Here is a 72089-nt window from a genome sequence, read left to right on the forward strand (position 1 = left end):
TCTAGTGGAGGGCCTAGAGGCCTCTCTGTCGCGGCCACGGGGTGGTCGGTCAGCCGTATTGTGCGCTGGTGATGCAGGTTTATATGCCTCCTCCTCTAATTGGGGGAGCAGATTGCATTTGGGGTAGCTTTTGGAGGGGCGTTCGAGCTCATGCTCTTCGGCCGCAAGGACTTCAGTCCATCTGTCGGCTAGCAGAACTTGATCAGCTCTAAGTTGTTGCTGCTTTTTCTTGAGGCTGTTTGCCGTGGCCATAAGCCTGCGTTTAAAACACTCTTGTTCGACGGTATCCTTAGGCACGACAAATTCGTCGTCGTCGAGGCTTGCCTTGTCTCCGGAGGGAGGCATGAAATTATCATCCTCTACCTCTTCGTCTGCCGCTCTCTCATGAGGGCTGGCTTCTCCGTCCTCCTGTGCTGAATCTTGCTGGAGGGGGTTGTCTTCGGCACTGTCTGGGGTATTATTATCTCCGGTGCCGGAATCTCCATTCTTGCTGTGGCGGGATTTAGAGCGGCGCCGCTGACGCTGGCGCTTGGGCTGTTTCTTGGAGGGGTCATCCTCCGCTGTTCCTTCGCCAGTCCCATCCTTTGGGATATCCACCATGTATATGTCATATGATGAGGTGGCTTTCCAGTGCCCAGTAGGCGCTGGTTCTTCGTCGTCTCCGGCATCGTCGTCCATACCGTCGATGTCTTCGGAGTCAAAGTCTAGCATGTCGGTTAGATCGTCGACAGTGGCTACTAAGTGGGTGGTGGGTGGGCTTTGAATTTCTTCGTTGTTCGCATCCCAATTGTCCTGACCGCGGTCCGGCCAGGGCTCTCCTGATAACGAGAGATACTTTAGCGAACTCAAGATGTCGCCGAAGGTGCGTGTTGAAAGATGTCCGCAGCGGTGAACTCCATGATCGGCACCCAATCGGATGCGATTGGAGAGGTCGTGGGAGGTTCAGAGTCCGGCAAGGAGTCCGGCACCTCGAAGTCACGAGCTTCAAAAGGGACAAGGCCAATATTCGGCTCCATCGACGTAGAGGTTGCATCCCCCGAGGCGGTGTCTAGCCACCCGTCCTCGATCTGCGCAGCCGGCTCCGAGTCGAGGGTTGGAGCGGGCTCGTGTGCGGCCTCCAGGGCACTGTCCGGCTGCAGAGCTAAATCATGCCCGTCCTGACAGTGCGGCGCGCTCGGCTGTGGCTCGAATCCATCGAATATCAAGTCTCCGCGGATGTCAGCCGTGAAATTCAAACTTCCAAATCTGACCTGACGGCCAGGGGCGTAGCTTTCGATCTGCTCCAGATGGCCAAGCGAATTGGCCCGCAGTGCAAAGCCGCCGAATACGAAGATCTGTCCAGGGAGAAAAGTCTCACCCTGGACTACGTCGTTGTTGATGATCGAAGAAGCCATCGAGCCTATCGGTGACGACATAGAGGAACTCTCAATGAAAGCACCAATGTCGGTGCCAAAACCGGCGGATCTCGGGTAGGGGGTCCCGAACTGTGCGTCTAGGCGGATGGTAACAGGAGACAAGGGACACGATGTTTTACCCAGATTCGGGCCCTCTTGATGGAGGTAAAACCCTACATCCTGCTTGATTGATATTGATGATGTGGGTATTACAAGAGTAGATCTACCACGAGATCAAGGAGGCTAAACCCTAGAAGCTAGCCTATGGTATGATTGTTGTTCGTCCTATGAACTAAAACCATCCAGTTTATATAGACACCAGAGAGGGCTAGGGTTACACAGAGTCGGTTACAATGGTAGGAGATCTACATATCCGTATCGCCAAGCTTGCCTTCCACGCCAAGGAAAGTCCCATCCGGACACGGGACGAAGTCTTCAATCTTATATCTTCATAGTCTTGGAGTCCGGCCGATGATGATTGTTCGGCAATCCGGACACCCCCTAGTCCAGGACTCCCTCACTTGCCATTCTTCTTGAAGTTCCCTTTCTTCCCCTTGCCCTTTTACTTGAAATTAGTGGTCTTGTTAACCATCAACACTTGATGCTCTTTCTTGATTTCTACCTTTACTAATTTCAGCATCGCGAAAAGCTCAGAAATCGTTTTCGTCATGCCTTGCATATTATACTTCATCAGGAAGTTCTAGTGGCTTGGTGATAGTGACTAGAGAACTCTGTCAATCACTATCTTATCTAGAAGAATAACTCCCACTTGATTCAAGCGATTGTAGTACCCAGACATTCTGAGCACATGCTTACTAGCTGAGCTTTTCTCTTCCATCTTGTAGGCAAAGTACTTGTCAGAGGTCTCATACCTCTCCACACAGGCATGAGTCTGAAATACCAATTTCATCTCTTGGAACATCTCATATGCTCCGTGGCGTTCAAAATGTTTTTGAAGTCCCGGTTCTAAGCCGTAAATCATGGTGCACTAAACTATCAAGTAGTCATCATATCGAGCTTGCCAAATGTTCATAACGTCTGCATCTGCTCCTGCAATAGGTCTGTCACCTAGCGGTGCATTAAGGACATAATTCGTCTGTGCAATAATGAGGATAATCCTCAGATCACGGACCCAATCCACATCATTGCTACTATCATCTTTCAACTTAGTTTTCTCTAGGGACATATCAAAAAACATAGGGAGCTGCAACGCGAGCTATTGATCTACAACATAATTTGCAAATACTATCAGGACTAAGTTCATGATAAATTAAAAGTCAATTAATCAAATTAGTTAAGAACTCCCACATAAACTAGCATCCCTCAAGTCATCTAAGTGTAACATGATCCAAATCAACTAACCCATGTCCGATCATCACGTGAGATGGGGTAGTCATCAATGGTGAATATGTCAATGTTAATCATATCTACTATATGATTCACGTTCGACCTTTCAGTCTCCAGTGTTCCGAGGCCATGTCTGTACATGCTAGGCTCGTCAAGTTTAACCTGAGTATTCCACATGTGCAAAACTGTCTTGCACTTGTTGTATGTGAACTTAGAGCTTATCACACCCGATCATCACGTGGTGTCTCAGCACGAAGAACTGTCGCAACGGTGCATACTCTGGGAGAACACTTATACCTTGAAATTTTAGTTCAACGGATCATCTTATAATGATACCGCCGTACTAAGGAAAATAAGATGCATAAAAGATAAACATCACATGCAATCAAAATATGTGACATGATATGGCCATTATCATCTTGTGCTTTTGATCTTCATCTCCAAAGCATCGTCATGATCTCCATTGTCACCGGCTCGACACCTTTATCTCCATCATAGCGTCGTGGTCGTCTCGCCAACTATTGCTTCTACAACTATCGCTACCGCTTAGTGATAAAGTAAAGCAATTACATGGCATTTGCATTTCATACAATAAAGCGACAACCATAAGGCTCCTACCAGTTGCCGATAACTTTTACAAAACATGATCATCTCATACAACAACGTATATCACATCATGTCTTCACAAAAATCACATCACAAGCATGCCTTGCAAAAACAAGTTAGACGCCCTCTACTTTGTTGTTGCAACTTTTACGTGGCTGCTACGAGCTTCTAGCAAGAACCGTTCTTACCTACGGCACAAAAACCACAACGGTGATTTATCACGTTTGCTGTTTTAACCTTCAACAAGGACCGACCGCAGTAAAATTTGATTCAACTAAAGTAGGAGAAATAGACACCCGCCAGCCACCTTTATGCAAAACTACTTGCATGTCTGTCAGTGGAACCAGTCTCATGAACGTGGTCATGTAAGGTTGGTCTAGGCCGCTTCATCCAACAATACCGCCAAATTAGAATAAGACATTGGTGGTAAGTAGTATGACGATCACCGCCCACAACTCTTTGTGTTCTACTCATGCATATCATCTACGCATAGACATGGCTCGGATGCCACTGTTGGGGAACGTAGCATGCAATTTCAAAAATTTCCTACGCTCAAGCAAGATCTATCTAGGATATGCATAGCAACGTGAGGGGGAGAGTGTGTCTATGTACCCTCATAGACTAAAAGCGGAAGCGTTTGACAACGCGGTTGATGTAGTCGAACTTCTTTTAGCTCCGACCGATCAAGTACCGAACGTACGACACCTTCGAGTTCTATACACGTTCAGCGCGATGACGTCCCTCGCTGTCTTGATCCAGCAAGGTGTTGAGGAAGTAGATGAGTTCCGTCAGCACGACCTCGTGGTGACGGTGATGGTGAAGTAATCCGCGCAGGGCTTCGCCTAAGCACTACGAAGATATGGCCGGGCGTGTAAACTGTGGAGGGGGGCACCACACACGACTAACAGTTGTTGTTGTTCTATGTTGTAGGATCCCCCTCCCCACATATATATATAGGTTGGAGGGGAGAGAGGCAGCCAAGGGGGTGCCCCAAGTAAGAGGAATCCTACTTGGGGTCGTCTCCCAATTCGGCCAACCTCCTCTCCTATTCCTATTCGGAGTAGGAAGGTAAGAGGGGAAAGGGGAAATCCTATTCCCTTTTTCCTATCCTCCTTCCCCTTTCCTTCTCCAATTTGGACAACCCATATGAGGGGACGCACCAGCCCCTTTGTGTCTAGTACATTTCCCCTCTTGGCCCATAAGGCCCATATCTTTTGCCGGGGGTGCCCGGAACCCCTTTCGGTGTCCCGATAAGTACCCCGCGCTTCCCCAAACACTTCCGGTGTCCGAATACCATCGTCATATATATCAATATTTACCTCTTGACCATTTCGAGAGTCCTCATCATGTTCATGGTCTCATCTAGGAATCCGAACATCATTCGGTCACCAAATCACATAACTCATATAATATAATATCGTCATCGAACATTAAGCGTGCGGACCCTACAGGTTTGGGAACTATGTAGACATGACCGAGACACCTCTCCGGTCAATAACTAATAGCGGAACCTGGATGCTCATATTGGCTCCCACATATTCTATGAAGATCTTTATCGGTCGAACCGTTATGACAACATACGTTATTCCCTTTGTCCATCGGTATGTTACTTGCCTGAGATTAGACCGTTGGTATCTTCATACCTAGTTCAATCTTGTTACCGGCAAGTCTATTTACTCGTTCCGTAATGCATCATCCTGCAACTAACTCATTAGTCACTTTGCTTGCAAGGCTTCTTATGATGTGCATTACCGAGAGGGCCCAGAGATACCTCTCCGATACTCGGAGTGAAAAAACCTAATCTCGATCTATGCCAACCCAACGAACACCTTCGGAGATACCTATGGCACTCTTTATAATCATGCATTTATGTTGTGACGTTTGATAGCGCACACGTCATTCCTCCAGTATCCGGGAGTTGCATAATCTCATAGTCGAAGGAATATGTATTTGACATGAAGTAAGCAATAGCAATAAAACTGAACAATCATAATGCTAAGCTAATGAATGGGTCTTATCCATCACATCATTCTCCTAATGATGTGATTCCGTTTATTAAATGACAACACATGTCTATGGTTAGGAAACTTAACCATCTTCGATCAACGAGCTAATCTAACAGGCTTACTAGGGACACAATATTTTTTCTATGTATTCACACATGTATCAAGTTTCTGGTTAATACAATTCTAGCATGAATAATAAATATTTATCATGAAATAAGGAAATATAAAATAACAACTTTATTATTGCCTCTAGGGCATATTTCCTCACTTAACCCTATGACACAACAATTCTAGGTCTATTCTAAGTCTGATCCACCATGAAGCAAAGGTATGTGGAATCCTCTAGAAGATGATCCCATTGCGTTCTTTCCATTTGCTCCAAGCGGATAACATGAAGATCTCCATGAACATGGGGGAGTGCCATCTTAGTTTTCCACTCCGAATGAGTTGTAGTCTATTCCCATTGGCTGGACAGGAAATACCAAGCGCGTTCCAGCATTTTTGACTAAAGGGGTAGTTGAAGAAGAGGTGTTCCATCGTTTCCTCCTCATTGTGGTTGCAAAGTGCACAATGTACGTTTCTTCCCATGTTGTAGTGCCTTCTCTTCAACATATTTCGTGTGTTGACTCGGTCAGCAAGGAGCAGCCATGTGAACACTTTGATCTTCATCGTGCATTTGGATTCCCATATCCATGAGAAGGCCTGGTCCGCCGTCACATTCCTGAAGTAGAAGTTGTAGTATTTGGCTGAGGTATATTTGGTCCCCCAGGAGCAGGTCCACAGGTCAGGTGAGGCATTGTTTAGGAACGTGTTGACAATTTGCGCTTGGAGTTGTTGCAATTCTTGTCGTGCCAGTGACGTCAGAGGGAGGTGGAAGCAGGTGTGTATATTGGTCATTGCCAGAAAATCTTCAACCAAAGCATCTTCAAGTTTGGTGAATGAAAATGCTCTGGGGAATGCTTCTTCCATCAATTGCTCATTCCAGAGATCTTTCCAAAATAACGCATTGTCGCCCTTTCCAATCTATATCGTAGTGATCCCTCGGTATATATCACTGATGACCCACAAGTGTAGGAGATCTATCGTAGTCCTTTCGATAAGTAAGAGTGTCGAACCCAACAAGGAGCAGAAGGAAATGACAAGCGGTTTTCAGTAAGGTTTTCTCTGCAAGCACTGAAATTATCGATAGCAGATAGTTTTGTGATAAGGTAATTCATAATGGGTAACAAGTAATAAAAGTAAATAAGGTGCAGCAAGGTGGCCCAATCCTTTTTGTAGTAAATGACAAGCCTGGACGAGTTCTTATATGAAGGAAAACGCTCCCGAGGACACATGGGAATTATCATCAAGCTAGTTTTCATCACACTCATATGATTCACGTTCGTTACTTTGATAATTTGGTATGTGGGTGTACCAATGCTTGGGTACCGCCCTTTCTTGGACAAGCATCCCACTTATGATTAACCCCTATTGCAAGCATCCGCAACTACAAAAAAGTATTAAGGTAAACCTAACCATAGCATGAAACATATGGATCCAAATCAGCCCCTTACGAAGCAACTCATAAACTAGGGTTTAATCTTCTGTCACTCTAGCAACCCATCATCTACTTATTACTTCCCAATGCCTTCCTCTAGGCCCAAACAATGGTGAAGTGTCATGTAGTTGACGTTCACATAACACCACTAGAGGAAAGACAACATACATCTCATCAAAATATCGAACGAATACCAAATTCACATGACTACTTATAGCAAGACTTCTCCCATGTCCTCAAGAAAAAACGTAACTACTCACAAATCATATTCATGTTCATAATCAGAGGGGTATTAATATGCATTAAGTATCTGAACATATAATCTTCCACCAAATAAACCAACTAGCATCACCTACAAGGAGTAATCAACACTACTAGCAACCCACAGGTACCAATCTAAGGTTTTGGGACAAAGATTGGGTACAAGAGATGAACTAGGGTTTCAGAGGAGATGGTGCTGGTGAAGATGTTGATGGAGATTGACCCCCTCCCGCTGAGAGGATCGATGATGATGATGATGATGGTGATTTCCCCCTCCCAGAGGGATGTTTCCCCGGCATAACAGCTCCGCCGGAGCCCTAGATTGGTTTCGCTAAGGTTCCACCTCGTGGTGGTGATGTTTCGTCCCGAAAGCTTTCTTATGATTTTTTTCAGGGTGAAAGACTTCATATAGCCAAATATGGGCACCGGAGGCCTACCAGGTGGCCCACGAGGCAGGGTAGGGCGCGCCCAAGGCCCTCGTGGATGGTGGGTGGCCCCCCTTTGGTATTTTCTTCGCTCAATATTTTTTATTAATTCCACAAATAACTTCCATGGAGTTTCAGGACTTTTGGAGTTGTGCAGAATAGGTCTCTAATATTTGCTCCTTTTCCAGTCCAGAATTCCAACTGCCGGCATTCTCCCTCTTCGTGTAAACCTTGTAAAATAAGAGAGAATAGGCATAAGTATTGTGACAAAACGTGTAATAACAGCCCATAATGCAATAAATATCAATATCAAAGCATGATGCAAAATGGGCGTATCAATCACTCAATTTCATGACATCTCTCCACCAAAATGAACCACACACATCCGTGGCATGGGGTACCTTGTTGTCGTAGTAAGTATTCCATACCATATTCACCCAGGGAATATCTCATTTGTTATAGAAGCTGTGCAAAAACTTGAGGAGGAGAGTTGTATTCTGGGTTTTGATGTTGAGAATTCCTAAGCCTTCGTGCTTTTTGGGGCAGCATACTACATCCCATGCAGCGAGGGAATTGACTGTTTCCCCCTGGTTAGTCTTATTGCGCCACCAGCATCATCGTCTGATTTTGTCAAGGTGTTCGATCAGCTTGGGAGGGAACTTCAATGTGCACATCAGATAGATTAACATGGACGTGATGAGTGAATTGAGGAGCGTCAATTTACTACCATGATCCAGCATACATAGGGACGAGGATAGTTTGTGTTTAGTGCGTTCAACAAGAGGCATTAGGTCCGTCATACTCGGTTTGGTGGTCCCCATTGGCAGTCCAAGGTATGTGAAGGCATTTTGCCAATCGTGCATCCCCAAAGTTGTGCTAGTTGTTTCCCCATGTCATCATCGATGTTGATTGGTATGAGCAGGGATTTTTGGAAGTTTAGCTTGAGTCCACCAATGGAGTCAGCATAGTCAATCAACAATTGCTTCATATATTTGACTTGCTCTGGGAAGGCAGGCATCAACAGAATGGTGTCGTCGGTGTATTGGACTACTGGATAATTTGCTGATTGTGTGGATGGGATCGCGAGTTGGATTTTGTGCTGCCTATATGAATCATTGATTGTTGCTTGCAGGAGGTCGGTGGCAAGAACAAAGATCAGAGGGGAGAGTGGGTCTCCCTGTCGAACATCGCGTGGACAGTGGAACTGGCGGCCTGGGACCCCATTAAGCAGAACCAAAGAGGTGCCCATCTTGAATATGCAATTGATCCATTTCAACCACTTATCATCAAATCCCATTTGTTTCATGACCGCTAGCATGGCCGGGTGTTCGATGGTATCGAATGCCTTTGCGAAATCTAGCTTGAGCAAAATGATTGGTGCACTAGATTGTTTGCATTGATAGATGTACTCAAAGGCCCAAGAGAGGCAGTCTTGAATGGTTCTTGTGCGAAGGAATCTGTATTGGTTTCGGTGAACAATTTTGAGCACAATTTTCTGGAGTTTGTTGGCCAGGATCTTTGTTATGATTTCCAGGCAACATTTGAGGAGCGTGATTGGTCTGAAGTCATTGGCTGTCTCGGGGGAACTGATCTTGGGTATGAGGGTGATGAAGCCCGAGTTGATGCTGGTGAGGTTCAAGTTGCCGCTGTAAAATTCCTCGCAAAGCTTATAGAAGTATGTTTTGATGATATGCCAGCAAGATTTTAAAAGTTGCCCATTGAAACCGTCGGGTTCAGGAGATTTGTCATTGGGCATGGTTCGCACTACATCATCGATCTCTTTGTGTGTGAACGGGGTTGCTAAAGTATCAAGCCCTTCAATTCTCTTGATGATACTGGGTAAATCAAATTTCATTTTTGGTGGAGATGACTCACCCGGTCTTTGCTTGTAGGCTTTAAATAAAAGCACCTCTTTAGAGGTGTGGTCACTAACTTTCACTCCTTCAGGTGATTTTAGTGTGGCTATGGAGTTTTTGCGGTATTGTTCAGTGGCTAGAGCATGAAAGAATTTAGTGTTCTCGGTGCCAAACTTTATATATCTGATGGTACATCTCTTCTTCCAGTATTTGTTCTAAAATTGCAAGAGTTTCAGGAGATGGGCTTTAATAATGTGTCTGAAATTGGCTTCAAGGTGGGAGAGAGGTCACTGGTCTTCGAGGCCATCAAGCTCATGGAGCGCCTGGTTGCAATTTTGGATTAGAATAGAAATTTTTGATGTTCCTTTGCTCTAGGATTTCAGATCATATCGTAAGTTTTTCCTTTTTTTACAATTGGTTGCAGCAACATTAGTAGCATAACAAGGTTTACTCCATGAAGTGGCCACTACCTCCAGGAAGTTGGAGTGATTGGTCCAATAATTCTCAAATCTAAATATCTTGCTCTTGGGTATGCTTGTTTTAATATGTACCATGCAGGGTGTATGATCAGAAGTTGGTTTCCCCAAGGTCGTAACAATTATATTTGGGAAGGATTGAGTCCAGTGACGAGAGGAGAAGAACTAGTCAAGTTGTTCAAGGAGCGGGTCATCCTGCATATTGCTCCATGTGTAAGAACGGCCTTTGAGAGGCAATTTGACTAGTGCTTGTGCCCAGATTATTTCATTGAACATTAATATGTCATTAACGTCTCCCCCCTATTTTCAGAGGACCGGATAAAGTTATAATCACTCACAAGCAACCAATCCTCAGAGTCTGGTATAACAAGATCATATAACCAGTTTGTGAAGAGTGAACGATCATTGCCTTGGCATGGCCCATATATATTATACAAGGACCAAACATTGCCAGATAATTTAGAAGTAAATGAAACCCCAAGAGCATAGATATCCGAATAACAAACTGATCCATCAAAAGTGGAGCCATTCCAAATAGTAATTAGCCCCCCAGAGGAGCCACGAGAGGGAACATAAGAAAATTTATCGAAACGTTTGGGGCATAAGGTTTAAAAAAAGGCCAAATCAAAATGCATGCGCTTAGTTTCTTGCAAGCAGAGCCAGTCACAACCACAAGTGTCGATGGCATTTCTAATAGCTAGTAACTTGTTATCGGAGTTTATTCCACGCACATTCCAGACAAGCATGTTCCACTGCTGCTTGGGGGCATGATAGTGAAGTTTAGGTGGAGGAAGAAGCTGAGCTCTCCTGATCAGCCATAAGGTTGTCTTCAGAGAGATCTTCCGCTGGTTGCCAATCATCTGGAGCAGAGGGATTGGGGTTGGAGGAGGCACTGAGCTCTGCCCAGCAGAAGTGGTGTTGCTCTGGTTGGGGGCCTCAGGAACCTGGCGTGTTTTAACCTTGCTCTTGGTTGCTCGCCCTTTAGCCATCGATGGGGATTTGAATCCATCATACTTGTTGGTGAGTGTGCTGCGGAGCAGGGTGGATTCATCAATCTATTGGATCTTCTTCTTTCTGTCCTTGCGCTTTGGGCCATTATTCATTGAGGCATTGTGTGAAGAAGTGCTATCTGACAGAGTTTGTTCTAACGAAACAGTGCCGTCAGAGAAGGAAGGTTCAATGCGAGCAGGTTCCAGGATATTCAGCAGAGATGGTGGGTGTGATGGTAGCTGCCACCGTGGTTTTGGTTGGAGAGGGGTGAGCCCTACCACCAAGCATGAGCTGAGACTCCTGGAAAGAGAGATCAACCACATCTACAGGCATAGCAACAACAATTTTGCCAGTCACAGCAGCAGTATTTTCATTAGTGTGATCAACATCAGGAGCAACCACTTCTATATCCATAGCAACAACAATTTCGCCAGTCAGAGCAGTAGTATTTTCATTAGTGTGATCAGCATCAGTATCAGAAGTGAGTTCAGCCTCATTAGCAGAGGAAGAAAGTGCCAAGATGCCATGCATAGTAGTAGCTATGTGAGGAGTGACATTTGCAGCAGTCGGGTTGTCAGGTGATTCAGAAGTTTCCTGAATGACAACATTTGTCAGACTTGTGTAACGAGGTGCGGAGTTGGCGCTGGGAAGCTGCAGAATGTTGAGGCCTTCATTGTTGATGGAGATTTGAACTTCAAACTGCGCATCCACATTCCTGAGGCCATATCCATTGCTCCATGGGCCAAAAGTGGCCAGAATGGGGCGGATGGTAGTAGAGAGAAAGGTGTTAAGCTGTCTGCGGGGGCCAGAGTTGGCAAGAAGAAAATTCATGACCTCATTTCCTTGTGCTGACAAGCTGAACTGGACACCAGTATTGTGCACTTGAACTATCAGGGTGATGGTTTCCTAAGAGGTGTATTCCTGAGTTGTGCCCGGGGCAATGAGAGGGCCATGCACAACAGTGTTATCATATATGATCCGAGCTAGATCTTCCTGGTTTGTGCTGGAGTCATCGGAGAATATAATGGAATCGTTCCAGGCTTGAGCAGCAGTATCAAAAATGTTGTTCTCGGGTACAATGCCATCTTTAACAGAAAAACCCTACACTGCTAGCCATGCCTGGAAGTTCATGAGGTATGGTGACATCTGAGGCTGCGGGACAGGAGGAGCAGGCCAACCTCCCCAAGATGTGTCAATCTGAACTTCATCAGTGTCATCATCTTGGTTCTCTGTCGGAGCTGCAGTAGGTGGTGCCCCATTTTGCACGAGCCAGTTATGAACTTGCTGCTGGTAGAGCTGCTCGACTGTCATCACAGGGCCAAACTGGGGGTGCGGGTCACCATTTGGGGGCGGTGGTTCTTCACCAGCAGGTGGAACTTCTGGTAAGTGGGCATTCCAGTCGTTACTACAGAGTATGGTGACTTGCACAGTCCAACAATCATAGGCCCCTCCTAACTGACGAACATGGGGATCAATCTCATGTGAACCACTTGGACTTGGACCATCACATACATGTGGTCTTGCCTTGGGTTATACCAAGAAATCAATCCACCAAAACCCCCAACGGACTTGTTAATGTAAAACTCCATCTGATAGTCATAAGGAAAGCCAAAGTAAAGCAACCAGAGTTGAGGACCAAAAGTGGTAGTACGCCTGTTCAAAGCAACATTGTGTGGGACGAAAGTGATCAAGAGATCTTCCTCTTCTAGCTCTAATGGAGTCACCATGACAGTAACTCTAGTAAAGGAATCAACAAAGCCAAAGATGCCAATACCAAAGGGATGATCACTGGCCTCCATGGTGAACAGCTGAGATTCGTGCAGCATGCCCTCCACCGTGTCCCTGACGGCCGCTCGGTGATGTAGAGGAACAAAGTGGTTGGCTTCCGCAATGGCGAGGAAGTCATGGTTGAGCGGCGGGATAGGTATCACCACCATGCCACTGTGGACGACCCGGTTTGCTGGCTCGGGCTCCACCGCCCAGCCCCGCGGGAGGAAGGGGACGGGGTTCAGAGGGTAGTTTGCCATGGTTGCGACGGGGAGAGCCAAGGTGGAGGATGGCGGTGGAGTGACAACGATAGGCCGAGGGGGTGGTGATGCCGAGGCGGAAGGCAGTCCGTGAGGGGTAGGAATGGAAACTGTGCGTCGTTTGGGGACCCACTGCCATCTTTGTGCCTTACGGAGCTTTAGGCAAGATGATGACATGTGTCCATAGTGGCCGCAACTCTCGCATCAGACAATGGGGCGATTCTTCCTCTTTTGGAATGATTTGGGTATAGAATTAGTAGGTGCATCTGATCCGGAGGGGCTTGAGGAAAGAGCAGAGGTAATTGATTCAATTGTACTTGCCAATTTTTTGTGGGCAAACAATTGCCTTATGCCCAGGTGCAGAGCAGTTAATGCAAATGAGCCTCCCTGGGAAAGATATCTTCGGGTGTCCCCATTGTAGGCATTTTGCACAGAGCACGCCCCAATTAGAGGCTAGGTTGTTGATCTCTTCCCAATTATATTGGGCTTGGGCCAAATCGGCTTTATGTTTAGTCGTGAGGACCGACGGCCATTTGGAATGTTGAGGAGCATATTTGTAGGCCGATTTCAAATAGCACTGTGGTGGGGAAGGATACGAAGCATTAAGCAAGCATTTAAAGGATCCAAAAATAAGATAATTGGCCTCTTGTGTTTCCTCTAATTTCTCCTGGTGTAAATAATATTGCCATAGGGGGGGCATTAACCTCAGATAATAACTGTTGATTTGCCATCTCGGCCGGTCCAATAAGGGCGCCAGAATTTGAAATTTGAACTTCCTATGGATCCAGTATCATGTTGTTCATTCGAAAGTTCTCTGAATTCACAGAAGAAGTTGTGGCTTCAACAAAATTCTTATTGGAGAACTGCATATGATTGATAGGAGTAATATGAAACTTGCTAAGTTCATGTACTGAGGCAGTACTCAAAGTAGCATTCTTGTGGAGGAAATCCAAATGTGATTTGACCGCCACAGGTCTCCTTGTAGAGAGATCTACCAATTCGTCATTAGCATGCGAGTGTTGCTTAGAAGAAGCCCATGAGAAGCGTCTATTGAAAAGATGGAAGTGGCAAACGAAGTCTGGCCAAATACGATCCTTAAGACCATAGATGAAATGATCCACTTTATTGTTGGCCACAGAGGAACGGAAAGATCGTGAACTGAGTTGGACAACATTGAAACCAGAACTGATGCCATGCCGCCAATGCAACACTGTAGAGCAATGCCAACTGAATCCACTGAAAGAGAAAAGGAGGCCGAAGAGAACGAGACAACCAAAAAGAACTCCTTGATGTCCTGGGAGGGGGAGAAATGAACCGTGGAACCAAACCTATGTCTCAACATATCTGCATGGGCCAAGCCCGGTGCAAAATCCCAATGTAATAGCCCTTCCATCTTGGAAAAAGCTATAGATCGCCATGGACTATGGTGGAGTTGGGGTGGGGAGCCAGGAGAGGTGGGAGGTGGGGAGCCATCCCCTATGTGTGACCCGATCCAAGGATTTTGATTCACTTGCTATATATATGGTAGGGAGAATTATCAATGTTGAATGTTCCAAAAAAACTGCATACAAGTGAACTCAAATTGGTATCTCTCGGTCGTCTACTCTTCACCTACTAGATTCATGAGCAAAGAGAGTTGGGTAGTTCCAAATTCGTCGTCATCCTTCAGGGTCGTCGATGGCGAGGAGAACCTCCACAGGAGCGAGCTGACGCCATTCCTGCTATTTCCTCTTGACTTCTTCTCCAAATCTACCTCCTCTCATGTCTTAAATCTATCTGACTCGAGGGCATCGAATAATGAGAAGATTTATTCAGGAAATACACATACAATAATTGTACCTTTTATTTGTTAATATCATATCATTGCTAATAAGTTCATCAGTCAATGGATTAACTGGTTCCCAAAGTCTTAAATCTTAACCTTGATTGTCCATGCATATCTCGTCCCTTGTAGAGAACTAATGCGCTTAACAATTAGTAGTCTAGGTGCGATATCTGTGGAATATTGTAAAAGAGAATTGCATGGGTTAAGATAACACATAGTACATATTGTTTTATTTCTTAAGAAATAGCATGAGAGATGAAATAGATCAAGTTACCCAAACTCTTAGGCATCTACATTGTTGACTACCCCCTCTGTCCGGAAATACTTGTCATCAAAATGAATAAGAGGAGATGTATCTAGAGTATTTTAGTTTTAGATACATCCCTTTTTATCCATTTTGATGACAAGTATTTTTGGTCGGAGGGAGTACTTGTTTACGATTGGTTGACAACTCATGTGTAGCACGTATGCATCCGTTGATTGCATCTCTGATCAAAACAGAAGAGGAACCGTACTTCAATAGGTTGCACACTGATGTGCAGCACATATGTATCCTCTGATTGCATCAGAGATCAAAGCAGAAAAGGTTGCATCTTGCATGCATGATGGGATCCCGTGCACTACTCATGTATTAATGTATGTATCTTGCATCTCTACTGAATTACTGATTGACTTGATGATGCTGGATGAAGAAATCCTCTACCCCAAAGGCGATAATGATGGGGGCGGTCAAGGCCGTATGAGCCACGCTGAGGGCAAGATCAGGAAACTGCCACGGTCAAATCAGACAGGATTTGCCACGGCAGGTGGATACTTTTATTTTCTGCGACTGCCAGAGATTTTTTTTTTGCAGCGGCCGCCGAAGATTTAGGAGAGAGCGTGCAATAGAGATTTCTTTCTTTCTTTCCAATCCTGGATGGAGAGGATAATGCTTTAGGTCAGATGCATAGGTGGGTAATTTCTTTAACTTTACATGTTACGGAGATCGAACGGCTACAACTCTTTTATATATAATGGTCCATCAGATGAAGGGCCGGTATTTTCTGATTAACATGGAATTTTCAAGCTAATTTCTCTAATTTTGACCCACATTGTGCTTTTAGTAAATAATAATAGATGGATAGATATATATATATAGATAGATAGATAGATAGATAGATACTAGCACATCTGCCCGTGCGTTGCAATGGGAGATAAAATAGTTTGCATTTAAAGTCAGTGGGAATTGTATGTGCAAGCTAAACCCTGTGTGCACACGAAAAAGGAACATTTAGCTTTTCGGTTTCGCCATGTGTGAAGGAATCAATCCGCTATGTTTCCATTCATTGATCTTTTTTTTTGAGAAATCTCGCATGCTTTATTGAATAAGAGAAATGCTCATAGGTACAATAGTCGGGTCATGAGGAGTGCCCAACCACACATGTCTGCCTATACCTAGATTACATGCATGCTTTGCGAGATTGTGAGCCTCAAAATTGAAATTTCTACACTTAAAAATAAACTTGCAAGAAGAGAAACTAGAGCAGTGAGCTGATATTTCATGTGTAATAGCTACATTAGGACCACTTGTCCCTCTGTTGATGTCAGTGACTACGCCCTCGCAATCAGAAGCCAAAACCAAGGCGTGAGCATCCAGATCAGCTGCCAGCGCTAGTCCTTCCCTGCAAGCGAGGGTTTCTAACATCATGGGATCGGTGATACCTCCATAGAACACTGCCGATGACCCCAGGTAGTTGCCAATCTCATCTCTACAGAGTGCTGCTACTGCACCTCCCCGCATGTTCCGTGCCATAGCTCCATCGACGTTTATTTTGATAGCACCCGATTCAGGTGCAAGCCAGCATTGCGGCCGGATCACCGCTGCTGTTGGGCTAGCCACCCTTGGACCCCTTTTGAGCTGTTGCAAATCTGCAAGGAAGTTGTTCACAAAAGCACAAGTTTGTTGCAGCGGTTGAAAAATTGCTTCGTACATTGCTTTTCGGCATGCGTACCAAACAACCCATAATGTGACAACCATCGTCGTGAACTTGGAGTGATCAAGCTTGCTGTGTAACTCAAACAACCACCTCTTTGCACTTGGTTCTTCCAGTTCAGACATCGCATGCACCACATCTGCATCTGAAAGAGCCCACACGCACCGCGACATGGTATAGGAGATCAACGCATGTCGCCATGAATCTTGGCACCCACACAGGGGATATATGTCTTGGGTAGCCATGTTTCTGTGATGCAACACATCTGTGGCAGGTAGCGAATGACGTGCGAGTCTCCATACGAAAACTTTGATCTTCAACGGTACTACTATTTTCCATAGAGCCGACCAGGCCCTCTATTCCTCCTGTCCCGAAGAAGACATAGATCGGCCCTCTAGCCACTCCTCTCGCTGCATCTTGGTGCTAACCAGGAATCTATAAGCTGAGCTGACAGTGAACCTCCCTTTTTTGTCTGGGTACCATGCCCAAAAATCATCTATGTTGCGTGTGCAAACTAGGATTCTCAAAATAGCATCCGCATCAAATCATATAAACACCGACCGGACCAAACCTTCATTCCATGATCCAGTAGCTGGCTATAGCAGCTCCGCTACCTTCGTTGGAGGGTTCTGCACAAGGGAGGTGATCGGTCTTGGTGTATTTTCTTTAGGTATCCAATTATCCGACCAGATATTTGTCGTCTGACCATTCCCAATCCTCCGGATGATGCCTTGTTTCATTACATCTCTCCCCTCAAGTATTGCTCGCCAAATCTGAGAGGGGCGAGCTCCAAGTTGAGCATCTTGCAAAGAGCAGTCCGGAAAGTAACTTGCCTTGAGAATTCTGGCACTCAACGTGGACGGTTCCATGAACAGCCTCCATGCCTGACGAGCCAGCAGAGCTAAGTTAAACAGCTCCAAGTCTCTGAATCCCAAGCCTCCCAAGTGTTTTGGTCTCATCATTACATCCCAGGAGACCCAAGCAGGCTTCCTTTGTCCCTGGTTGCATCCCCACCAAAATTTCCGGATAATAGACTTTATACGATCACATAATCCTCTCGGCAGTTTAAAACATGACATGGAATACTGGGATAGCTTGGGCTACTGATTTGATGAGAACCTCTTTTCCTCCCTCTGATAAACATTTGCTCATCCATCCCTTGACCTTGTCCCACACACGATCACTTAAATATTTGAAAGTGCCATTCTTGGAATGCCCCACATCAGTTGGCATTCCTAAGGCCCCATTCGGAAGCTCGCTGGCTTCCGAAACGAGCCAACTTCTCGTGAAGCTGGCGCTAGCTGGATTCTCGTGGAGCCAGCGAGTGTTCGGTGCAGCAGTGGGGAGCAGCTGCGTATGCATGGGCTGGCAGCCTAGTAAGGTAGGATCAAGCCCATTCAGGTGGACAGGTGTAAAGCCCATTTCAGTAGTGAAAGCCGGCTGGGCTCACATGTGCGATGCAGGCCAGATTAGAAGTAGGTTCTTTTTTTTGTCTGTACAGATTCCTTCGATTTTGGCTGTACAGAGAGATATTTCGATGTATCAAGAGCAGTTTTGGCTGTACAGAGAGCAGTTTTGGTTGTACAGAGAGCAGTTTTAGCTAGCACAAATGCAAAAAAATGTACTGAACATGTAGAGTTTTGAATTCCCTCAAGTTAAGATGAAGAACCACAAGGTTTGACATATGCAGTACCATAAAAGCTGCATCAAATTTGCATATGTTTGCAAATCAAACAGGGAACAAATAGTATGGACCAGAAGCATGACTTCACCAACCAAGAGCAACGGCCATGGCTAGTTCATTCCTAAACCTATCCATGTCAGGAGCACTTGCCTCTGAAGTTGAAGCATCCGATGCACTCGGAGGAATAACATACTTCTTATATCTATCCGGAATTGTTGGCACATAATCCGGATCTCTTTCACATCGAATAAAGTGGAGATCGTCTTTGTCATGGAGGCGAACATAGTTGTGCAATGTCATAGTAGCTGCAACAATCTTCATCTGTGTTTGGAACGAGTAGTTTGGCATCTTGAGGAGAATTTGCCATTTCATTTTCCACACTCCAAAGGTTCTCTCTATGCAATTGCGTTTGGAAGAGTGAATCTTGTTGAACTTCTCCTTAGGAGTGTTTGGAGGTGAACCTCTTTGGAAGTCAGGGACATGATACCGTTCTCCTTTGTATGGTGCTAGATATCCATCTCTATTAGGATACCCGGCATCTACAAGGTAATACTTGCCTAAATTGACAACACACATACATGTTAGTTGGAGGATAGAGAACATCATGTGTAAACTTGTAATGAAAAGAAATGCTCACCTTTTGGAGGATGGGGGAAGGTGGGCCTGTCCTTCTCAATTGCATGGTATAATACATTTGTATCATGCATAGAACCAGGTTGCCCAATTGAAGCATAAGTGAAGTGCATATCGAAGTCACATACCGCCATCACATTCTGAGTTGTCATGCCCGTCCTCCCAATGTACCTAACTTTTGGTGGCCCATCGGGAATAGAAGCTCTTATATGAGTCCCATCAATTGCACCAATGCAATCTTTGAGATGAGGATAAGCCCTCCTATCCTTTTTAATTAGATCATGCACAATGTGGAAGTTTGGGTCTTGTGGCTTAAGGTAGTGAGATGCCATGTTCACTACACATTGTAGAACCTCATGGAATTTACGATGGATAGTATCCGCTGAATGTTTGAAGCGATTTTGAGTTCTTCTATTTGATTCACAACCTCCCAATGTCCACAAGAACATAGCAAGAGACTCATAAGTGCTAACAAAGGTTGTTTCTTTTAGACCATAGTTACGTACCAACAAGTCATGAAGATCAAAGAACACACTTGCCGTCATTCTCAACATTGTGTAGGTCTCTCCCGGTGTGGCAATAGTCTCTTGAAGCCATCCAAATCCACTCAAAATAGATTTCCGAGGTTCAGCCTTCATCACCCAACTTTCACAATACTTGCCAAATATGACTGCTGCACCTGAACAAAGCATGTTCATATTATGTTGTTGATGCATAACCAAATTCCTCATTGTTTCATAACTATTGTCATCCTCACTATCACTATCCGATGACATCTGCCATATCAAACAATAGTTAGCATCAAGCAAAACAATATGTTCACCAACATAAGAATAAATATGTTCACCGACAAGATAATAATAGGTTCACCAACATAAGCATAAATATTGTTCCGAGCACAAGATAATAATAGGTTCGCCAACATAGGCATAAATATTGTACCGATAGCACAAGATAATAATAGGTTCGCCAACATAGGCATAAATATTGTACCGATAGCACAAGATAATAATAGGTTCACCAACATACGCATAAATATTGTTCCCATAGCTAAGATAAGATAGAACAAACTAGTTCCCATACTTTAGGTCAAACCTCCTACGCAACCAACCCTTTCGAGAGTCGGATGTCATGTGCAAGAACATCTCTCTTTGCTCTCTCTTCAGAAAGAGCTCATTAGCAATGAAATGCTCATCAGTGTCGTCTGTTGCACCACAAGCACGAACTAAATCCATGGTAGAGGCAACAGAAATGGTCTCATCTTTCTGTAGAAAAGACTGAAACGATGTGTGTGAAGCTTGGGCAATAGAACTAATCTTTCTAATCTCCTCTTGCATCACTTGTGAAGTCTTCGATTTCTTGTTCTTCTCTGGAATCGTGACCCCAAGCCTCACTTTAGATGAACTAGCTACTGTCGGAGAAGGTTGCTCTTCACTATCATCCTCCAAATCAAGATCGGTGATTTCGTCAACATTCAAGGCTGTTTTCAATGCCGAACTAGAGGGGGGAGGCAGACCAGATGCGGGGTTCCAATGGTCAGTGCCATCAACACTGATATCCTCAAACAAGACGCGCAAGCCTTCTTCGTTACGGAGTCCATGCTTCTTGAACTTGCCACAACCTGGAAGGTCCTATTGTATGAAAGAGAGACATTAGTACATAAAGCATGACAAGTTCAGATTTTATTTTCTGAGAAACATAAGCATGCGAACTTACAACTCTCGCCTTTTTCCACCACTCATTATCTTGTTTAACAGTGTTTTTCTCAAAGTCCCAACCCCCTCCAGTCTCGCGCTACTTGAGCTTCTTGAATGTGTTGTACTCATGTTTTAACTTGGTCCATTTGTTCCTCACTTGCTTTGGTGTGTACTGAAGCCCAGTTCTCATCAAGAACTCCTTTCCCACCTCATCATATGCACTGGGTGTCAAATGAGTGTTTGGCATGTTTCCAGCCTTCACTTGTTTCACAAACAACTCCACGATAATCCGAGTATTCTCATCGGTCCATTCGGCAGACCCAGTTGACGACATTTCTATACAAAAATGATGTTACTTTACGGATACACATTTCCTCGAAAATATATGCCAAACAATCAGTGCCATCTCACAAATAGATACCAAAATCAGTAGCATCATGAACATGTAGCAACAATCAGTGTCCATTAGTATAAATCATGTGTCCAATTTTCTGGGAAACAATCACTAACATCTCACAAACAATCAGTAGCAGCACGAATATGTAGCAAACAATCATCATCCATCAGTATATAATCATGTCCCCAAATATATGGAAAATAAACTGTACCAGCATGAACATGTACTACCAACATAAGGAAATTATTGATTTTATCTGAAATCAATTCATATCACTACAGACTGCACTACACATATATACGCAAAAAGTCCACACATCAGGTTCATATCACAGGAAATTGGGGCTGTCCACACACAGCGCATGAACTAGGCTGAATCAGAGTACTACAAGAGGGGGGAGGTGGCTGCTCACCTTGACCTGGGGGAATGGCTTCTGTACCGTGGATCTTGCGGCCAGGCCCGTCGGGACCTCTACTTCGTGCGGCTGCCGGCGGCGACCAACGGAGGGAGTGGCGGCAGATGGGGAGACAACACCACGGGGACTTTGGGCGGCTGCTGCGAGCGTCGATGGACGGAGACTTGCGGGGCGGGCTGTAGATCCGAGGAGCGGCGGCGGACGGCGGCGCGGCGGCCGACCGGCGACGGGGCGGCGGCTAGGGCTGCGACAGCAGAGGAGGTCGCCCCGTTCGTTTCTGTACGAGCAGAGTACGAGCTGAGGTGCGAGAGCAGAGGAGACGTCGAGGAAAACGATTCGAGTAGTTTACTTCGGGGTGGCATTGCTACCGTAATTTTGAGCAACTCCCACTTCTGATATTTGTGAAGCTGGGCCTGGGCAGCTTCTCGTCTCCGTGATTTTTGCACTGCCGAATCCTCGTCTCCGCGGAGCCAGATTCTCGAAGTGGACTCGTTCGGTGCGGCTTCTCGGAGCGATTTTCGGAAGCCAGCTCGTGGACTGCTTCCGAACGGGCCCTAAGTATCTATCACTCAGTGATTCATTAGGGACATTCAGGAAGCCCTTTACTGCATCTCGAACTATATCCGGAGTCCCTTTGCTGAAAAAGATGGATGATTTGTCTCTATTTATTCTCTGACCCGATGCCATACAATATGACTCCAACAGGTTTGATGCCTCCTCCGCTCCATTAACACTTGCTCTGAAAAACAGCAGTCTATCATCCGCGCATAAAAGGTGGTTCACCGATGGAGCCGATGGTGCCACCTTAATGCCGCCAAGCTAGGATGACTGGTTTTCTGATTTTAGTAGGCACGAAAGGCCCTCCGCTGCCAACATTGATAAAAGGCATTTAATTGTTACGACATCGTACGCCAGAGAAGGCCCATGAGTTATTCAATCTACTCATCCTTTCAGTCGAGGGGATTTTAAGATATGAAGCTTCTGAATATTCTAGGAAACATGAACAATTTTTTAAATCCTGAACAGTTTTTCGAAAATTATGTACACTTCAAAAAAAACGCGAACAAAATATGAAAGGGAACATCTTTTAAAATGCACAAATATTTTCTGAAAACACGGACTTTTTTATAAAAACATGAACATTATATGAATTTGTGAACATTTTTTTAAATGGGAAAATGTGTTGAAAATTCATATGATTTTTAGAAAATGTGCTTCCTTTATACACAAATAATATTTTTAATTTTGAAAATTTCACTAAAAAGGAATATTTTTCGAATTTGGAACATTTTCAAATGCCATTTTCATTTTAGAAATCTTGAACAATTTTGGAAAACAATATATTTTTTTGAAAAAATGGGAAACTTTTTGCAAGTTCCGAATATTTTTCAAAATAGGAAAATAAAATTGGAACCCTGAACATTTTCCAATTTTTTTATTCCTAACGGTTATGAGAATTTTTAATTTATAAACTAAATTCTAAAAGAAAAATAAACTTGGAAGGGAAAAAAGAGATAAGTAAAGGAGAATAAAAATAGAAGTAAAACACAGAAAAAATGGGCCAGCCCATTATTGGTTGTCTTGTGCGAAACTCTGACTATTTGTTGCCCAGTGTGGGAAATAGAATTTTCGCAGCTGCCTGGGCTGAAAAGTAAGTGGGCTGGCTTTGCTCGGCCAAAACGCGCGGCCCACGACCGAAAATTCTTTTTCTAGCAGACAAACACATAAGAATTTAGTACCGCCTCGGGTAGAATTCTTTTTTTCAGCGATGAACGGATGAAAAAATCGGCGAAACGCACCTTGTTTTATTGGTATATATAGGTATAGAAATGTTCTCTCTAATGCCTAATAATCTTTAGAAACACACAAAAGGTTAAAACCGGCCCATGTTTCTATTTACTACTGGGGATATGCCCAACCTCATAGAGCAACGTGAAGAAACCACTCTGCTTTCCCATGCCTATGAGCCATCCTGACATCCAGGATCCAGCTATATGAATTCTGAACATCTAGCTCTTCATAAGCAGTGGAAGTGGCTTCATTGATGCTTCTATGTTATAAAAAGTAAAAGAAAGATACTACTGAACTATGTTTTGCAAATTGTCCTCCTTTCGGCTTTCATTTACTTTAGAAGAGTGTTTCTTGGCCATTATGGTAGATTGATAGTATGCTATAAGCCTGATGTCTCTGAAGATAGAGTATATAATGCAATCTTGCAACTATGTGAATGATACGGTGTTGTTACCCTCTAATGCAGGTATTGAGAGAATCAATCCGGCAGGAGTACCAGGAAGTTGTTGATAGAAGTGTATTTACTGTAACTGGTAATCGCCCTAATCAAGAGGTATAGTTGCAAGTTTTTTTTTTCTATGATAAAATTTGTGCTTTGATTTGCCATGTTTTTTTTTCTATTGTCTATCTTACAGTGTGCCTCCTTTGTTACTTTGGAACCTGAAGACAATTGACGATTTAATCGAGACAGGACGAAGCGAGCAAATTTTCAGAGATGCGGTTCAACAGCATGGGAGAGGCCAGGTATATGAGTTATAACTTGGTCATTATTTGGACACTTGCATAAAAATCTCATCAGGATAATCTTCCATCTTCCAGATATTGGATACTGCCGCTGAGATACAGGAGCGGCATGATGCTGTAGGAGATCTAGAGAGCAAGCTTCTGGAGTTGCAGCAGGTTACCTTTCATTTGCATAAGCTCTTATACAATTTTATAGTTCACACCATGCATATGTGAATGGCAGGGGTGTAATATCTCGTACTGTACCCCATTTCCTCGGTTTTGCCTTGTAGATATTCCTGGATATGGCAGTATTGGTTGAGGCTAAAGGAGACATGATCAACCACAGCGACACATGTAAGACAGACTTCTGGGAACAGCTTGTTCTAAATGGACCTAACCGATTTTTATGAAGCAAGCTAACGAAATGTTGTTAACATTTGCACTGTCATGCCATCATGTTTTTCCAAGGTTTCAAATGCTACCCACCACATACGGCAAGGTCTGGGTGCTCTCCAGAAGGCAAAGAAGCTGCAGAAGAACTCGAGAAAGTGGTTAGCATCGTTGTCGGGATTAAACAGCCATGGAAGAAGCAACCCTTGAGCACGACCGGAAACCCAAGATCCCAGCAGAATATATATAAATATAAATAACTGTTTTTCCGTGTGTGCAATCTGTGTAGTTCTATGACCGATTCACACTCTTCCGTGGCTGCACCCATGTTCAACCAGACAAAGCCCCTGGAGGCTGCTGCTAATTCGTTTGTGCTTCGCGTGCTCCAGCTATTTTATCGGTGAAAGTGGCGAATGCGAAACCAAAATCTGCATCCTTGTTCCTGAATCCTGAATTCACTCATTGCAGTTTGTGCAGCATACTAACATGTACTAAGAATTTTTTGCTGTTTGTTGCTGGATCTGATGCTCATTCATCTTGGGGTTGATCTTCACCGCCTTCGTCCTCGACGACCTCCAGGGGCTTGAAGTGCTTTCCGTCCAGCAGGTACGTGCCGACAGCGAGCCGCACGGCCCAGACGTCCTTCGGCTTCCGCGACATTATCCTGCGCAACGCCGCGGGGATGTCAGGCATAAGAGACATCGCATATACATTCAAAGTGCTTGTATAGGGTATAGGAGCGCTACCTCCCGACGTCGCCGGGCTTGACGCGGCCGGCGTTCTGCCGGAGCGACGGCACCGACGCGGCGGTCTTGAGCATGGGCGGCTCCTCGGTGATGACGATCGGCGAGCCGACCTTCAGCTTCGCCTTCGAGGTATCGGGCGTGTCGCGGTTCACGCACCGGACGGCTATGGCGGCGGAGCGTCGTCCGGCCAGAAGCGCTGGGAATCGCGGCGGTGGGGCGTAGTAGGATGACGGGTAAACGGCGGCTGCCGCTGGCCGTAGCATCCTGCCCTGCTGAAACGGGATAAAGATAAAGATGCCTTGTGGTCGGAGAAATGCCTCTATGCACTCGGGGGCAGGTGAGGCCCACCACAGCAGCGACAATTGTTTTGATACAGTGCGTACAAGAGAAATCAGGAGAAAAATCACATGCGGAACTGGCAGGTGGGCCAAGTTGGCTGACACTTTTATTCCACATGCTGCCTACAACCTCAACCAACCAGAGCCCTCCATTTTATCGGGGTGTAGAGCATCCACAACCACAATTGTCTAACTTATACACCCTACACATCCGTGGTGGTCTCCGCAGAAAGTGACCAATCAACCCCCTCCCCCATTTCTCCACGTCCGCAACCGTGTTTCTCAAATATCTGGCCCGAATTCATACAAATCATGCAACACATAGCATGTCCATACATAGATTGGGGATTAAAGTATTGCACAATTCAACCCAAAATGACAAGTTCACCCACTTAACTAAAACAAGAAGCTAGATTAAGTAAATAAACAAAAAGGACCGTCGGACTTTACCACTTCCTCGTCGACCGCTTCCCCTCCGGAGCGGCGGTTGTAGTCCTCGGTAACCAGAGGAGAGTCGTCACCGTCGTATGTGGTTCCGCCGGCGGCGGAGGAGGAGGAAATGATCCCGATCATACGACGGGCGACTTTCTCCGTAGCGGTTGCCTTCTACCTCGCGAGCCGCCTGGACTCCTTGAGCCCGATGCTGAGGGACGTTACATTTTATGGGGCCGGCGGCAGGTGTCCTTCTTCGCCCAAGTGAAGGAGAGGCATATAGCGTTGATGACGATCTCGTGGCCATCTGCGGCGGGAGAAGCGCCTTCGGCATGGATTTGTAGGACCCGCAACTAGGTCGGATGGAGGCGGCCTGCGCCGCCATCTACCTTGCACGGCGATACACGCGCACCTCAAATTCTGGCAGCTATGGTCTCGGGCTCGGTGGTGTGGGCGCGAGCAGCCAACACCACCCGGGAGGAGCAGGGGATGGTGGTGACGGGTGCCACGGGTCACCCTACCGCCTAACAAGGGAAGGGACGGACCACGACGTGTGGCCATGGGCTGGTGTAGAGCTGCAGGTGCCCTTCTAGGCCATTGGGGATGCCACGAAGGAGGAGCTCCCGCCCATTCCCATCTGCGACCGGCAAAGGGCAACGTGGGACGAGCTCCTCGTCGTCCGGAGTGGATGAGGTGGAGTCATCCTTGACGAGCGTCGCCCAGTCGATGAGTTGGATTCGTTGCGAACCAAGGTGGAGGGAGGAGGAAGGGGAGGAGATGGGCAGTGGAGCAGAGTGGTCGAGAGAAGTGATTAGGGTTTGGTCGTGGTCGGGTATTTGTGGGGACAGGGGTGGGGATGGCGGGGGTCAGCATGGGGTGGTCCAATGTGGCAGCGGCGTCTAGGCGCACCCGGTTTGCCCCATATCTGCCCAGATATGGGAGATATGGGCTGGGTACGGGGGGTGTCGGTCAGCCTGGACGTTTGGGCTAGCTATGAGCAGATTGGTTGGGTGACAATTGTTGTCCGTGCAGTGACTGGGCAGACCGCCCAGACTTTAAGGAACGATATGAGGGCTTCGGTTGTAGATGCTCTTAGGGAATCTCTCAACGCTATACCGCAAATTGCCCCTAAAAATCAGGACTACAGTGTTAAGAAGTTTTTTGCCACCCAATGTTGTGCCGCAAACGCCCATGGACGCACTGAGAGTCTGAAATCCCGCTAACCGGCACCAAATCAAGGGGGGTTTGCGGGCATTCGGACTCGTGTCACATATGTATCCGCTCGCTCGTCCCCATCCAAAACCCTTTCCAGCACGTCCGCTCCGCTGTGGGCACCGCATTCATGCCAGTCCTGTTGGAAATATATGCCTTGGAGGCAATACTATTGTATTATTATATTTCTATATTCATAATTAAGAGTTCATATTCTATGCTATAATGCTATGATCTTGGAATGTGTTATTCAGTGGAAAACTCATATGCACGTGTGAAACAATAAATGGTAAAATAACATTCCTAGTCTCGCCTCTAAGACTAGCTCAGGTGTTGTTGTTATTCATGATCTTAGGATATTATTAAGTGTTATAATGGTTCTAAAACAATATCGAGAGTATGGCGTTAGAAAAACGATCATATTGAATCAAACCAAACTTGTTTGTTATGCTTTGAGATAATATCGTCTGAAGTCAATTGATATAACATGTAGTGTTAACGTTTGATTTAGTTCGTTAGACCATGAGAGTATCATAGTCTCTTCTTACCGTATGATGAACTTTGGGGTTTTCTCAAGCGTCATGTATAACACGGTGATCATAATGACAACTTACAGGTTCATCGGAAAGTTTGACAAGGGACTAGATAGGTTGAGGGTAGAATTTGCTCCTCCAATGATGGTGAGATATTCTTAGGGCCCTCACGGTGCAAAGACATCCATCATCATTTGGCCAGACACAGGTGACTATGTCACGGGGATGCCGGGACATGTCAACAAGAAAGAAGAACAAAACCGGTAACGAGGAGACCGGTATAGTGAGCATGTGTATGACTCAATAGGATACCAATATATCTCACCTCGGGCTTTGTAAAGTGTCGCGAAGCAAAGGGTATAACACAGGATAACCAAAGTTTCACTTGAATGGAATTCATGTACTCATAAGGATTGATATGGATGTCCACGGTTTCGCTATCGGTCATTGAAGAAATGGGTTCTGTTCCTGTCTATGTTTTACCAAACCTACAGGGTCACAAGCTTATGGTAATCACAATCTACTGAGTGTTAGTAGGATGGGAGTAATTAGGAAATATTTATGAAATAGTTTCATTAATATTCAAAATAGTTTTGAATGGAACCGGAAGCGTTTCGGGGTCATCGGAATGGTTTCAGAGTTTATCAGGCAATGTCGGGTATTAGATAAAAGTATATAGGCGGAAAATGTTTTCAGAGATGTTAAATTAATAATAAAAGGCTCTCATAACAGTTAAGAATCTTTCATATTAAATTTAATATCAACGGGCCTTAAAAGGCCAAGTGGTGGAAGGCTACTTGGGCCCAAAAGAGGTGGTGCCCCCTTCGCCTCATGGAAGGGGGGGGGGGGAGGCCGAATTGGAGGGCGACCCCCTCATCTTGGCCGGCGCAGGGGGGAGTTCCTTCCCCCCTTGTGGCACTCCCTCCTCTCCCCTTCAACCTATATATACTAGATGTCTTGGGCACTTTTGAATACACAAGTTTTGGAGCCTCCTTTAGTTATCTAGTTCTAGTTCTAGCTGATCCTAGTTGATCAATTAGAGCTAGACCTAGATCCTCTAATCCTCATAATTAGAAGCCTAGTGTGGTTTTAATCTCATCCCTCTAATTCTCAGGCGATGATTATCGCTAGACGGCGAAGCCTTGCCGGATCGTGAAGACCGTACACTTGCAACCCGTAGAGAGGTCGTGCTTTCGGTCTTCCCTTCTAGGGATTGTTCATGGGCGGTTCGCGGGATCGTTCATGTATGGTTCGAGGGACTCCAAGTATGATCTACACTGACTGGTCTACTTCCGCCGCATTGATCTAATCCAAACAGTTTATTGATGGCTCGTGTCCGCGTTAGTTTTTCCCCGAAGAGGAAGGGATGATGCAGCACAACTATGGTAGGTATTTCCCTCAGTGACGAAACCATGGTTATCGAATCAGTAGGAGAACCAAGCAACACTATGTAAACGGTACCTGCACACAAAGAACAAATACTTGCAACCCGGCGCGTAAGAGGGGTTGTCAATCCCTCCCGGGTAAAAGATTGGTAAAGATATAATTTGGTAGATGCAAATAGAATAACGGAAAATAAAATTCAGCGAGGTAGTTTTGAGTGTTCGATAATATAGATCTAAAAATAAAATATGCAAATAAATAAAAAGGCAAATAGCAATATAGATCTTAAAATATATGAGGAGAAAATAGACCCGGGGGCCGTAGATTTCACTAGTGGCTTCTCTCGAGAAAATAGAATACAGTGGGTAAACAAATTACTGTTGGGCAATTGATAGAACTTAAAATAATTATGACGATATCCAGGCAATGATCATTATATAGGCATCACGTCCAAGATTAGTAGACCGACTCCTGCCTGCATCTACTACTATTACTCCACACATCGACCGCTATCCAGCATACATCTAGTGTATTAAGTTCATGAAGAAACAGTGTAATGCAATAAGAACGATGACATGATGTAGACAAGATCTATTCATGTAGGAATAGACCCCATCTTGTTATACTTAATGGCAACGTTCAATACGTTTCTTGCTACCCCTTCTGTACTGGGAAAGAACACCGCAAGATTGAACCCATCACAAAGCACCTCTTCCCATGGCAAGAAAAATTGATCTAGTCAACCTAACTAAATGAATGATTCGAAGAAGAAATACAAGGCTATAAGTAATCATGCATATAGGAGATCAAAACTCAAATAACTTTCATGGATAAAAATATAGATCTAATCATAAACTCAAACTTCATCGGAGCCCAACAAACACACCGCAAAAAGAGTTACATCAAATAGATCTCCAAGAGACCATTGTATTGAGGATCAAAAAGAGAGAAAAATCCATCTAGCTACTGCCTACGGACCCGTAGGTCTACAATGAACTACTCACGCATCATCGGAGAGGCACCAATGAGGATGATGAACCCCTTCGTGATGGTGTCTAGGTTGGATCTCATGGCTCTGGAACTTGCGCCGGCTGGAATTGTTTTTCGTTGACTCCCCTACGGTTTCTGGAATATTTAGGTATTTATAGGGCAAAAATGCGCTGGGGGAGGCCACCGAGGTGGGCACAACCCACCAGGGCGTGCCTGGACCCCCAGACGCACCCAGGTGGGTTGTACCCCCCTCGGGGCACCCCTCTGCTACTTCTTTGGCCCATCCTGTGTCTTCTGGCCCAAAAAAATCTCCAAAATGTTTTGCTGCATTTGGACTCCGTTTGGTATTGATTTTCTTCAAAGAAAAAAACAACAACTAGCACTAGGCACTATGTCAATAGGTTAGTCCAAAAAAATGATATAAAGTTGCTATAAAATTATTGTAAAACATCCAAGAATGATAATATAACAACATGGAACAATAAAAATTATAGATATGTTGGAGACGTATCAGCATCCCCAAGCTTAATTCCTGCTTGTACTCAAGTAGGTAAATGATAAAAATAGAATTTTTGATGTGGAATGTTGCCTAACATGTTCATCACATATTATTTTCTTTTGTAGCATGGACATATGGACTTTTATATGGTTCAAAGCAAGTCTAGTTTTGACATGAAGATTTCAATACTCAAGCATATCAACAATCAACCTTGTCTTTTAAAATATCATCACTAAAGCAAGTTACCCCTAGACCATCATGCTCAATCATTGACCCATTCATGAAACACACTCGCATATTAGCTACATCCAATGCTCAAGTACGATCATAGTTCCCCTTAGTTGATGCTTTATAAGAGAAGATGGAGACTCAAATAGAACTAAAAATTGCATACCATAAATAGAAAGGCCCTTCGTAGAGGGAAGTGGGGATTTGTAGAGGTGTCAGAGCTCAGAGTGGAAAAATTAAGAGATAAAACATTTTGAGAGGCATAGTTTACCCATCAACGAAAATGGCCGACTAATTCCCAACACTTTCCATGCTAGATATATCATAGGCGATTCCCAAATAGAAAATAAAGTTTATTCCTTTTTATACCATACTTTCACATTCCATGGCTAGCCGTATCCACAGGTGCCGTCATACCAACACTTTCCAAGGAGTTTATTAATTGACAACATAAAGTAAATTTCTTCTTTCATTTAGGGACTGGGCATCCCTAATACCTTTGTCATACTCTCGTGCAATGACAAGAGAATAAACACTCATCTTGAGAATAACACATCTAGCATGGAAAATATTGGCCACCCCCTGCCGCTTCATGAGTGGTACAAGCACACAAAAAGGAAATTTATTTTGAAATTAGAGATGGCGCATACAAATTTGCTTAGAACGACATGGAAATCCTGCATATAGGTGGGTATGGTGGACTCATATGGCAAAACTGGTTTTAAGGATTTGGATGCACAAGTAGTATTCCTACTTAGTACAAGTGGAGGCTAGCAAAAAGATTGAGAAGCATCCAACCAAGAAACGTAAAATCACGTAAGCAAGGATTAAGCATAACTAACACTGAATAATGCACCACAAGTAGGATATAATTTCATTGCATAATTATTGACTTTTGTGCTTGCATAGGGAATCACAAACCTTAACACCATTATTCTTACTAAAGCATAATTACTCATCAACATAACTCACATATCATTATCATCATATCTTAAAACTATTACAAAGAATCAAGTTTATTTTGTCCAATGATCTTCGTGAAAGTTTTTATTATATCCTTCTTGGATTTCTATCACTTTGGAACAAATTTCATATGTTGTTTTTGATAGATCGAACAAACACTACAAAAAAATACACTTCCGTGATGATAATGTTTGTCACAGTAGGTCACGTTTTCTGTCATGCATGTACATCCATGACGATTTTATGACAGAATCAAGATAGTCATACATGTGCTGTCGTAGAAGTGTTCCATGACATTATCAAAATTATCATCACAGAAGTGTCCACTTCCATGATGATAAATCACGTGTCATAGAAGTGCTTTCGTCAAGGGTCACCGACACATGGCATCCACCATAACGGGACGCCGTTAAGCTATCGGGTCCGGTTTTGGATCCGATAACCCGCTAACAGCCACGACCAATGCCGATTTTTCATGTGTAAAATTCTCATTGGCCGACGGAACCACGTGTTGCCTCACCGTTGGGACAGAAGTCATCCACTCATTGGACAGGAGGCGCCTATGATAGGTCGACACGTTTCACGGCCCAACAGTGGCCCATTTCAGTGAAAAAGGCCGACCCAGTAAAAATTAGCAGGCCGACCCATAAAAGGCCTACTTGTGTCAGGTCCATTTAAGCCCACGACCCATACGAGATGTGCCAATTCGGCCCGTTAATGGTCTGTTAAAGATTTGACACCATTGCAGCCCATCGTTAGTTCGAGCCCGTTAACAGCCCGCTATATATTTGGGCTCAATATTGGCCCAATGTGATTTTGGCCTGTTAACGGCCCATTCAAGGGATGGGCCAATTTTCAGGATGTATATCTTTCGGCCTTTTAGCGACCCATTTAAGTGTTGGGCTAATTTCCGTCCCGGTGTGTCTTTCAGCCTGTTGACGGCCCATAAATGAGTTGGGCCATTTGTAGTCGGACCCGAGTTTTGGCCTTTTAGCGACCCATTTAAGTGTTGGGCCAATTCCCGGCCCGGTGTGTCTTTCAGCCTATTGGCGGCCCATAAATGAGTTGGACCATTTGTAGTCGGACCTGAGTTTTGGCCTTTTAACTGCCCGTGCCCTTCATGGTCCAATACCAGCCCGGTTTCTCTTTTGTCCTGCTAAAGGCCCATAACACAGTTGAGCCATTTACAGTATGACCCGACTTTCAGCCTCTTAGCGGCCCATGCTCTTCATGGTCCAGTACCAGACTGCTGTCTCTTTCGGCCTGCTAAAGGCCCATAATATAGTTGGGCTTTATGTATCCCGAACGGCATGTTAACGGCCCGTGAAATCAAATGGGCCCACCTGTTGCTCGCTTCGATGTCGGCCTGTTAACGACCCGGGAGGTAAGAGGTCTGACCATTAACTTTTGGCCTGGTAATGACCCATTAACTTAATGGGCCCACTAAAGTTCATACATGTCTTTAGGCCAAATTAGATAATTTGAGCCTATTACGACGAGCAATTATGCACAGGACCAAAACCGATCAAGCAAAGGTACAACATACAGGGAAAAACGTTGCACATCCAACATATATTACATGAAATTACATCCACTGGGCAATCAAAGATTGATGCCATTTCAAATAAATGAACAAAACCTAACGATCTACAACGTCACAATCTGCAACCTCAGCGTGGATGACGCCCATAAGCATGTGGGCAAGTTCTTGCTACTTTGCTACACTGTCTCTGAAAACATTGACCAGTTGTTGTTGCGCACGAATGTGCACCTCTGATTCCTCCACCATTTCCATCATTGCTTCAGCCATTAATTGGTTCACAAACATACATTTCCTGTTGCATTGGAGACAGAGGAAACTGAACAGATTCAGATGGCGATTTTGGCAGGCTTGTATTATTGATAGTGGAGAGTGTCTCGACCACTGCATCATAACATAAATTAGGAGGGGAACCGAACAGACTAATCATGAGTTATTACCATCTTACCTGGCCTAGATTTATTGGAAAGAAACAATGGGGTTGCCTTGCTGTTTTCAGAGTTTGTATTCTTATCTTCAGCAGCCTGCACCAAATTAACACATTAGCATTGCTATCATTGGCCAAGTCAGATAATAGGAAAGAAACATTGACATAACGAACGTGTGGGAAACTAGCCTACACCAAATTAACACAATATGGCACAACTATCATCAGCTAGGTAAGGTAATACGAAAGCAACATTGACACAATGAATGAACGGGCAACCAGAGCAGCACTACAATTCAGTAATGTGCATGATATGAGATAGTACACTCATGCAGTTTTCCTTACAAAAATCAACATTGGCGCCTTTAACATTTTGCTACAACTAATTTTAGATCAGATAAAGGTTGGATTCACGATGATTAACAAAATACATGCTGATATAAAAATATGGTGATATGCAATAGGTACTTACATCAGCATTGGAGCACAGAGAATTCCCGCAAGATATTTTCCTCGAATACAATCCCAATGGAGGAAGTCTTCTATCGTTTAAGCTTATTTTCAAAAAGAGAGATGGGTAAGAAACATGTAGAAAATATGATCAGAATGCTATAAAATTTCATGATGCGAGGATACGCACACACTTTTTAGAATGGAGTTGACATTGTTTTGCTGGACTGGAGCAGACTAGTTCTTTGGCCACTGGAATCTGCTTATTATCAGTGGGAGTTGGGTTTCTCTGTGCTGGAGTAGTATATATGAAAACCGGAGTTGGTTTATTATCTCCTGGTGTTTGGATCTTTTGCAAAGACCTGGTTTGTAACCCTTCAGATTTTAACATAGCCGTCATCCCCTTGCATGCCTTATATAGAAGAATGGTGCTTCAATTATAAAACATGCTACAACAGAGATGGGATAGGTACTGAGGAATAGAAAGGCATGACCTATTGACATGCATTCCCTCCATCCGGAAATAAATAGATGGGTCTAGGCGTATTTCAGTTTTAGATACATCCAGTTTTATCCATTTCTGCGACATGTAATCCGGACGGAGGGAGTATGATGTAAGAGCTAGGGATATGACAGGAAAACAGTGTAAAAAAGCACTAGAATGTAAAACTGTATGCTAGCGGAATACATACAGAAAAACACTAAGGCAACATATGCGGGTATGATTGGGAAACTAAGATTTCATTGCAAGAGACCACTAGAACAACACTTCAATGTAAAAAAAAGAACATGGTATGGTAGACAGATGAAGTACATACTGATGAATAACAATGCACAAGATATTCAGAAGCATGATGTCCAAACTAAGCAGATGGCATTTCGATAGAGTAGAATGACAGTACTTGAATTTGAAAATATGTTATCCTGAATGGAATAGGTACTGAAAAACAGGAAGGTATGCCATATTTACATGCATGATCAGCAGGCTAAGCACAAGGCATTGCAACAGAGTAGATGCAGTCCAGGACATCATATGCATGTTGTACCCATATCAAGGGCCAAGTAAGAGCAAGGACCTTATGGGGTGAATAGGATTCATCATCTTTCTGCAAGTCTTGTGTAGAACTACCTTTACATGTTCCATCATATTGGGTATCATTGATGTCAAGTTTGTTGGCCATTACATTGCTCCGTGAGGTTCTTGTGCATAAATCAGTGTTAGAAATTATATTTGACATGCATGGAAGACAACTAGTAGTTAGATTTATGTAATGAGTGCCTGTAGGAGACGACATAAATAGTAGGACTGGGGTTAACTAGCAGCAATAGGTCTCAAAAACTAAAGGGAGAACACAGATGAAAGCTGTAGAATATGTATCGTTTGTACTCGAGATTAACTAGATGGCACACAAAAGTATTAAAGAACAACATAGGTAATACTAGAAGTGGTATAATACTATAATCACCAGCCTGTGGGATAGCATTAGCTGATGGATGATAACTATGGAACAACATTACCTAAAGAACAAGTCTCTTAGCTGAAGTATGGAACAATGTTAACTCCTGAATAAGACCCGTAAGAGATCAACATGAATATACAGTGAAATGTGATAATCTATTTTCCATGCTTAGATGAATAACAAATCCATAAATGTTGCACACAAGTAAGATGAGGGTACAACCTATCTGGCCGCCATCCATAGGAGTGAGCATCATGTGCTGACTTGTCGATGGCCCTGCAGTTGTTGTGGCTGTCCATGTTGGGCACGCGCATTCGATGCAGGGAACTGTTGAGTGGGGACTATAGCTCCCTTCTAGTGTATGCTTCCCTTGTGAGCAGCTGCGGTGAGTCGGAAGACGGTGTGGCTGAAGATGCAGAAAACACATAATGTTAAGAACGACACATCTATTTGATCTAAAGAAATACCCCCAGAGATCAACAACAAGGTACAAGAGTGGTCACATGTCTGTTGACTGAAGACTAAATTGGGGTCACATGATTTTGTTTTATTTTGGTACTATCCGGTCTACGGAGGATGGCTTGATGGCCGTCTTGTGCCTCCCGGCTGACATTGTTCGGAATCTTCCCCGAAGAGCCAGAGACCAACAACAGAGTAGCCTGCCTCTGCAGTTCGTGGCCCCGACCAAAACCCCGCTCCCCGCCCCACCACACCGTCGTGGTTGCGCCGCCCCGGGCTAATCCACAAAGACTGACCGTCATCCAGATCCGGTGGCGGTAGTACCTTCAACCCACGCAACTCTAAGATAGCCATCTAAGCGCTGCTTCCATGGTGAAGTTGCGCCCCCGCACCCTTACGTTAGACACAAGCCAACTGGCGGCCTAGGAGCTCCGCCGCCTTGAGGGGTGCTGCTTCCCATTGGGAATCGATTGGCCCAGAATAAAAATTCAGACAACTGACACCTAAATAAAGTGATTTCAGACGAGGGTGGGACCTATCTAGCGGCACGGTGAAGTAGGCAGCTCCAGCTGTCGAGTCGGTGAGGCTGACACGGTTGCGGTGGCGACCGACGGCAGGAAAGCAGAGATGTTGCAACGGTCGACAACTACAGGGAAGCAGCGCCGGGGCTCTGGACGGATCCGAAGTTGGAGCTGCTCCGGCGCCGTGAACAACGGCGGGGGTGAATCGGCTTCGGTACAATTCATGCGGCTGTCATTGAGGCACCTCCAGCAGCACAGAGTAAGAGGCACACGGCCTAGTGCACGACAGCAAATGGACAACGTCTCCGGCATTAGGGAGGAGGACAGCTATGAATTTGGTGCGGTGGAGGCGCCATGGAGGAGAGGCTGAGGTTTCGTGGCTCGGGAGAAGGGATCCTCGGGGAGAAGGTGATTTGGCGCCCACGAGGTATGAATGGGGAGGTAATGGGGACGCATTTGTCTAAAATGTGTGTGTGGTGTGTGTGAGGGGGGGGGGGGTTACAGTTCTACTCCTGCCTTTAGGCTTCTCGGCTTGGGTGTGTGTATTAAGGGTCGGGGATAGTAGAGTAACTTTGCTTCTCCCCAAATAGTGGGCGTGAGCGATTTCGAGTGAGGAGGGCGTGTTTTGAAATATAGTGGGCACGAGCGATTCCGGGCGAGGAGAGCGTGTTTTGAAATAGTGGGCGTGAGCTATTTCGGGCGAGGAGAGGGTGTTTCGCCGATGATGGTTTATGAATTATTCGGCACATGTCACTTCGGCTGAGGAGAAGGCGCGCTTGGATGAAGTTACGAACCTACCCTCGATGTAAAATGGGCCAATTGATGCATGTCCCACATAGGCCAGTAATTTCGCGTCTCCCATTTATTTGCTCGGGTGAATTCCACCGAGTAGAGGGTGTTTATGGTTCATTCAAATTTGGGAGAACGAGCATCCACGTCTACCTTACATCCACGTCCACATAGGCCAGTAATGTGTTTTTACATGCTCGTTGCTAGCGATTTACTATATGACAAATAGTTGACCCACTCAAAAACAGGAATCAAACCCAAAATGAAATATCTCGATTCAATGAAATAGCTCGTTCACCAGGTCAAAATAGTGAACTAAATCCAAAATTGAACACCTCAATCGAGTAGCATGTAGAACAATATTATAGTACTCCATGAACATGTTGAAAGTCAAATTAATGAACTTGTTTGATATACGCATATCTCCGTTCATGTGTGGGTTGCAGACAACATGTTCTCCAATTTAAATATTTGAATGCAAGTTTATATCGAAACATGGTTTATATCAGTCTTTGATGCATAAAACGCGACCTCCCCCTCCCCTGGACTCCTTCTCTCTCTCTCTCTCTCTCTCTCTCTCTCTCTCTCGCTCTCTGACAATCTTCAATTTTGTCGCACGCATCCAACACACAAACCTTGTTGGTCCCTCTCCCTCTCTCTCCATCTCTCTCTCTCTCTCTCTGTGTGTGTGTGTGGGGGGGGGTCTTTGTAGTTCGCATGCATATATACTCCATCTATAGGTCTCTCTCGCACACTATGTATGATTATCTAGCCCAAGCTAGATATCTTGGGTCCACTCATCGTACGCACACAAATTCCTTGGCTCGTTGCCCATAACTCTCTCACACACCACTCTGTCGTCTCGGAGCTCTTCCCTCTCTCTCTCAAACTCTCCATCTACCTGGGTCACACATACACATGCATATCTCACTTGCACTCAATAGACCCATCTAAAACTCTATCTCTCTACCTTGTTCTCTCTCCATCTCACACGCACACACACAATCTCATGCCTAGCTAGCCAAGTATGATGGTCTCTCACTCAATTGTAGGCACACGCAGTCCCCCCTATATGTATATGACTAGCTAATCTTAGTCTCCATCACAAACGTGTGCATTGTCTATTTCGATTTCTCTTGGGGCATCTTTATATCGCGCACTCACCTCCCTCGATCTCCCACCGATATAGTCCCCTCACGATCTCGAGGGGATCTCTCTATCACAAACACACCATCTCTCCCTACCCATGCATCCATGTTCTCCATGTCTCCCTCTCGACCTTTGTTCCTTGCTAGCCAGACCTCTATTGGACATGTGCTATAGAGGTGTCTCTCTCCGTTGCAAACAATCATGCACTAGCTATCTTCGTGTATCTCCTCACCTTGCTTTTCTATCTCGAAGATGCATGCGTGATATGTTTGCATAAGAAACGAAAACACACACACTCTCTCTAATTTATTGTTTGTTGTCACTTTATCTTTCACACACATACTATTTTTGCACACTCACTCATTCTCCTTCACACACACTTGATCTCTCTCGACTTAGGCACTCTCTTCGGTCCATAGCATATAGATTTATTGAAAAGTCAAACATCACAAAGTTTGACCATGTACGTGGAGAAAAACATTTACATCTAGAACGGCAAACATATACCATTAGATTCACCATGAGATGTAGTTTCGTATGATGTATCTTTGGTATTGTAGATATAAATAACATTTGCGTAAACCTGATCAAAGCTCCCAAAGTATGACTTCTAAAAATTTACATGCATTGCATTATCGAGCATATGAAATATCTCTTGCCCCCTCTCAACTATCTAACGCACCACTCATCCTTATCGGGGTTCCTCTATCTCTCTCAAACTTTATATCTCCCTGGTTCACACATACACATGTCTCGCTCGCGCTACATATAGACCTATCCAACACTCTCCGCCCTTGTTCTCTCTCTATGTGACACGCACCCCCCTAAGTACCATATCCCTCACTCCATCATAGGTGCAAGCACTCCCCCCCTAAGTATGATTATCTCTCACTAGCCATCAGGAACACATGTATTGTCTCCTTCCATCCATACGTCTATCTCGATATCTCTCGGGGTATCTTCTATCGCGCACACACCTTGTCACTCGATCTCCCACCCATGTAGTCCCATCACGATCTCCAGGGGATCTCTCTATGACAAATATACACTGTCTCCTCACCATGTCTGCATTTTCTCTGTACGTCTCTCTCGACCTCTCTCCCTTGCTTGTCAGAGCCCTCTTGGCCACATGCTAGGGGTCTTTCTCTCTCGGTTGCAAACAACCACACACTATCTCCTAACATTACTTCCGTTGTCGAAGATGCATATGTGATATGTTTGCATAAGACACACACTCTTTTTCTCTACTTTTATCATGTGTTGTCCATATCTCTTTCACACACGCACACACACTTTTTCACTCACTCTTTCTATTTCACTCTCTCTCTCTCTAGTTGGGGACTCTCTCACATGCATAAGCATATGGATGTTTTGAAAAGTCAAACCTTAGAAAAATTTGACCAGGTGTATGTGGAGAAAAACATTTACATCTGGAACAATCATTAGATTCATCACATGTACTTACTTCATACTATCATTTATCTTTGGTATTGTAGATGTAAGTAATTTCTTTATAAACTTGGTCAAAGTTTCAAAAGTTTGACTTTTAAAAAATGTTGGCACTACATTATCGAATAAAGGGAGTAGCTCTTTCTCCCTCTCTCTGCTATCTCTCACGGGCCTCCCCTCTCACTCGAACTCTTTATACCGACGGATTATACGCTCACTGTTTCAGCGTATAGCTCCGTATATTGTTTAGTTGACCGGTCAACCAGTCCACATGCTGCCTTGTCAACTCGTGTTCTCTATCTTCGTGTGCTAGCCCATGTGGCAGTGGGTGAAAATAAGTAAACTAGAGGCCCATCTGGCACGCGGTGAAGTAAAAATAGTTGAAACCACTCGGGGTAGCACCCCGCACGCTAGTAAATTGAGGGCGCGTTGACGACACACTTCTTTCGCGTGAAGGACGCACTCGCGCACAATTCACCACTGCGCGACAGCATGCACAGAAGGACACACTCGTGCACACCCAGCAGGCCCTCCACTATGTAGGCCAAAACACGTGCCAAATTCACTTGTGATGCATTTGGCATCAATGCCCCTCCATTGCTCACCTGGTGCCCCAATCTGGATCACCTACTTTGCTCCGGTGCCAAATTAACTCACGCAATGAAAAAACACTTGCATGGGAGAGAGAGGACCGAGGCAATAAAAAACACTTGTTTGGGAGAGTGAGAGGTTGGTGTAGTTGGTTTGATTGATTTGTTTATACATGTGGGTCTGTGTGCACAGCGGTGCCAACTCTCTCACATCGCGAGAGCGGTGCCAAAATCTTTTGATTTGACATCGATGCGTATTATGTGGCATACTTTTGAGAAATATGGCATCGGCCACATAGTGGAAGGCAACAAATGCCCAAGCTCTTCACGTGCTCCTAGGTAAATGAGAGGAGAGAGAGATAGAGATAGAGAGAGAGTGAAAAAATATCACCAGCCAGCCAACCCTATCGTATGAGTGAATGATATTGGTACCTCTTGATGACACATCAATCTTATACAGCCAGCTGCTCTAATATGTTCTCTTCTTTTGCAGATAAAAAAAAGACCCGAACGTGAAAAATGTGCTTCACAATAACAATATCATCGAATGCCTTGATCTCCATCTTACAAAAATTGATTTGATCGACTACCGAGGCAGCACATCTGAGATTAAATTGGCCAGGTTCTCTATTCTGGAGGCAAGTGTGCTCAAGCTAATGAGGTTTGGCGTTCTCTGGCGCAACAATGAATGGCGTGCTGATCACCGCAAGCGTCTATGCCTAAATGACAAAGTCTCCGCAGAAGCTGAATTTGTTTTTGAAACATTAAGTGGCGAGAGACTCAAAAATTTCTTTGCCCATTAGTGACTTGTCAGGGCGGTGGATTTTAGTTTGTACAATAATGTTGCATCCACCTAAAGTAATGAAAGTTCTTACGTAAACTTCCTACTAATTCCCTCTTCGTAGGTGCATCATTACTCCTAACATTTGCAATATCAGTTTGAAACTTGTAATACTGCCATGTCCTATTCCCGTGTTTTCAAAATCCTGAGAATCAAAGAGGTCCTTAGTTGGTGATGATGGTGTGCCTGCCATCTTTCAGCAATAGCCATCGGATCTAGATCTGACACATACAAACCAAACTTCTCCAGTTTTGCAAAAAGATGCCCACACTTGTTCCCTATTTACAAACAACTCCTTGTCTCTCACAATCAACCTTATCCCCTCCCCACCACATCTAGAAGGCCATGAAACAATCTAGCGTGATGGCCGCTGCCAGTGCCCCCACCCCCAGTCATTGGTGTTCCATGCAATGCATGGGCATCTATGCATGGGAAATTTTGTCGAACACGACTAGTTGTAAGCAGGCTAGCTCTACAGCCAGGATGATAGTGACTGCAGATGGCGAGGCTGACTATGGTATGCCGAACACGGCGCCTATACTCAGGTGTCATCTCCGGCGCAGGGTCTTGTCACTTCACTGTGAGGAGAAGCACTTAGTAATTTGACCAACGGGTAGTACAGTGCTACTACATTGGTAATACTACTACTAGCACTAGCACCACCGTCTGGATTTAGTTGTACTACCACATCCATCTGGATTTAGTATTGGACTAGCAATATCTAGTAATGCATGTCACAAAATATGTACTACTCCCTCTGTAAATAAATACATGGTGTATTGTTTTATTCCTATTGGCAAGAGAACTTAATGTCTTTTTGCTAATTAATAGGATTACATGCAATGAACTAACCACTTCATGTCATGTTTGGTAGTCTCAAGTCATTGAAAGCATGCGCGGCCCACGCCTCTCATTGGTTGATATGTCACGAAATAAGAAACGAGGAGGGAGTTAATGTACCGTGCCTAAGTGTTTTGGGATTATTTGGTTTTTGTAAGGTGACTTACACAACATTTTTGGTTACATCATTAACATTTTATTAGTTAAATCAAAGGTTAAAACTTGGCACAAAATGCAAAGGGGACCAATAAACCAGTAAACATCAAAGTTCTCTCGTTTGGCCCCAACTAGAGGTCCGGTGAGATGACTATACTGCACCGTCACGGAGGGGGACGCAACTTCATTGACTTACTGCACCTGCCTTTGGCTGTATGACACGTGGACCCAACGGGTGGCTGGCCCACCTGTCATACAACCAAAGGTAGGTGCAGTAGAGGGCCGAGGAGTAGATGGCCAACAAACACGTGAATTCAACGCAGTCTGCACTTCTCATATAAAGGCTCCCTGCCAGTCCAATCTAGTACGAAATCCTACGCACCTACGCACCCTAACCAAGGGCAAGAGTGATCACTCCAATCGCAAGATCAGTTGACTAGAAGCTAGACCCATGGAGGTGATGATCGCGAGCATCGGTCGGCTGTGCCAGATGGTCCATGACGCCGGCCTGCGGCTCGGCACCAAGGAACTTCTCCAGGTAGTGCTTGAGGCCGCCAGGGCGAGGGGCCGCTTGGACGACAGCTTTGTCTCCTTGTTCGACGAGGTCCTCGCTGGCTTCCTCGACAAGTTCACCATCGTCAAGAAGCTCGCGAACGACCTTGACGTACGCCTCCAACCCACACGCCCAGGCTCTGCGATGCCCGCCACCCTCGACGGCCTCCAAGGTGACAACCTCTTCGATGCACTGGTGTCCCTGTGACTGCCCGCTGTCGCGTCGGAGAATGTCCACCTCGAGGTCGTGCTCGCCGCGCAGCGCCTGGCGCAGCAAGACACCATCAACATAATCACCCACGTCTACGCGCAAATCATCCACAAGGACTACTACATGCAAGAGGAGGATGATAGGATGCTGGCCTTCTTGGACCGCAGGGCAACCATGGACGGCATTGTTCACAAACATGTTGAGCTCGCTGCCAACGCCGCTGCTCCTCACACGTCGGTTGGTGACCCGGCGCACTAGGGTGTGGGGATGTCGTTGATGGATCCGTATGTATCTTTATCTTTCCGTCAAATCCATGTAGTAGTATATGGTACTGCTAGTAATTATCTTACCTTTCACATCAACTTCATAATTGTCGTACGTACTCCATGCATGAACTGCGCCAGAACCAAACTTCTCATTACTCTAGGGAAAATTGTTATTTCTATCTATCAGTCGCGCAATGGAGCAGAACCAAATTTTACAAGTTGCAAGTTCAAAAGGAAAATCCTACCATGTTCGCGTCGCACCCCCACACGGTTGGTCTGGCATGCCGCTCAAGGGGGAATGTGTGCTGTGTCGCATTTTCACTTACAAGTGGGACCGCAGTTGAGCAAACCGACTATCGGCAAACCCCCACCCTGCCCACCGCGCGATGGCTGAGAAAACATGAGGGAGAAGAGATGGCTATAACACGGACTCCAATAAAATTGGTGTCGGATGGGACTTGTGTGGGTGGCGTGTGCCGTACTGTTAGACATGAATGCTAGTTATGGCCCATGCCACCCCACTCTATCGAGCCTATATCAAGGTGCTGGTTATGTAGAACAAATTTCCTGGAGTCCGTGCTCAGCCCTCGTCTATCTCTCTGCTCAGCCAGCCAGCAGACGCATGGAGCCCATCGTCTGTTCGCTCATATGTGGTCCCACATGTCAGTGAAAATGCAGGAGGACCCACTAAACCTGCACATCTTTCACCTGAACATGCTGGTGATGAGAAACAAATCCAATAAAGATCTTTGGTGGCCGCTTTTGGAGTTACTCAAGAGTAGTAAGATTCTATTTGCAGTTTAACCTAAGATGCACATCACATGGCTTAAACTACCACTCCATTTTCTTGCATGACACGACCTGGATGCTGGATGTCCCACGTGTCGGCAAAAGGAGGAATAACTCGACCAAATCTTCGGTTGTGCTCTTGGATTAGACTAGTTGTGCTAACTTAAAACTTTATTTTGTAGAATGGATGCAAATTTTGGTATTGGGAAGAAGAGTACATCGATATATTGATAGAGCGCAATTTAGTAGATGTTCTAGCACTTTTAGCTAGCATAGAGGCTAGAGATGAGACTAGTGCACTTGTTGATATAATAGAGGCTAGACATGAGACTAGATGCGAGGAAGCAACGTGTACTTCTTTACACTCGAAGAAGAAAGAAGCATGCAAGATTGAGCCTCCGTAAATCAACAATGAATGCATTGAGATGGCACTAATCCAACTTACAGGAGTAGTTATGGAAGTTGGATATCTTCTAAAATGTATTCTTGTGGTTCTTGTTTTCTTTGGTCTTGCTTCTCTAGTCAAATTTGGGTGATGTATTTCCATGTACCAAAAATCAATTATGAAAAAAAGATATGTGTTTGCAAAGAAAAATGTACGTGGCTGGGATGCGTCCGCGCGTTAGGCGCACGACCACCGCATCCGAGAAATGGCCCGGACACGACCCCATTGCACTACCAAACGGACAGAATCCAGGCAAACGGAGGTCCATCTGGGGTCGTGCGTTGGAGTTGGCCTTACAAGTGGGACCACAGTTGAGGAAACCGACTATCGGCAAACCCCGACCTCGCCCGCCGCGCAATGGCTGAGTTAGAGAAACGACGAGGTTGAAGAGATAGCTGCAACATGGACTCCAAGAAATATGGTGTCAGATGGAAGTCGTGCTGGTGGCGTGTGCCGTACTCCTGGACATGAGTGCTTGTTCTGGCCCATGCCACCCTACTATATAGTATTGAGGATCCGAGGTGCTAGTTACGTATAGTGAACACATTAACATATCGCCCACCACACACTATGGCCAAATTTCCTAGAGTTTGTGCTAGGTTAAAAAGTGTTCTTTGTAAGGGTGGGTGGCTGGTCTCAAGTTTAAAACTTGTTGTATTACATATATGCAGACGTAGAGACAGTGCAGTAGTTTTGAAAGTTTGAACCCAAACATCAGAATGCAATTTCTACTGGACTCATCCAAGGACCTAGGATGATGGGATTCGCAATCCGACGCGCGAAGCATGTGAAGCTAGAAAAATAGTGTACTATTGTTGATTGGCCTCATCCGATAACCTGTTGCAATGCACGTACAATAATGTATTCGGAAAATATTTTTTTGCCTCATCGCAGCACCCACTCAGAGAAGCGACTCGAAAGCAATTCATAAATTTAGTAAGTTTATCACAGGCATATCATTTCATTACATACAATAGGTCATCAACCCACAATGATAACGAGGATACATTATAAATACTAAAGTTTTCATCACACAACAAAAAACAAACAATAAAATGAACTTTAGCTCAACCACTCCTCGGTGTTGGAAATGCTTGCTTTGAACCAAAAGTGCTTCTCTGGGAAGGGCCAGCTACTGTCAACCTCGAGACAAATGCAGGACTGCTCATCCAGGCTGAAGCGGCCTATGTCAGGACGCATATTGTGAAGACCACGGTAGGGAAGCAGAGCAAAGTCCGAGGTATAGATACAATTGCTTCTCATAAATGGTAGTAACATTGTGTCAATAGCAGCTGGATCGCCTTTCACCATCATTGGATAGTTTTGTCCAAGGAAGAGCGAGTTTCCTTCAAGACTATCAATACTGAACCAGCGAGAAGGTGTTGGCGCTAGCACACTAGTATCCATCCCGAATACCCTGCAACGGATGTTGGAATAGGTCCAGAGAGTGCGACCATGCGAGACAACACCTGCTTCCTTAGTATCGTCAGCAGTGCCCTGTACACAGACAAGAAGAGGTGATCCATCAGAATAAGTTGCTAGGCGCCACTGAGTATATGGGTCCTCATGCTCGTGATCATCATCATCGTCATCTCGCCCTTGGTTATAAAATTTTTCAAGTATAGGTGGTGGAATGTTCACAGGACCTTGGAAACACAAGAAGGTTAATTAGCAAAGGGAAACTAGCTAACCCGCATGCATGTGGATGAAACAAATATAATTACGGTGGAAGACGAACATACGAAATCAAAAGGATCCCATGCAAAAACAGTGCCACGAGTGGTGGCAGCAATCACAAGACCCTCGTATTGAATTGCATCATAGTACACATCCGTGTATAGAAACTGATTTTTGAGCAATATCCATCCAGTCGAACCATGAAGGAAGGGAACAAGGTTGTCGAAAATAGCAACAACTCCATAGTTCCGTAGATGAATTGCTACCTTCAGTAGATGACAGTCACCATGATCGTATTTGAACGTGTGTAGAATACCGGCGTGCTCAACCTCAGGGCAGTCTGAGATTTTTGGAAGTGGAACCCGGTGATGAGTGTAGACATTCACAAGTTCCCACTCGCAGTTGGACCCAATATAAGCAACCCAATCTCCATTTGCGCCTGCCCAAGCCTTACCCTCAAGCGATGGCATCTTAACATCACACGTATCATTATCAAGTGGCATCAACTTGCACAAGGTGAGGCCTCCGTCGTTTGCGTGCCGGTCAGCAGGGTCACTGTCGGTGTCAAAACCGGCGGATCTCGGGTAGGGGGTCCCGAACTGTGCGTCTAGGCGGATGGTAATATGAGACAAGGGACACGATGTTTTACCCAGGTTTGGGCCCTCTTGATGGAGGTAAATCCTACGTCCTGCTTGATTAATATTTATGATGTGTGTTACAAGAGTGGATCTACCACGAGATCAAGGAGGCTAGACCCTAGAAGCTAGCCTATGGTATGATTGTTGTTCGTCCTATGGACTAAAGCCATCCGATTTATATAGACACCGGAGAGGGCTAGGGTTACACAGAGTCGGTTACAATGGTAGGAGATCTACATATCCGTATCGCCAAGCTTGCCTTCCACGCCAAGGAAAGTCCCATCCGGACACGGGACGAAGTTTTCAATCTTGTATCTTCATAGTCTTGGAGTCCGGCCGATCACGATAGTTCGGCTATCCGGACACCCCCTAGTCCGGAACTCCCTCAGTAGCCCCTGAACCAGGCTTCAATGACGACGAGTTTGGCGCGCATGTTGTCTTCGGCATTGCAAGGAGGGTTCTTCCTCCGAATAATTTATAGAAGATTGTGAACACCAGGATAGTGTCCGGCCCTGCAAAAATAAATTCCACGTACCACCATAGAGAGAGTAATATTAGACAAGTTCAATCTGCTGACATATTTTGTGGCGTGACATCACACCATTACCAAGCCTTTACTCAAATTGTTTTTATTGTTCCACCTCAACGCGTTTAGCGAAGCGGTTTCCTTGGTACGTCTTGTCGAAGCAGAGATCGTGTTCCCCTTATTCCGGGATTCCCATCAATACGGACGTGGGTAACCCAACCGTGCCCGTTGCCACGCCCCCTCCATCGAAGGCGGGTTCCAAACGATCACGGGGACGACTCTTGGTATTCTTCCTCTTTATAATGAGACCAAGGCCCGTTCTTTTTATTCAATCCTCTATCGAATCCGACCCTCGCCCCGAGTTCCAACACCCAAGGCTCCAGATTCGGGTACCTTCGATCTTTGACAATGTCCGACCCTGACCTACGAGGCCGGTGGATGCCCTCCTCCGTCACGGAAGAGGACGTGCTAAAGCTGAGAGACGCCAGGTACTTAACCTACGAGATTTCACATAGGCTGCCTGCCCGAGGGCAAGTTATCCCTACTCCCGAGCCTGGCGAGAGCGCCGTGTTCTTGTCTCACCTCCGTCGGGGTTTAGGCTTCCCGACGGATCCCTTCATGAGGGGGCTCATGTTTTACTATGGGCTGGAATTCCACGACTTGGCTCCGGAGTCCATCCTCCACATCTCATCATTCGTTGTTGTCTGCGAAGCCTTCCTCCGCACTACCCCTCACTTCGGCTTGTGGCTCAAAACCTTCAACGTGGAGCCGAAGATGATCGAGGGGCGTCAGGCAGAGTGCGGAGGGGCGGTTATAAGAAAGAGGGCCGAAGCTCCATGGCCCGAGGGCTCTTTTCAGGAGGAGCTTGGCTTGTGGCAACAGGAGTGGTTCTATATCACCGCTCCCAGGGGCAGCAGGCAGAGGCCACCTCCCGTCTTTCGCTCGGGCCCTCCACAACAGCTGACGTCATGGGTCAACAAGGTGCATGACTGGGGGCCGTCGAAAGACATACCCCTGTTGCAGGACCAGATTCGAGGCCTCCAAGAAAGGGAGATCAATCTGGTCACAGTGGTGCAGGTTATGTTGATCCGGCGCCTACTGCCCTGCAAACGTCGCCCCCTCCGCCTGTGGGAATTTAATCCGGAGGGGCCACGAGCTCTCCAACACTTCATGGGTTTGACACCCGCGGAGATGTACGAACTGTTCTTCGGATCGCAAGAGATGCGTCCGGAATTGACCGAGGACGCTGGCCTAAGCTGCAATCGCCCGGATACTCAAATAAGTAGCCCTATGTCCGGACACACAGTCCATTTATTTATCGTGGGTTTGCCTTTTAACCAGCTATCCCTGGACAGGAGTGGATAGCGCAAACAGAACTGATACGGTGTCTGGCCCCCTCCCTGAGACCACGCAGGATCCCGTGTTAATCAAAATGTTGGAGGTTGCACCTTCGGAGGAGGGCGAAGGGGGGCACAGGGAAACTACCACCTTTGCCAAGGAGGCTTTCAGTAAGGGAGGAATCGAGAGTCCCTCCCTCCAGGGGGAGAAGAGGACCGCTTCCGAAGACCCGGAGGCCAAGGCCTCAAAGCGGGGAAATAAATTTGTACCGGAAGGTCCTGTGCCGGGAAGAGCCCCGGCCGTACTGTCTCCTCGGCGGAATCAGCCCTCTAGCGAGCCGTAAGAAAAAAAGGGGGGATTTTGTAATATTGGACACCCCTGCTTAATGTCTAAAGGTAACCGAAGTTTTTACCTTGTAGTTCGGATCTCAGCCCATCTCAGCATAGCTCATCTTCGGGAGACCTTCGTCCGGAGATGATGGAGAGCGAAACGCCTCCATCTGCCGCCCCGTCGTGTGGGGCAGGCGACCCTGAGGTGTCGTCACGGGGGGTCTTCCCGAGTCCGGCGGGGCCGGAGAGTTCGGCACCCATTGGAGTACGGCCGGTGGAGCTGCAGGATTTGCTCAAGAGGGCGTCTATCTCAGAAGATCACCGCACATTAATGAGTATGGTGATTGAGAGGATTTTGTCCGCTGAAAGCGGGTTGCGTCAGGCCGTCGGAAGTTTGCTGACGGGGTTTGAGGTACGCAAAAAATGACATACCTTTTGACAGTTTTGCACATGAAGTGCGCCCTGTATAGATAGTAGCCCCTGAGACTTGGTATGCTGTCGAAAGCGAGAGCGTGCCGAGGATCATAATCTCAGTTATTAATTGTCTCCTTTCCTATGCAGGTGGCGGGACGTTCGATGGCCAGCAGGACTGATGGATTTGCCGAGCTGAAGAGGCAACTTGACGTTGCGGATGCAGACATCTCGCTTGTCAATAAACGACTTGATGAGTCACAAGGTATGTGGTTGCTCCATGGTCGCCTAGTAAGGGAGCTGACGCCCATTCCTTACAATTTGTATGCTTGATGCAGATGGTGCTGCTGCTGTGGAAGGCCTTCGAGCAGAACTTGCTTGGGCCAAGGAGCAAGCCAGAAAAAGTGAGGCAGCTGCCTCAAAGGCAGTGGAAGAGCTAGAAGCCAAGAAGGCTGCTCACTGCCGAAGCAGGGAGGAGATGCTGGAATGGCCGCGAAATTAAAAGTTGCCAGCGACCGCCAGGAGGTTCTTGAAAGAGAACACCAAGCGGAGCAAGAGGACCTGAAGAAGGCCGACGCCGAAGCCAAGGATGCTCGTAGTGCGATGCGGGCTATGAAGGAGGAACTGCATCAGGTCGGAGATATTGTGGCTGGAAAGCCCTTTATGATGCGTAGGAAGTTCACGGATCCGATGTATGCTCAGCTGGGCCGATTGTATGGTGCGGAGGATCCTTATCTGGACTTGGTGACGAGTGCGGCGGACGCAGTTGTGCACTTTCGAAGCCAGGAGGATCACGAAATGGAAGAGCTTTTCTGGTCTCAATTCCATAGTCCGGAGCATCCACTTCCGTTGAGTGATCGGCTGGTTGACTGGGCTGAGCTTAATAGATTGTCTGGACTTGCCATGACGGATGTGGTCTCTCATCTGTGGCCAGAAAGGCCCAAGCCGAAGAGTTATTTTGGCTTGTTGCAGCAATTCCTTGGGGAGGTGCCGCATATTGGGGCGATGAAGCGGTCGGCATGCATAGAAGGTGCACGGATGGCTCTCGCCCGTGGTAAGACATACTGGGCGGAGATGGATGCCACCGCTGTTGCATCCCGGGGTTCGGACAAAAGCTGATTCCCCACCGAGCACTATTTTGAGGAAGTCCTGCAGGGCGCTCGTGTAATAGAGTCGTAGTGCTCGAAAGATGTTATGTTTGAATGACATGTATGATTTCTGAGATCATGTTTATAATGCAATAGCTTTTTATACTTGTGCGTTCAAGTATTGAACTATCTCCTGTGCGGCCGTATATGTATGTATAATCTGAAAGATGGCAATCTTTGGCTTCAGCCCCCACGCACATGGTGCGGGGGTGTTTGCAAAAAAAAAGAAAAGCGCTTTTTCACACTTAATACAACATCTTGGTCCTTTTAAGGAGGTGATAGCGTAGCAAACTAGGCAACCGGACTATAATGCTTTATCACTTTCACTTAGCCATAGGAGCTCGAATGTGGGGCTACTATATAGCCCCTGGCGGCACCGCTCTTCTCCTTACTCGGGGCGCGTATGTGCCTGACCGAGAAGCGGTCCTTCATCAAAGCGGAGGAATTCTAAACATTCCAATGGTCGATCGAGTGGTTGACCAGTCTCTCGCTATATCATGACAGTCAGTTTTCGGCTTTCTCTACTGAGGTGCTCGCCCGGCCGAATCGGGGCACAATCGCAGTAGTTCTCCTGGTGCCGCGTTAGCCGATGATGCAGAACGTAAGGCAGCAAAACACAGGAGCCGGGCAAAGCCAACATTTAACCAAAGACATGATTTGGAGCTGATGCATATAAGGCCTAACTCGAGATGCCAAACACTCCCTGAGGTGTTCGGTCTTTATGATACCGGGCAGAACAATGCCATAAGCCCCTAGTGTCCAGGTACAGGCGGGAACTTCTGACACGGCCAATGCCAAAACGCCAGCCTCCTCCTGGGCTATGGTGGGAAACCGGGGGATGTGTATCAACAAGAGACAGTAAGAGAGGTTTACGCAGGGTCTTAATCTGAAAAGAATCCTTGCAACGGGTCCCTGCTGCACGTCTGCGCCTGTGTCTCCATTGTGCTGTATCCTAGACGGGTGTAGCACATGCTTCATCTGTAAAAGAGAAGGACTTAGTTTCCGAGAAATATCGTGCAAAAAGTTGTATAAAAATAGAATATAATCTGGAGGATGAAGAAAGTTGAGCTTTATAGGCTCTCATCATTTATACACGCAGCCCCTTATAGAGGGGGTATGCGGCTGGGAAGCCCCTTGTTAAGTTACGCCGGACCCGTCTAACCATGTCCGAGGTCTGAATGACCTGTTTTTAGGGGCTTTGACCTACAAGGTCTGATTAGTGTGTGGCTGTCGAGGCAGTCGCACATTCTCCGTGGTCGAGGAACACTCGGAGTTTACTTTTTAATGAGATTATGCCACATGGACCGGGCATTTTTAAGCGTAAGAGACGCGTAATGTGGTATTGCATTAAAGCGGGCGAAAGCTTCGCGCCCTAGTAGTGCTTAAGGACTACTGTTAAATGAGGCGATGGAGAGTGAGCTTATCGCGACGGAGGTTGTCGGATGAACCGAACACAACTTCTAGTGGTACAGAGCCTGTATGATAGGCTTAAAGGCCTGGCGTCACTCCTTTGAAGGAAGTGCTGCTATGGCAAATTTTGACAGGTTCTATCCCCAGTCTGCGGACGGTGTCCTGGTATGGCAGGTGCCGCGCTGTGTGTTATCACATGAAGTGAGTTCACTGTTTTGACTTCTAGTGGAAAAGTCTTCTGTTTTCCGGAGTGCTGCTTTTGGGTTTCATCACTTTCACTTGGTGTATCGAGCCCCTTGTGTTTGGCGTTAAGTCGGCCGGACTGCTTGAAGACCCAACAATCTCTGTGGGTATGGTTTGCAGGCTTCCCGGAGGTACCATGTATTTGACACAGTCTATCCAGAATCTTGTTCAGGTTGGATAGCTCGTCACTGTTGTCCTTGAGGGGCAGTGTTTGTTGTTCGGCCGAGAGCTTTTGAATCCGGCGTTGACCGCCGTACTATTTGGGCCATTTTCCTTATTCCGGCGCTGATCTTTTCTGCGTCGTGATTTCCCATTTCCATCCCTGATTTCGGATGTACTCGGGTCACTAGTGCTGCATCTAGCCAGCCAGGTGTCTTCCCCCGCGCAAAAGCGGGTCATGAGGCTTGTTAGTGCGGCCATTGTTCTTGGTTTTTCCTGGCCGAGGTGTCTGGCGAGCCATTCGTCTCGGACGTTGTGTTTAAAGGCTGCTAAGGCTTCAGCGTCCGGACAGTCGACTATTTGGTTCTTTTTAGTGAGGAACCTGTTCCAGAATTTGCGTGCTGACTCTCCGGGCTGTTGAGTTATGTGACTTAAATCGTCTGCATCCGGAGGGCGGACATAAGTCCCCTGAAAATTTGCTCGAAACACGTCCTCAAGCTCTTCCCAACTTCCAATGGTATTTTCTGGGAGGCTTTTAAGCCAATGCCGAGCTGGCCCCTTGAGCTTGAGGGGTAGGTATTTTATGGCATGGAGATCGTCTCCTCTGGCCATATGTATGTGTAGGATATAATCCTCAATCCAGACTCCGGGGTCTGTTGTTCCGTCATATGCCTCTATGTTTACGGGTTTGAATCCCGCTGGAAATCCATGATCCAGTACCTCGTCGGTGAAACATAGTGGGTGTGCGGCTCCCCTGTATTTAGGTGTGCCGTTGTCTTCAAATGCTCGACGGGTTATGTTGCTTCCTGGAGTCTTCTTTTTTGGCCCATAGATAGATCTGACTGGGTCGTCCTTTTTCCGAGGATCTTTATGCTGATCGTGTGCCGGCTTGTGTGCGGCGCCCCTTGTTGCTCTTGGCCTGTCATTTGGTCGTCTATCCAGCCAGGTGGCTTCTTTCTTTTTTTGACTACGGGGGCTCTGAGGCCTCCTCGTCAAATTCGGGCAACAGCTTGCGCTTCGGGTAGCTCTTTGTCTGGTGACTAGCGCCATATTTATCTGCGGTGTTGAGTACTTTGCTCCATCTCATTTTGAGTGCGTCCTCCGCTGTTTTGAGCTTCTGCTTTTGCTTCTTCAAACTTTTTGCAGTGGTGACAAGCCTTTTATGAAGGTTCGTATGCTCTGGTGATGTGAGATCATCTTCGCCGGGGATGGGTTGCTTGTCCAGTTCATCATGTCCGGCTGGCTTCTTGGTTGCATGTGCGTCGTCCACTGCTTCGCCTTGCTCTAGGGCCGGGTCCGTATGGGTGCCGTTTTTATCGAGGCCGGTCTTCGGGCGGCGCTTGCGTCGCCGTTTTGGTTGTTTGTTGGGGGAGTTGTCCTTCGCCACATCCCGTTTTTCCTCATTATCGCTTCCTTTTGGTGTATCCACCATGTATACGTCGTGAGTTGGGGTGGCTTTCCCGTGCCCGGTAGGCGCTGGTTCTTGGTCGTCTCTGGCATCGTGGTCCATACCGTCGATGTCTTCGGAGTCATAGTCAAGCATGTCGGTTAGATTGTCGATAGTGGCTACTAATTGGGTGGTGGGTGGGCTTTGAATTTCTTCCTCGCCCGCATCCCAACTGTCCTGGCCACAGTCCGGCCAGGGCTCTCCTGATAACGAGAGATACTTTAGCGAACTCAAGATGTCGCCAAAAGGTGAGCGTTGAAAGATGTCCGCTGTGGTGAACTCCATGATCGGCGCCCAATCGGATTCGATCGGAGGGGGCGCGGGAGGTTCAGAGTCTGGCGAGGTGTCCGGCACCTCTGAGTCACGAGCTTTATGAGGGACAAGGTCAGTGTTTGGCTCTATCGCCGTAGAGGTTGCAGCCCCCAAGGCGGTGTCTAGCCATTTGTCCTCGATCTGCGCAGCCGGCTCCGAATTGAAGATCGGAGCGGGTTCGAGTGCGGCCTCCAGGGTACTGTCCGGCTGCAGAGCTAAATCATGCTCGCCGTAACAGTGCGGCACGCTCGGATGTGGCTCGAATCCATAGAGGATCAAGTCCCCGTGGATGTCAGCCGCGAAGTTCAAACTTCCAAATCTGACCTGACGGCCAGGGGCGTAGCTTTCGATCTGCTCCAAATGACCAAGTGAATTGGCCCGCAGTGCAAAGCCGCCGAATAAGAAGATCTGTCCGGGGAGGAAGGTCTCACCTTGGACTGCGTCGTTGTTGATGATCGAAGAAGCCATCGAGCCTATTGGTGACGACACAGAGGAACTCTCAATGAAAGCACCAATGTCGGTGTCAAAACCGGCGGATCTCGGGTAGGGGGTCCCGAACTGTGTGTCTAGGCGGATGGTAACAGGAGACAAGGGACACGATGTTTTACCCTAGCCACCTACAACGACGAGGAGTGGGAGCCCAGGGACAAGCCCCTGGCTAAGTCATAAGTATCCGGACACAATAGCATTTCCAGTATGTTTGTTTTACTACGTCTTATCAAGTTATCATGCCGGACGTGTACTTGCAGTCCGGCCAAATCCAGCATCGATGAATCCTCCTCTTCGGAGGGGTCTCTGGGCCCGGCGGTGATGAACAACGATTCACTCCCGATAGCCTCCTCCCCCAGGCCCGCGGATGACATCTAGGTGTTGTCTCAAAGGATACAGGGCCAAGGGGAGACAGTTCCGGAGTCGCCCCCAGGCGAAATCCCAGTCGCTAGGCACATTGGGGGGGGGGGGAAAGACCCCCATGGACTCTAATAATGGGGGCCACAGCAAGTTTGGCCCCTAGCCGAATACGGCTCCGGAAACCCAAGTGGTTTCGAATTCAGGCAGGCGGCCTCTCTCTAAGGGGGGCGAGCCGCCTGTAGCAATGACCTCTGTCCATCCAGAGGCATCGGAAAACTTGCTGGAAGCGCTTCGCGGCACTTCCATTGATGAAGAACACCGTACTCTTATGAGTACGGTGATTGAGAAGGCCCGTTCCACCAAAAGCGGATTGACAGAAGCCTGCGCTAGCCTCCTAATAGGCTTTGAGGTAAGTAATAAAATTGTAAGAGAATATCATAGTATAGATAGTAGCCCCTGATGCTCTGTTTGGTGTTCGGAAAGAAAAGCCGAACAGAGGATCAAATAACATTCGCAAGAGTCTAACAGAAGATGTCTATGTGAATAAGCAGGCGTCGCTGCTGGCTACTGCCGCTCGTACTGTGGAGGTCTCCGGACTGAAGCGGGACCTGGAGCGGATCGAGGGAGAGCTCGGCCTCGTGAAGAGGCAGCTCGAGGAAACTCAAGGTATGCAATACCCCGTATGTATATTTATAGAGGAAAAATGGTTTCTGCTGATAGAAGCGTCATGAATTTTGGTAGGGGCCACGACTGAAGTGGCGGCCCTCAAAAAGGCGTTGGCCGAGGCCAAAGACAAAGCAGCCAAGGAGCACATCGAGCGCGAGAAGCAAGAGGCCCGGGCCAACGACGTCCAACAAGAGCTCCAGGATTTCATCCAGAAATATGAGTCCTTGGAGCTTGACTCAAGACTCAAGAGTCCAAGCTTGCTAAGGCCCTCCAGAGCGCGCAAGACGCCAAAACCGAAGCCCAAAAGGCCCTCCAGGAGATTCGGACTGCCAAGAAGATTGCGGCGGGTAAGGCATTCATTATGCAAAGCAAGCATGTGAAGGAGACTTTCCTTTTACTTACTCGAATTTGGAGCTCTCCAGGAGCGTTCGCAGATCTACCGCGCAGCATATCTGATGCCGCAGAGTTCTACCGAGCCGAAGAAGGGAGCTCGACAGAGAAGTTGTTCTGGTCTCAATATCTTGGGATAGAACATCCGATGCCCTTGAGCGACCAGCTGAAGCAACTGGTCGAGCTGCACAAGGCAGCCGAACTGGCCATGAAGGACCTCATAGTTCGGCTGTGGCCTGCCGAGCCTATGCCCAGTAGCTACTTCAGCCTCGTGAAGTGGCTTGTGAATGCCTGCCCGCGGCTTGTGAATGCCTGCCCGCGGCTTGAAGTCATAAAGCAGTCAGTTTGCATTGAAGGTGCGCGCATGGCCTTCCCCGGTGCAAAAGTGCACTGGGCGAAGATGGATGCCGAAAAGTTGATGACCGAGGGGCCACCAAAGGGCAAGGAGCACTGTCGGCCCGAAATTACTATGACAGTGTCCTGAAGAGCTCCCGCCTTGTGAATGCACTCATTTTATCCTATAATATGAAACAAGTTCATTTTCACAATATAACGCTTGTTGATTTAAAATTTTACCTCCTGTGCGGCCGCTTACAAAATTTGAGAGTTGGCCAGACATCGGCTTCTGCCCCTGTGTAACTAGTACAAGGGTGTTCGGGATAAATCTAAACACTCTTTATCCAAGTTTTTGGTCCTTCAAGGAGGTGTTTAGCGCAACGGATAAGGCAATCAGACTATATAGCTTTATCACTCTCACTTAGCCATAGAAGTTCTATAATTTTAAATTTCGGCGTAGCCCCTTGTATTCGAAAGGCTGAACTTGGGGCGGTATACACGCCTAAATCGGAAAAGAACCGATTCCTCGCCTGAAGCGGAAAAAATCTTTAAGGATTTGAAACCTCTCAAACAATGACCAGCTCTCGCTGCATCATGACAGTCAGTTTTCGGCTTTCTCTACTGAGGTGCTCGTCCGGAAGAACTGGGACACAATCACAATAGTTCTCCCTTTACTACCCTAGCCGATATAGCGGAATCTAGGGTAGCAAGCACAGGAGCCGGGCAACCCAACTATTGACCCAAGACATGATTCGGAGCTGATGCATATAATGCTATAAGTTCAGGGTGCCGCACTATCGAAAGTGTTCAGACTTTCTTGCCGTGTTATGGGGTACACTGAAGCCCTGGCGAACTGAACATACTAGAATGTATGGGTGTGAATTGTAATAAATAAATAGTCAAGGAAAAAGAAAAGGAAATGTAGTAATAAGCTGACGCTGTACATTATTTTCCCTTGTTATTTGAATGATACGTCAAGGCGTATGTATACAAGTAGTGCGATAAGCAAAATATGACGTATTTGACATGCCCTAAGCAAGAGCGAGCTGCGTGTAGGTATGTAAAACAGGTATAACAATTGTTATCAGAGACCACCTGGGGATTCCCTTGTACGTCAAAGCTCCTTGCCTCCTTGGTGTTTCCGTCCCGTGATGGGTCCGATGATTAGGTTATCGGAAGAGCCTCAAGAAGATAGGGACCTGAAAGAAAGAAAAGGGTGAAGGTATACGAATCTTGGGGCGGTTGAGCCGCATTGTGGACCGCATTCTAGCTGTGCCTCTGTCTATGCCCATGGTATTTTAAGTGTGTAATTATGTACGCGCGGCACAAATTACACCGCATGACTGGGACTAGGACGGAGGCCGAATTGCTAGGACAGCTCTGGACGGGCTGGATGATCCTATTGTAGAGTACTTCGGACTAGCTTGACGGTGTCCGTGGGCTTTATTGCCGAATTGGAGGTCTGCCTAAGGAGGCTGCTCTGTACTTCTGCTGCGAGGGCCGCAGTGTGCTCCTCCGTACGGAGGGAGCGCTCTATGTTTCCATTGACTGTTATAACCCCGCGAGGTCCGGGCATCTTGAGCTTGAGGTAGGCATAGTGCGGCACTGCATTGAATCGGGCGAATGCGGTTCATCCTAGCAGTGCATGATAACCACTGCGGAAGGGGGCGATATCGAAGATTAACTCCTCGCTTTGGAAGTTGTCTGGGGATCCGAAGACCACTTCCAATGTGATTGAGCCCGTACAACAGGCCTCTACACCTGGTATGACACCTTTGAAGGTGGTTTTGGTGGGTTTGATCCTTGAGGGATCGATACCCATTTTGCGCATTGTATCCTGATAGAGCAGGTTTAGGCTGCTGCCACCGTCCATGAGGACTCGTGTGAGGTGGAATCCTTCAATGATAGGGTCAAGGACCAGTGCGGCTGAGCCGCCATGGCGGATACTGGTCGGATGGTTCGTGCAATCAAAGGTGATCGGATAGGAATACCATGGGTTGAATTTTGGGGCGACTGGCTCCATCGCGTAGACGTCCCTTAGTGCACGCTTCTGCTCCCGCTTGGGAATATGGGTGGCGTATATCATATTCATCATTTTTACTTGGGGAGGAAATTTCTTCTGTCCTCCTGGGTTCGGCGGCCGGGGCTCCTCGTCATCATCACTATGCGATGCCTTTTCCTTGTTTTCGGCATTCAACTTGCCAGCCTATTTAAATACCCAATATTCTCTGTTGGTGTGGTTGCCTGGTTTACCGGGGGTGCCGTGGATTTGACATGAGCGATCGAGTATGCGGTCCTGATAGGACGGGCCCGGATTGTTTCTTTTAAATGGCTTTTTTCATTGACCGGATTTGGAGACACTGAATCCGGCATTGATGGCCGTGTCTTCGGTGTTATCGCCATTATTGCGATGCTTGTGTCTGTTGCGCCGGGGCTTGCCGTTGCTATCTCTGGCGTCTGAAGTGCTAGGATTTCTTTAAGTGTTGTTGCTACAAGCCAACCAGCTGTCCTCGCCCGCACAAAAGCGGGTCATAAGTGTCGTAAGGGCTGCCATGGATTTCGGCTTCTCTTGGCCAAGGTGTCGGGCAAGCCACTCGTCACAGATGTTATGTTTAAAGGTCGCTAGGGCTTCGGCATCCGGACAATCAACGATTTGGTTCTTTTTATTTAGGAACCGAGTCCAGAATTTCCTGGCTGACTCTCCGGGCTGTTGGGTTATGTGACTTAAATCATCAGCGTCCGGTGGTCGCACATAGGTGCCCTGGAAGTTGTCGAGGAATGGGTCTTCCAGGTTCTCCCAACTACCAATGGAGTTTGCGGGCAGACTATTCAGCCAATGCCGAGCTAGTCCCTTGAGTTTTAGTTGGAGGTACTTGATGGCATGTTGATCATCGCCGCGGGCCATGTGAATGTGGAGAAGGAAATCTTCAATCCATACTGCGGGGTCTGTTGTCCCATCATATGGTTCGATGTTCATGGGCTTAAACCCTTCTGGGAATTCATGCTCCATTACTTCGTCAGTGAAGCATAGGGGGTGTGCGGCGCCTCTATGCTAGGCTACGTTGCGACGCAGTTCGGATGAGACTGGTCTGCTGTATTCAGCCCGGACGGATTTGTATTTAGTATATCCAGCGTGGCGGTCATCGTCACGGGTTGGGGCGTGCCCTCGTGATCCGTAGATCAATCTTGACTGTCCTGCTTTATTTTTCAATTCATCTCGCAGGTCATGCGTGTAGCCCCGGGCCTTCGTGTTTTTGTTTGATTGGCGACGGGGTGTTGGCTGGTCTTTGGGTTGATATGCTTCTTTGTCTCGGCCACGAGGTGGTTGGTCAGCCGCATCCTGCGCTGGTAGTGTAGGCTCTAGTGCCTCGTCCTCGAATTGAGGTAACAACCCGCGCCTCGGGTAGCTTTTGGTTGGTCGGTCGAGTCCGTATTCCTCGGCCGCCAGGACCTCAGTCCATCTATCAGTGAGTAGATCTTGATCAGCTTGAAGCTGCTGTTGTTTTTTCTTCAGGACCTTTGCAGTGGCTATAAGCCGGCGCTTGAAGCGCTCCTGCTCGGCGGGATCCTCAGGCACGATAAATTCTTTGTCGCGAGGCTCCCTCATCTTGGGAGAGCGGCATGTAATTGTCATCCTCCGAGTCTTCATCCATTGGCTGTTCATCAGGACTAGCTTGCCCATCCTCCTGTCCGGCCTGCTCGATGCTTGGCTGGTCGGGATTGTTTTCGTCTTTGGCATCATCCGAAGTGCTATTGTCTCTTGTGCCGATATCACTGTTTTTGCTATGGCAGGGTTTAGAGCGGCGCCGCTGACGTTGGCGCTTGGGCTGCTTTTCAAGAGGATCACCCTTCGTTCCATCCTTTTCATCCTCACCATTGTTTTCTTTGGGTGTATCCACCATATATATGTCATATGATGAGGTGGCTGTCCAGTGCCCTGTGGGTGGTGGTTCCTGTTCTTCTCCGGCATCGTCATCCGTACCGTCGATGTCTTAGGAGTCGAAATCAAGCATGTCGTTTAAGTCGTCGATAGTGGCTATTAAGTGGGTGGTGGGTGGGCAACGAATTCCTTTGTCGTCCGCTTCCCACTCAAGCCAGACACAGTTCGACCAAGAGTCTCCTAACAGGGAGAGAGATTTTAATGAATTTAGCGCATCACCCAAGGGAGAGTGCTGAAAAATATCCGCGGAGATAAACTCTATGATCGGTGCCCAGTTAGATCCGATGGGCACGGATGCACGTGGTTTGGAGCCTATGGCCGGAGGCGAGTCCGAGGGTCCGATGACACAGACCTCATTGGGAGTGGAATCCGTGTTCGGCTCTATCGCTGTTGAGTGTGCGGCCTCCATGGCGGGGTCCATCCCCCCATCCTCAGATGGCACGATCTTTACTGGATTTAAAGCCAGGACAGCTGCAAGTGCGATCTCCTAAACACAGTCCGATGACAGATCTAGGTCATGCTCGTCGCGACTGTAGGGTGCACTTGTCATGGGCTCGAATCCGTCGAAGATCAAGTCTCCGCGGATGTTGGCGGTGTAATTCAGGCTTCCAAACTAGACCTGATGGCCAGGGGCATAGCTATCGATCTGCTCCGGATGGCCAAGCGAGTTGGCCTGCAGTGCGAAGCCACCAAATACGAAGATCTGTCCGGGGAGGAAAACCTCGCCCTGGACCGCATCGTTGTGGATGGTTGAAGGAGCCAGCAAGACTTATGGTGACGACACAATGGAACTCTCAATGAAAGCAACAATGTCAGTGTCAAAACCAGCGGATCTCGGGTAGGGGGTCCCAAACTGTGCGTCTAAGGCTAATGGTAATAGGAGGCAGGGGACACAATGTTTACCCAGGTTCGGGCCCTCTCTATGGAGTTAAAACCCTACTTCCTGCTTGATTGATCTTGATGATATGAGTATTACAAGAGTTGATCTACCACGAGATCGTAGAGGCTAACCCTAGAAGCTAGCCTATGATTATGATTGGTGTTGTCCTACGGACTAAACCCTCCAGTTTATATAGACATCGGAGGGGGCTAGGGTTACACAAAGTCGGTTACAAAGAAGGAAATCTACATATCAAAATTGCCAAGCTTGCCTTCCATGCAAAGGAGAGTCCCACCCGGACACGGGACAAAGTCTTCAATCTTGTATCTTCATAGTCCAACAGTCCGGCATAAGCATATAGTCCGGCTGTCCGAGGACCCCCTAATCCAGGACTCCCTCACACACCTAGCTAGCCCCACGCGCGAGGAGCGCAAGGAGAAGCGGCGGGCGACTGCCACCCCCCTCACGTCCTTAGACCAAAGCAGCTCAGGAGAAAACACACTTGAGGAACCAGCACTCAAGAATACCAAATCCATTGAAATACTTACTAAGAAAACCGCAAGCAACTTCAGAAAGCAAATGAACAACCACGTCCGGCACATTATCTAGTCTTCTCACCAGCGCGGAGCTAAGTGCTGCCACTAGGACGTGGGAGGGAGCCCCCATGAGGCCCCAGGGCGACTCTTAGGAGACTCTGGGGCGTGTATAGCCCCACTCATTATTACGTGAGAGTATCACGAGCGGAGACCTTCATAGGCCGGAGCCTTTCTTCAGGGGTAGAACTTCCTAAGGTGCTGGATGTTCCAGGCGTTCTGGATGGGGACCCCGTCCTGTGTCTCCAGGCGCGCGGCGCAAGGCCTGGAGACACTGACAACCCTAAACAGGCCGTCCCACATGGGTGAGAGCTTATGCAGCCCCTCCCTGGAGAGCACCCGCCTCAGGACAAGATCACCCACCTCTAACGTCCTGGAGCGGATGTTGCGGCAGTGGTACCGCCATAGCGCCTGATGGTACCTCGTTGCCCGGAGCGAGGCTTGACAGCGGCGTTCCTCCCCCAGCATGAGATCCATCCTCCGTGTGGTGTCCTGCTATGTTTCATCGAACGCCACGACCTGCATGGAGCGATGCTTGACCTCGTGAGGGAGAGCCGCTTCTGCTCCATAGACGAGGAAGAAGGGCGTTTCTCCTGTTGGCTTGGTGGCAGTGGTGCAGGTGGACCACATCACGGACTGCATCTCGTCGAGCCAGCCCCTGCTGCAGACGTCGAGCTTCTTCTTGAAGGTGCAGGTCTTGAGGCCCCTCAGGACCTCCGCATTAGCTCTCTCAGCCTGTCCATTGCTCTGTGGGTGTGCCACTGAGGCATAGCAGATCTGCATTCCAAGGTTAGCACAATATGTTTTAAAAAGATTGCTAGTGAACTGCGAGCCATTGTCAGTGATGAGGCAATTGGTGTTGGTGTCAAAACCGGCGGATCTCGGGTAGGGGGTACTGATCTGTGCATCTTAGACTGATGGTAACAGGAAGCAAGGGACACAATGTTTACCCAGGTTCAGGCCCTCTCGATGGAGGTAAAACCCTACTTCCTGCTTGATTAATATTGAAGATATGAGTAGTACAAGAGTAGATCTACCACGAGATCGTAGAGGCTAAACCCTAAGAGCTAGCCTATGATGGTATGATTGTAATTGTGATCGGCCTTCTAAGGACCATCCTCTCCAGTTTATATAGACACTGGAGAGGGCTAGGGTTTACATGGAATCGGTTACAAGGAAGGAAATCTAATATCCGAATCGCCAAGCTTGTCTTCCACGCAAAGGAGAGTCTGGATCGCAGTCTTGTCTTCGGCATTGCAAGGCGGGTTCCTCCTTCCGAATACTCCAAGGTCATTATCGAACACGTAGGCCATGTCTGGATCTGCAAAAATCTTCACATACCACCGTAGAGAGAACGATACTTCAGCTGACAATTTTTTAAACGACGTGACATGTCCTTACGGTCGGGTCATTATTTGAACTGTTTTTCCGCAACCAGCCACAGCGTGTATTGCGAGGCGGTTTCCTTGACACGTCTTGTCAAAGTAGAGAACGTGTCCCCTTATCGCGGGATTCTCATCAATACGGTATGGGTAATCCCCCCGTGCCATCAATCGTGGCGCTTGGGAAGTAAGCGATTCTCTACAGGCTAGTGGGGAGGCGCAGCCGGTTTCGTCGCCTCTATAAAGGGATAAGAGTTCCCATTCTTACCCAACGCCTTCTTCTTCCCTCTGCCCATACTCCTGCTCCTCGAGCTCCAGCGCCCTAGTCCAGGCCTTCTTCCGCACAGTTAAACATGTCTGGAAGCAGGACGCAATGGGTGGCTTTCCACCATGAACGGAGAAGAATATCGCAAGTCTTCCGAGGCGGCCGGATACTTTGGCCGCAGACATAGCGCACCGTGCTTACCATGACGAGGGTCAGTGTCATTCCAACTCTGGCCCACGAGGGTCGTGTTCCCGCCCTTGTCCGTGGACTGGGATTTCCACTCCACCCCTTCGTCCGCGGCTCATGTTTCTACTACGGGCTAGACTTTCCATGATCTAGCTCCGAACTTCGTCCTGAACATCTCGGCGTTCATCGTCGTATGCGAGGCTTCCTCCGCATCAAGCCTCATTTCGGCTTGTGGCTGCAAACCTTCTGCGTGAAGCCGAAGATCGTGAGCAGCCAGCATGCGGAGTGCGGAGGATCCATGGTGGGCAAAATGCCTAAGGTCACCTGGCTTGACGGCTCCTTTGCGGAAACCATGAAGGGGTGGCAGTCGGGGTGGTTCTACATCACCGAGCCGCGCGACGCTAATTGGGCGGCGGCCCCCGAGTTCCGATCCGGAACGCCCATGTGGCTCACCTCCTCGAAATAGAAGGGCCTGTCCTGGGGCGAATCTATAGAGCTGACCGGACTCATAAACTGGATGAAGGGCATGAAGGACAAGAACATCAAGCTTGTCAACGTGATCCAGGTCATGCTCATTCGTCGGATTCTGCCATCCCAAAGGAGGGCATTCAATCTGTGGGAGTTCGTCCCGGCCGAACACCAGACGCTTCAGAGGCTCTACAGCATGAAGCACAAAAACGCGTGGAAGGCGTTGTTCAAGGCCTCCAAATTACCTCCTCCCATATCCGAGGACCGTGGGCTCCACGCCGTGCGACATCCTATTCAGGTGAGTTCTCAGGCTGCCACCGGATTCGGTTCTTCCCAATACATTCATGGGGGATCCTTAAGTAATTGTGCATATTTATTCAGGATTATGTGGAGACAGCGGAGCGGATTGACTGTCCGGCTCCACTGCCAGAAAGCCCAGCTAATGATCTCCTGACGAAGATGCTGGTCCCGGCGCCCTATAAGGGGCCGGAGAAGAAGGCCGATAAGAAGGCCCAGGGGACCCGAAAGGGTCTCCGACGTAAGGTTGCGCAAGCCTCGTCCGAAGACGATGATGCACACTCCTCCCCCGAAGGGGAAGAAGAAGAGGAAGAGGAGGCCACCCCATCCGGAAAGGACGAGGGGCCTGACAGGGCGGACCAGGGGACCAGGAGAGGCCCCGGTGCAAGGCCGTCATACCCTTGTCGTCTGATGACGACGAGGCAGATTCCTCCCGCGGAAGCGCGGGAAAACAAGAAGAAACTCCACCTCCCCGTACTGGGGGAGAAAAATAGGAAGGCCGCCCCGATGGGGAGACTAGGACGTCCAAGAAGGGAAAGGTGTCTGAGGGAGTCCTGGATTAGGGGGTGTCCGGATGGCCGGACTATGACCTTTGGCCGGACTCCCGGACTATGAAGATACAAGATTGAAGACTTCGTCCCGTGTCCGGATGGGACTTTTCTTGGCGTGGAAGGCAAGCTTGGCAATACGATATGTAAATCTCCTCCCATTGTAACCGACTCTGTGTAACCCTAGCCCTCTCCGGTGTCTATATAAACCGGAGGGTTTTTAGTCCGTAGGACGAACAACAATCATACCATAGGCTAGCTTCTAGGGTTTAGCCTCTCTGATCTCGTGGTAGATCTACTCTTGTACTACCCATATCATCAATATTAATCAAGCAGGAGTAGGGTTTTACCTCCATAGAGAGGGCCCGAACCTGGGTAAAAACATCGTGTCCCTTGTCTCCTATTACCATCCGCCTAGACGCACAGTTCGGGACCCCCTACCCGAGATCCGCCGGTTTTGACACCGACATTGGTGCTTTCATTGAGAGTTCCACTATGCCGTCACCATCAGGAAGGATGCCACATACCGTCTTTAAAGACGGCGCTGTTGCTAAAGGAGCTTTGGCTATCGGCCAAACTCTCCGGCTAGGCGGTTTTCTTATGACCGCCTGTTCGGCCGCCGCACCGACGATGACTTCTCGGGTCATCGAAAGCAATCTCCACGTCGACTCGGAACTCGCCGAGCAGTTAGATCCGATGGAGCTCTCTTCCTTAAACGAGCTCTTGGATCGCATCGCCGCCCTGGGAGTCGCTACAGACTACGATCAGATTGGGCTTAAACCCGATCCAAGAGAAATTGACTCTCCCCAGGTCACCCACCATGTCGTAGTGGTGGAGGAACAATGCGGCGAATCTATACCCATCTTAAGGACCAAATATGTCCGGATTCCCGATCCCTCCAAGCCGGATACCCGGAGGGAGGACGTCACTCAAGCCCTGAACCTAAAGTCAGCAGCGGGCTAGATTCATTGGACAACATCCAAGAACCCAAGCTTCCGAGTTCGGAAACTTCTTGGCCCTGAGTCTCAGATTGGGCGAGGTTCCGGAATTTAACTCCACCCGCCCACCCAACATAAGGGATCTATCCCAAATTCGGCAAGAGCCCACAGAAACAGTACACCATTACTGGGCCAGATTCCTCCTGGTTATGAACAGGATAGAGGACTGCCGCGAGGAGGATGCAATTTCATTCTTCTGCAATAATTGCACGGACATCGGGATCCTCAACGCCATAAGTCACCGTGAAATTACACGCTTCGCTGACTTGGCATCCATAGTACGAAAATACTGTGCGACGGAAAGCGTTCGGAAAACAGAAATAAAATTCTGGGACAATCCGGCCCTGAATACAACCCCAGTCCGAAATAAAAGGGCGCATTATCGCCAGGCACAGGGGTTAATCACCAAAAAACAAAAACCCTCTATAGGGTATGGAACCGTACTGGAGGGATGGCTCAATGGACCCTGTAAAATTCATAGTACAGAGGGCGTCACACCAACTCATAGCCTTAGAGCATGTTGGATACTCCGGCAGGTGGCCAGAAGTGGCGAGGAGCTTCTAACTCCAGAATCCGCAGAGCACCAGCCCAGGAATACCAGTACGGTATCAACAGTCTTCGAGACTTTCGCATCAAACAATATGCGGAAACGAACACTCCGCAGCCTTACCGAAGTCTACCAGGTAGCAACAATAAACCCATGGAGTGACACGGCTATTACCTTTAATGCCAGTGACGAACCTAAATTCCGAACAGCCCGAGCACCAGCCGCATTGGTCCTCAGTCCGATAGTGGACGGCTTTCGACTTACCAAGGTACTCATGGACGGTGGCAGCGGATTGAACCTCATTTATGAGGAAACCCTTCGAAAAATGGAAATAGACTGGAGCCGCATTGAGCGAAGCAACACAACCTTTAGAGGAATAATCCCCAGTCGGGAAGCATGCTGTACAGGAAAAATCACACTGGATGTGGTGTTCGGCACGCCGGATAATTACAGGTCCGAGGAGGTCACATTTCAAGTGGCCCCGTTCAGCAGCGGATACCACGCTCTGTTAGGGCGAGAGGCATTCACAATTTTTCAAGCTATACCCCATTACGGGTACATGAAGCTCAAAATGCCCGGACCCAATGGAATCATCACTCTTGCTAGTAACCCGGACATAGCACTCCGCGCCGAAAACAAGACAGCCGCACTGGCCCTTGAGGCATTATCCGAAGCCATAGCGGCCGAGGAACTGACTGCGCTGCGCTCCACGGTGGACAGGGACGACGTGATACTCGACAAGAGATCCAAGTCCACCTCCTTTAAACCGGCAGACAAAATAGTCAAATTCCAAGTCCATCCAACGGACCCTACAAAAACGGCCTCCATCGGGGCACAATTAAACCCTGATGTAGACGCCGCACTACGAGAATTCCTACGCGAAAATTGGGACATTTTTGCCTGGCACCCTTCAGACATGCCAGGAATCCCACCCAGGCTGGCCGAGCACAGCCTAAACATCCTAAAAGGATTCAAGCCTGTTAAGCAGGCTCTTCGTCGTTTGTCTGAACCTAAGAGACAAGCCATGGGAGAGGAGCTAGCCAAACTACTGGAAGCCGGATTCATCAGAGATATAAAACATCCGGACTGGCTAGCAAACCTGGTGATGGTACCAAAGAAGGACAAATCCTGGCGCCTATGCGTCGATTTCAAGGACCTCAACAAGGCTTGCCCAAAGGATCCCTTCCCCCTCCCCCGCATTGATCAAATCATCGACGCTACCGCAGGACACGATTCATTGTGTTTCCTCGACGCATACTCTGGCTACCATCAAATTAAGATGGCAGAGCCAGACCAAGCCGCAACGGCATTTATCACCCCATACGGCCCATTCTGCTTCAACACAATGCCCTTCGGGCTCAAAAACGCCAGCGCAACATATCAGCGCATGATTCAGACATGTCTGGCCAACCAGATCGGCAAAACAGTTGAAGCATACGTGGATGACGTGGTCGTCAAAACCAAGCATGTCGAAACTCTAGTAGACGACTTGAGGCTCACGTTCGATAACCTTCGAACATATGACATCAAGCTTAACCCGGAAAAATGCGTTTTCGGCGTACCAGCCGGAAAGCTCTTGGGCTTCATTGTATCCGGTAGAGGAATTGAAGCAAACCCAGCCAAGATCCGAGCTCTGTCACAATTGGATATTCCAAAGGACCTCAAACAAATACAAAAATTGACTGGATGCATGGCGGCTCTAAGCCACTTCATCTCCCGCTTGGGAGAAAAGGCATTACCCCTTTATCGCCTCCTCCGGCGCACCGAACACTTCGAGTGGACGGATGCTGCCACGGCCGGACTCGAAGAAATAAAAGCCATATTGGCAACAAACCCGGTCCTGGCCGCGCCTAACATCGGCGAACCAATGCTATTATACATTGCGGCAACTCATCAAGTTGTAAGCGCAGTGCTCGTCGTCGAACGAGAAACGGACGGACACAAATTCCCCCTTCAAAAACCAGTCTACTACGTGTCCACTGTCCTCACTCCATGCAAGTCACGGTACCCGCATTACAAAAGATAGCGTACGCAGTGTTCATGGCGTCCCGGAAGCTACGACACTACTTTCAAGAGTGTTCAATAACAGTAGCCTCCGAAGTACCTCTTAATGATATTATAAACAACCGCGACGCGATGGGCCGGATTGCCAAATGGGCCATTGAGCTCCTCCCGTTCGACATAACCTATAAGCCACGACGGGCTATCAAATCACAAGTTTTGGCCGACTTTGTCGCTGAATGGACTGAAGCCGATCTCCCTAAAGAGTACGACACATATTCTAACTGGATCATGCACTTCGACGGGTCCAAAATGCTAGCGGGTCTGGGGGCTGGCGTCGTTCTGACGTCCCCAACAGGAGATACCGTTCAATATGTACTCCAGATAATGTATACGGACTCCAACAATGCAGCCGAATACGAGGCCCTTCTACATGGTCTCCGGAAGGCAGTCTCCATGGGCATTCAACGCCTAGAGGTGCGCGGGGATTCGAACCTCGTGATATCCCAAATAAATGGATATTTTGATGCCAAGGATCCAAAAATGGCAGCTTACCGCAATGCCGTCCTAAAAATGTCAGCTCGGTTCGAGGGGTTCGAATTTCACCATATAGCCAGGGAAAACAATCAGGCAGCAAACGTCTTGGCACGCATCGGCACAAAGCGCGATGCAGTCCCCCCCAACATTTTCTTGGAGAGGCTATTCAAGCCATCCGTACAATGCGAAGGGGAGTCCGAAAATAACAACCCGTACTCAGCCGCACCACCTGACACCGAACATTCTGACACAACTGGAGGCCTTGTCAACGAAGTAACATCCTCAGCCCACGTAATAATGGCAGTCATTGCCCCGTGGACAGAACCATTCTTAGCCTACCTAACTATGCAGGAACTCCCCGAGGACCAAAACGAGGCACACTGCATAGTGCGGCAATATAAAGCCTACAAAGTCCATGAAGGAGTGGTTTATAAGAAAAGCACCACCAGAGTCCTTCAAAGATGTATCTCCGAAGAGGAAGGGCATAACCTTCTGGCTGAAATTCATGTCGGACTCGGCGGGCACCACGCCGCAGCCCGGGCCCTTGTAAGCAAGGCCTTCCGTACTGGATTTTATTGGCCGACGGCCCGGGCAGATGCTCAGGACTTAGTCCAACGATGCGTCGGTTGCCAATTATTTGCTCACCAAAGCCATATGCCACCCATCGCCCTCCAAACTATACCCATCACCTGGCCATTTGCGGTAAGGGGGCTTGACATGGTCGGACCCCTTAAAGGGGGAACCCACAAGCAAAAATACTTATTGGTCATGGTTGACAAATCCACCAAATGGATAGAGGCCAAGCCTGTCAAGACGGCCGAATCCGGACCAGTGATAAACTTCATATCAGGGGTCATACACTGTTACGGTGTCCCCCATAGCATCATCACTGATAACGGCATGAACTTTACGGCCGACGAGGTAAAACTCTGGTGCAAAAACATGGGCATCAAGATCGACTACGCTTCAGTCTATCACCCACAAACTAACGGTCAAGTCGAACGAGCAAATGGTCTAATCATGAGCGGCATCAAACCCAGGCTAGTGTGGTCCCTCAAGGAATCTAACACGCACTGGGTAGAGGAGCTCGACTCTGTACTCTGGGGGCTGCAGACCACGCCGAATCGCACTACCGGATTCACACCATTTTTAATGGTATACGGTGCAGAGGCAGTCCTGCCCTGCGACATAATTCATGACTCTCCTCGCGTGCGCATGTATGAAGAAAGAGAAGCCGAACTCGGTCGGCAGGACAACTTGGACGCATTGGAGGAGGAGCGCGACGTGGCGAAAGCCCGTTCTGCATTCTATCAATATCAGGCTCGAAGATACCAAAGCAGAGAAGTACGGGCCAAAACTTACAATGTTGGCAAACTAGCTCTACGCCTGCCAGACAAACTCAAGCCCAAATGGGAAGGTCCCTTCATAATCGACCAAGTCCTGACTGGTGGAGCGTACCGTCTGCGAAATGCATCGGATAACCGAGTCGAGCCGAACCCATGGAATGCAGCACGCCTACGAAGATTCTACGCCTAGCGCCGGACTCCGTGTTCGTCTCATTCCTCTGTCTTTTTTTAGCTGTCTTATATTTCTCTCCTTCTCCCTCTTTTTTTATTACAGCCTTCTAAGGGCTCGTTTGCGCCTTGCTCGCACACAATTGACGTGCTATCCATGCTCACTATACCTGGGGGCTTCTTTAACAGAAGCTTGTTTATACGGGCCTCGTGCCCAACACATGTGTCACACTTCCGCATGTACCTTTTATTCCCCATTATGTGCATTGATATGACTTAAGTTTTGGCCAAGCTGGGTTGCCTGGCTCCTGTGCTTACCCCTACGTTCCCGATTGTTCGGCTAGGTGGTAAAGGGAGCACCTCTGCGATTGTTACTGCCGGGTCAGCCGGATGTGTACCTCAGACTGGGTGAAGCCGAAAGCTAGCGTTCTTAAGGGAATATTCGGTCGGTGAACTAAAAGATGATTTTTACCTCGTTTATTTATCCGCCCCCAGATGCTTTTCTGCTTTTTTCGCAGTTCGGACATGCACTTTAGGGCATGCCTCCCAGGGAAAGGAACCCCTAATGGAACTATTCTCCTTGGAAGATGTTTCTTACTAACCATGTAATATAACATAACTAGTTGGGCACTTGTCTGATAAAGCACTAATGACCCCTACGCCTGGTCTCCACACATGCCCTGGTTCTTACATAACCGAGAGGGTATTCGGACACACTCCGGACTATCGGGTCCCGAGGTTGAAGCGAAAAGGTCCGCTATGACAAACGATCTACAATGCGGCTAGAAGGCATTTTACATGTCATTTTAAATTACATAGTCAATTTGACTGGGTATATTCCTCTTCAATACCATCCAACAGGCTGTCTAGTTTACAGTCCTGTTGGGAATATTTTGTGGCCAACTCTACCTGGCCGTACACTAAACTGACAGGGATCTCCTTCCCGTCGGGCCCCACAGGTCCGACCTCGGCCATGTGGTTTGGGTCAGCCTTCGTGTACCGCGTCTTTACCATGGCCCAGGCTTCCCTGGCGCCTTGATGGCAGGCCGATATCTTCCATAAACGGAAGCGCCGCCGAGCTCCCTTCAGCTTCTCTGCAAGCTCTCCACGGCCTTCGGGCATGGATACGGAAGGCGACAAGGCCCGGGCGATGCCTTGCATCACCTGCCGAACTCGTTCTTGCAGTTGTGAGAGCTCGCGAAGAAGGTCACCCATAAAACCGGGCATTTCCTCCGCAGGTCGACCTATCAACATACCTACAGACATAACACTGTCAATTCGACTTCGTCGCCGAACTCTTCTTTTCATAGTTCGTTCAAGCACTTACGAAATATGCCGCA

The 72089-nt window shown here is 47.3% G+C and overlaps 2 protein-coding genes across 2 annotated transcripts; both read right to left on the minus strand.

Moving 5' to 3' along the window:
* Positions 1-19918: 19918 nt before the first annotated feature.
* Positions 19919-21071, minus strand: LOC123158206 (uncharacterized). Its single transcript, XM_044576287.1, has 2 exons — positions 20895-21071; positions 19919-20671 (listed from the first exon to the last, which is right to left on the minus strand). Exons 1-2 carry the CDS (start codon positions 21069-21071, stop codon positions 20111-20113), a joined length of 738 nt encoding a protein of 245 aa, XP_044432222.1. The 3' UTR covers positions 19919-20110.
* A 3604-nt stretch (positions 21072-24675) lies between these two features.
* On the minus strand, positions 24676-25512 carry LOC123159433 (uncharacterized). The gene is made up of 2 exons (XM_044577268.1): positions 25203-25512; positions 24676-25120 (listed from the first exon to the last, which is right to left on the minus strand). Exons 1-2 carry the CDS (start codon positions 25463-25465, stop codon positions 24985-24987), a joined length of 399 nt encoding a protein of 132 aa, XP_044433203.1. The 5' UTR covers positions 25466-25512; the 3' UTR covers positions 24676-24984.
* Positions 25513-72089: the final 46577 nt, after the last annotated feature.

The sequence above is a fragment of the Triticum aestivum genome, chromosome 7B (assembly GCF_018294505.1).
Source record: "Triticum aestivum cultivar Chinese Spring chromosome 7B, IWGSC CS RefSeq v2.1, whole genome shotgun sequence".
Lineage (NCBI taxonomy): Eukaryota > Viridiplantae > Streptophyta > Magnoliopsida > Poales > Poaceae > Triticum > Triticum aestivum.

Bases quoted from the DNA above. Each gene is read 5' to 3' on its own strand.
- LOC123158206 (XM_044576287.1), bottom strand. From the start codon at position 21,071: ATGTCGTCAACTGGGTCTGCCGAATGGACCGATGAGAATACTCGGATT. The intron at 20,672-20,894 runs GTGAGGAACAAA...TTCATACAATAG, and splicing joins TTCAGTACACACCAAAGCAA to GACCTTCCAGGTTGTGGCAA.
- LOC123159433 (XM_044577268.1), bottom strand. From the start codon at position 25,465: ATGCTACGGCCAGCGGCAGCCGCCGTTTACCCGTCATCCTACTACGCC. The intron at 25,121-25,202 runs GTAGCGCTCCTA...GGCGTTGCGCAG, and splicing joins AAGCCCGGCGACGTCGGGAG to GATAATGTCGCGGAAGCCGA.